Here is a 72,089-nt window from a genome sequence, read left to right on the forward strand (position 1 = left end):
AGCTCTCATTTTATCAGTCGATCTACATTCCCACCCTCACCTATGGTCATGGGCTGTGGGTAGTGACCGAAAGAACGTGATTGCGGATACAAGTGGCCAAAATGAGTTTCCGTCGCAGGGTGGCTGGACTCTCCCTTAGGGGTAGGGTGAGAGGTTTGGTCATCCGGGAGGAGCTTGGACTAGAGCCGCTGCTTCACTGCATAGAGAGGAGCCAGATGAGGTAGCTCATGCATCTGGTCAGGATGCCTCCGGGGGAGGAGACCACGGGGAAGACCCAGGACAGGCTGGAGAGACTATGTCTCCAGCCTGTCCTGGGAACAGAGGAGCTGGAACATGTGGCGGGGGAGAGGGAGGTCTGGGCCTCACTGCTCTGGCTGCTGCCCCCCCGACCCGACTCGGATAAGCGGGAGAAGATGGATGGTTAATGGACAACTGCAGACAAAACTTTTAGGCACTTATTGACTCATTAGATGCTCTTTGAGGCATTTGTTTATCTTTTACTAGAAAGTTGCGGACCAAAGACAACCTCGTCGACAGACCGAACACAAGTGTTGCATTTAAAGGGGTATAATTTTGACTTGAGGCGATTGTTACCTCAGTGCACAACTTGACTATGCTCCACATGTCATAGTTTATCAGTCTTTGTTGCAAATTATGCGTATTGAATGAATCATCCTGTAAATACATTGTAAAAACTCATTGCCCCTCGAGATGCTCCGCCACATAATGGTGTCCAGGCTACGAGTCAATCAAACTCCCAGGGTCTACTATGAAGAAAACTGCATGTCATAAAAAGAGAGATGGGTACTATGTGGCCCTAATAAATCAAAATTTTATTTATTTTCATTTATGTATTTATTTATTTGTTTAATTATGTGCTGTGCCATTAGTCATTTCCAGAGTTTGTGCTTCAAACTTCAGAGACCGTATCTTTCGTTTTTAATGTTGTTTTTAATTCTTTTTATTCTTAGTTGGGCCAAGTAAAAGCTAAAAAATAGAAAAAAAGCATTGTCTTTAAACTCTCGGAAGCCAAGGCATTACCAGAAACAGACATCAGTGATATCTTTGTCTAGTTACAACACACAACTGTGAGCTGTAGAGAATCTAAAGGTAGTATCCTCAAGTAAGGATTCGGAGAAGAAAAACATTTTAAAAATTCCAAATAGGGTAGAAGCAGGATTATCATAAAAATGGATCATTCTAAAACTACATGTAGCCCTTAGAAGTTCTTCACTTTTTATTAAGAGAATTCAAGAGTGAAAGCCAGAAAGCCTGAATGAGTCATCTAAAAAAATTTGACCGGAAAACTCAAACAGAAACTGAAATTTCTCTCCTGTGGAAAAATAACCATGGTTAAAAGCACATGGTCAAATCTTTTCAACTTGACAAGTTTTTGAAAACTAAAGTTATAACAAGAGTCCTTGCCTGAAGAGGTCAACAGGTCAGATTTTACACTTGGTCAGAGCAGTGGTCATAGAAAATTACGTCAATTACATTTAGTTGTGACGCTGATGGAGTACTGATAATAACTATGAATGGAATTTCTTTCTTGAATGAAACCATTATGCACCATAATGTTAAATTAACTAAGGTTATATGTTCTGCAAATATAGTGTCTTGCTGCCTGCTTAAAAAATGACAATAAGATTTAATATAGTCATTCTTCATAGTCATATTAGAACAGTATGTATAATATACTATATTCACATTCTTATACCTTCTTGTCTCTGGAGTCATTTCTTCTGATCCTATTTTCGATGTTTCTCATTTATATCTAACTCTTCCTGTCCCTTGCCAAACACTCATAAGAATGTAACTGGGTATGTTCAGATCCTTAATGAAGCAGCTGGTGGCCCTCTGGCTGTCTAGTCTCTTCCTGCGATATAGAAATGTGCTGACACCAAAGTTTCACTTGAATTCTTGTGAGATCACTTCAAAATTCATCTACAGGAATTCATCAAGCTAGCAAAACTCTCCTCATGGTTTTATGTCCACAATGTTTGTTAGCTTGAAGGTTTGACCAAAGATGTTAGTCTCATTACAACATTTTTTTTTTTTTTTTCATTTGGTTTTCCTACCATGCAATCATGTCTGGAGGAATTGAATACTTCAGATATCAATTGTCAACCCACCCTTTAATTCTTTTAAGAGATTTTAAAGTTGCCATACATGTGCATATTGCAATAGAAATAAATTACTAGATTTCGGTGGATCTAAGGCTATTGCAGCTAAACTTGCAGTTTATAGTTATGATAGGGCTAAAGCAGATCAAGAAATGTTTCTGGTTCCCTGAGACAACAGAAATGTTTCCATTGTCTCTGATATCTAAAATTGATTTACCACTGCAGCATGGGTCTTAGATAAATGCAATTTCAATCCTCTGTATGTGTGAAACATATGGTAGTATAGATGATAAAGCTGGTTTTGACTTTGACTTTCTACCTACAACCAAAAATTTAAATGTGCAAAATGTATGATAGAACGCGTCGGATAAAACTATTAGGTCTATGAACAGGGCATTGAGCGCCCGTCATACAATTGTCACAGTTCAAAAGCACAAAAGGCTATGGTAAAAAAATTGTAAAAACATAAAATGGTTAGAAAGCACCAATGCAGCCTCAAGGGGACACAAGCCAGTGTTGTTTGGGTTTGCAATTCTGCACATCCCCCATGGTCTTAGAAATGAGCACCATTATACTTCGTCTCCATTCCTCAGGCATCTTCTCACTCTCTAAGATCCTGTTGAATAATCTTGCCAGAAACTACCACTGCCTCTCCGAGACACTTCCATACCTCCAGAGCAGTGATGTCATACACCCTTTGTTTTGCTTTTGCTACAACTATCTTTACCGTACATTGTAGCACTATGTACTCCTGTCTGTTCTCTTCAGTCCCCTCAGTATCCCAATTCTTCTTTGTAAACTGTTTTCCCTGCATACACTTCTGCACTTCCTCCTTCCAGCACCAAGTCTCCTTATCTACTTCCCTTCCAGACGACACACCAAGTGCTCTCCTACCTGTCTCCTTAATCCCATTAACTGTAGTTGTCCAATCATCTGGAAGCTCTCCCTAACCACCCTGAGCCTTTCTCAACTCCTCCCTGAAAACCATACAACACTCCCCCCTTTCCAGTTTCCACCACTTTGTCCTCTGCTCTGACTTTTTCTTCTTGATCCTCCTTGTCACCACAGTCATCCTACAAACCACCATCCTATGCTATCAGGCTACACTCGCCAACCACTACTTTGCAGTCACTGATCTCCTTCAGATTATTGCATCTATACAAGATGTAATCTACCTGTATGCTCCTACCTCCGCTTTTATACGTTACCCTATGTTCCTCTCTTTTCTGGAAAAAAGTATTAACTATTCACTACAGCCATGTCCATTCTTTTTGCAAAGTCTACCAAAGTCTGCGTATTCCATAGTATATGGTGTTAACTGATGACGCTGGTGGCGTTGGCTGCATTAGCTTGGCAGCTAATAAAGTCTTTGTTATGACTAGCTTATTATTGGTCAATTTGAGAAAAAACATCTGCTGCGGCGGCATGTGTGGTAAAAGTGGAAAAATCCAAGATGAAGATAAAGATGAAATGGGCAAGGTGTTAAGGGGGATATATACATAAAAAATAAAAAAAAAAATTAAGCTTAAAGTTGAAAAAGCTAGTCTGAGTTTCTTCATTTCACTCAACTAACAATCATCTTTTGAGTGACTGAGCTTACAAACTACGATGGAAAAAAAAAAAAAGTGACTGCTTTGATATCACAATACAACCTCGTACACAACGTGACGTCCTGGCGGTTTGTCTGGCACCAACAGTCGTATCATAAAAATATTTTCAATGTTTACTGTAAAGGGAAAAATCTAAGAGTAGCCACTGACAGAAATTCACCCGACATATTAAGCCATGTCCTCACTCTTGAAAAAAAAAAAGGATTTATGCATTTATGAACATTACCCATCATCTTCAACGGAGGATTTGTTTCTAACACAGAACAGCTCTTGTAATCGACCCCTCATCATTCTTTTTGATGGTACCCTATCAACCACTGATATAAGAAAACCTTACACAACCAAAGTTCAATTTAAGATTGAAAGAAAAGTGTCTTAAACTATCTCCATTGGTGCAAACCTAAAAAGGTTAACAGTGCATGAACTCTGACTGAAAGCTGTTAGAAAAATTGGCTGAATATAAACCAACTACGAGAACTCATCACTAGGTAATTACACTTCCCAGAAGATGCCTCCTTTGGAGATAATTTAAAGTTTTTACCCGACAACATCAATGTGCAACTCCACACACTGAAGAGGTACAGTTAATTAAGTTATGATTAATGTGAATCCGATAGGCAATAGAGGCTGCTAGCTTCCCATCATCTTGTTGAGGTTTATTTACAGCCATGTCTTGTTGTAAAATTACAGTATGAAATATCAGCCTGTGCTTTCACAGAGAGGGTGCGATGTTGCAACCCCATTCCGATGTTGAGTTTCTTTGGTTCCGATACTCAGGACAATGATGGACTTATATATTTTTTAAGACCACAATGCGAAGGCAGGCAAACTTCAGGGGAATGTTTTCCCAGAAATTACAGTTTGTCTTTACAATCCTGCGCAGGTACAAAAAAATTACTGAAGCAAATTGCAGTGAAGGTCTCAGGTTATTAGCAAAATATTTGAAAGATGTATTGACACTTTTGATGGAAATTTGATTGGATTTTAGTTTAGCCTATTGGGTAAGAAGCTTTACACAAGGCAATGACTTCTGTGTTGATACTATGACATCTGAAATGTCTCAGAAAAAAGTGTTTTTTTTTGAAGAGAAACAGATCCAGCTCTCCCTTTTTCAGCGCAAAATGGATTCTGAATCTGTTTTGGATTATGGTAATATGAGTTATCGGCATGCTCTCCTTTCAGCTCAGGAATATTTTGACTTGATTTATCACTGAGGTCTTTTTTGCCTCAGAAAATTATATGACTTTTACCCTTATATCCTGTGTAATGGGAATGGCCATTGATCTCTCAATAAAAGGCCCAACAAATAGTATTAGTTTCACACTTTGTTTGGGGGCAACTGTCAATAACGTTTAATAATAAAAAGATTCTTGTTATTTTTTGGAGTTGATCTAATGACAGGATGAGTGTAAAAACAGCTTGAACTTAAATCAATATTTTTAATATTAATTGATTGAATTTTGTTTCTTTCTCAGGGATACTATTCATGGACATAATAAATGAACAGGTAGCAGATCAACTGGTTGCTGTGTCCCCTTTTTAGGTCCCCCAATTTTTTGTTAATTCATTTTTAGAAGGAATCCGCCATTACTTACAAGACAAAAAATGTGCTGAAATTGAATGTGAATCCTTTGACACTAACCATAAGAAGAGGTCACAGTCATTCAAATGATTTTAACCTTATATCGGCTAATGATAATAATTAATTGAAACCTCTGGCTCAATCTTCTTGTTTTCCAGCGGAATGAGAATGGAATAGAATATTTCTTTAATCACGCCACATGGGGACATTTTCATATGCTGGCCAAATCTCTTGAGTACATTGTTGTTGATCCCAAGCATTTGCCCGTCATCAGAGATCATTAGATCCACAATCACCACAGGAACTAACATAACAACCCCAGTAAATGATGTTTGTCAGTACTTTCCTGTTTTGTGGTTGTAACAAAATATCCACATTACCTCTAACAACCTCTGTGGTTCTCAAACATGCCGATTCCATGGGCCAAGCGTTTTCTACTCCCTGTTCATATTTCTGGCAGGTTGGGCAGATACAGGGTGGAGACTGATACCCTGAGTTTGGTTGGGTTCAGTAGACTTCACTTAAATTAATTTGATTGAAGAAGAGAAGATATCTGATAAAAGATCAAACTGCAGCAGAAGATCAATTACCCTGTAATCTTGCAAAAATCTCTCCTCACTTCAGCTTTTTGTCCTTTAGTTTGAAAATCCCTTGATTGATTCTCATGCCACTGGGTAAGTGTTTGTGCAGTTCAGTACAAAGGTTTTATGAAACCTCATAATATCATCTGGCAGAGGCTGAGGAATTAGACTGAGAATTAGTTTGACAATTAGCTCTCGAAAAGCCTTGCTCTGGAAGTGCAATGTTATTAATATGCACTAAAATGACGCTAGATCTTTTGGCAGAGACATGCACAGACATTTTTATTGCCTTAAAAAAGAACACACCTATCACATAATTTTATATTGTACAATTGTATGGCTTGGATTTGTGTTTTGCGAATGAACTGAAGGACACCCCAGGTTTTTAAAATTAATAAAAAAAATATGATGTCTAATAATGGAAAACAGTCATCTTGTAAAGACCCCTTTATCTCTTCACCTAAGCTCCCATGTCATAGTATAGCAGCACCTATACGTTTAACCAGAGAGCATTTAGCAGATGAAAAACAAGCTCTGATTCATACAACAATTTCCTCACAGTAAATATTAGTATATACTAGACAAAGATGAGAAGAGGCTATACATTGTCTGCAATTTCTCCATGGTTGGTCACATCTTGTGAGCTGGCCAAACCTTATCTTTCTGGTTTCTCTGATGGCTGTCTGACATCCATGTCATGGTCAGTTGTTGTCAAATTTTACCATGGCAACTGGTCTTTCATTTCTCATCTCAGAGAGTTCTTTAGTTCTCACTTCGAAAGCTGATTTCCCTTTGTGCCACTCTGATTCCCCCAAAGGCAGGTATGAACATTCTGGAACTCCAAATTATGGGTTGGTGTTACTCCAGCTGCTGATGCTTACAATCATACATTATGACTCAGAGCTCCACTTAAGATTGAGCTTGGTTTGTGTTGTTCACCAAAAGGGGGTGGATAGATATTTTTCTTCAACAATCCATCCATCTTTACATCTACCTGTCAATAACTCATTATATATACTACTTATCCTATACATAAGATATCCTATGATACATACAACCGTTCACTCTCTCAATCACACATCTAGGGAAATCAGGGTCTCCAATACACTCCTGCATCCCCTATTTTTCGGCTATCAGAGGAAACCAGAGAACCCAGCGGAAACCCAGGCAGAAATGGAGAGAACATTCAAACCCCACAACCGAGAGGTCTCATGTTGGGGTCAATCCCAAACCACATTTGGGATCAACAGTACTGCCTCTTGCTATGAGGGAGTAGTAACCACTGTGCCACAACACCAGCTTATTTACTCTATTTTCTTATAAATTTATCCTTAACAATACATAGTGATTCAATTTGGGTTTATACGTTTAGAAAAAGTTTTTGGTCATCAGATTTTTTTTTTTTTTAATCCCCTTCATCCCATGTAGTAACCATATTATGGAACGTCATTTCTTTGCCACCTCTTTGTTTTGTCCAGTTTTGAATTTGTGTGTATATTCGGAGCGGTTCTCCAAAAACTACCACCTGCTTCCCTCATTCTGCCTGCATCCCCCGAAGGCTATTTGTTGCATCTGGTAATGCCATCGGTTCAATTCATGCGCAGTTTTAGGGCAGAGTCACAGTGGCACAATATGCCACAATATGTGCCAATGGAATGGAAGGACCTAGGTGAATTCAACAGGTGTTGAAAGGGACAAAAGGTTGGAGCAAATCAACTCAGTATCACTTTGGCCAACATCAATAAATTGAGGTGTCAATGAAAACAAATAGAATGAAGAGAAAATGAGTGAATTAAAGTCCAATATTTTGAAAGAGGATGAATAAATTAATGTGTTGCACTTCAAAACTATTTAAAATGGCTTGTTCAGTATTTCTCTGTAGATTGACTGTATCATCTTTTGAAGTGCTCTGACACTTTTGGTGACCAAAACCATCAGAACCCATTTCACTGTATGGAATTTTTAAATGTTCAAGTCCAAAGCAAGGCTACCACCTCTTTTAACCACTCCATGCTCAATGTTTCCACACTCCAAAAATCATCCTACAAGCATCCACAATACAGATTCCTTTCAGTTTATTTTCTTTTGTCATTTATGTATCCACCAACACCTCCTTGTCATTCATTTGTTCCTCTTCACCATCCACACAAGGTCAGAGTAACCATCGGTTGCTTCGGTAAGAGCCATTCAAAGGCCAATGCTGAGTTCAGACTCAAGTGTCAAGTGATTATCTGAAAAAGATGATTTATACAGCCTTTGCTCTGAGGACCCAAGGTCTTGTGATTTGTGCTACATTAGAAAGAAAAAAAAAGTGAGTAGGCATACTTGTACTGTAGAATGTTCCTGTTGGCTTCTCCATAATAAATAAATGAATAAATAAATAAACTGATAGGTATATGTTGTTTTATTTCTTCTTAAATTCTTCAGAAATGATAGCTTAATTAGACATCTTAATTATTTGAAGGTGAAATATCATCTTCTTTTTAGATGGGATTTTTGATAGAACTTGAAAATCTATTTACTTTGTCTAAACTTCAAACAAGAACAGCTCACTGACTTTGTCTCATTTGCATTTTTGGCCACATGGTTGATTCGGCGTCTAGTACTGTATGGTTATCGCTAAATAGTTTAGAGTTTTGTCTCTGAAAACCAATATCGCAATACTTGAGATTTATGTTTTGCTTTTGACCCAATGACGAACATTCAATCAAATATATGCACCTATCTCTATAAAATTGTATTTAATGTGAATTAAGTGAAACATCAAAACATCTAGTATCGGAGGAAATGTGTTTGTAGCTAGCAGTGTGCTTTTTCTATTAAATTGCTTTTTAGAGGCGAAGCTTTTTTATTGAACAAGAATCTATAGCAAGCTACTTTTGCTCAAGGACTGTAGACCATTCTGCTGCTGTCTGAACTGTAATCACTTTGGCTCAATAAGTGACGCCACTGCTACACTTTAAGCAGTTTGATGAATGAAGAAAGTTTGGTTGTTGAAGCATCAGCCCCCGTTCACCCTCACTTGTCTTCAAACTGTTCCCCTGCCATTTATTAGATTTTCCCTTCCTTACAAAGTGATTTCTTCTCACCAATTACAATATTTTATGTCAATCAATGTTAAACTGCTATAGGAATGGTGTTTCAAACAACTTCACAAACATAGTTCACCAAACTGTAAAATGATGGCTATTACATGCAGTGAAAGCAATTTTCAGAGGCTTTTATCAGAATACAAAGACAAATAGCTGAGCTGTCACACTGTCTTGGGATGAATGAAAGAGTGAAGTTAGAGCGTCTCATTTTTGGACCAAGAAAATACTTTTTTGCTGTCGGACCAAACAACTTCTGAATCCCCATGTACATGTATGTAACATCTAACCTAAAACACAAAGCACAATCTTGCCAGATCCATGTTTTCTTCCAATTGGCATTTGGTGGGCCCGACAAACCAAGAAACAAATCCAAACACTTGCAACTTCTTGCTCCAGACAGCTGGACATCTAATATGGAACTATTTTCAAGAATAATCTCTCTGTCAATGTTGTCAGGAAAAAAAAAGGTTAGTGACATGATGCTTTCTTGTCCTGACATACAATTGTTGAATTTAATTAATGGTTTCAGAATGGTTGGTGTTAAGTGACATTGAACAACAATGGCTCTGGGGCCTATCATTGTCAGCAGATTGGAAGTCCAGCTAAACATATGATAGCAATTAGATTTACAGTGATAAATTCCGTACAAATCTGCCGTCCCGTGTGGTTTGCCATTGGAAGACTGTTTGGAAGGCTGGATTTTCCTAATTACATTTCAAACATCTGGCCCATCTTTTTCCATATCTTCCTACTCCGTTGCTACTTTTTCACCCCCCCACTCCCTTCCAAATAAGACAGGGTGATGGACTCCTCCATCACATGAATGCTATCAAGGGACTGGTTAATGAGAACAGATAAAGCTGCCCCTATCACTTAGCTGACCCATTATTGTACCTTATTGCGGCAAAATCTCATTTGGCTCTGGTTTAATTATATGGCGCCATCTACGAAAAAGGCGCCCTTGCAGTAATCATGTCGCACAGGTAACTTTTAATCATTCTGCCAGTGCAACACGGGACTCAACCTCTGCTGTGATATGTAGGCAGCTTATTAGAGGCCCCTTTTGTTGGCTGCCCCCAATTTCTCCTTTTGAAGAATACAAGAGATACAAAAACAAAAAAAATAAATAATAAAAAAAAAACACTTGCTTCATTGCCTGTTGCAGGGTATGTCATAAAGGAAAAGGGAAAGGGGGAATAAAGAAAAAGGAGCTGAACAATGCAAAGAAGCCACTTTAGCTTTAATCACCCCCCTCACACCTAAAAGATTTATAACAAACGGTACCATCTCCGCTATGCAACAACTGTCAGGCTGTGAATAAAGTTTTGTAAGAATGCTGGCATGCTCGTCCTTGGAGGACAAATGTTCTCTTGGTAAGGGGAGAAAAAAGAAACACTGATTTCAAGATAAGAAAGTTTAGAGGAAAAGAAGAGATACCAAGAAAACAAGAAAACAGCAAGTGCAGAGAGACAGATGAAGACAAGCATGTGACAGAGCAAGCAAGATTGGATATAAAGTTTTCTCCTCCTCTCCTGTGTGACCTGGTTGTGCAGGCGGGCTGGCATGTATACAGCCCAGGGGGGACAGTGAATCTCCCTGAACGACACCAAAGCCAGAAGGCTATAACTGGGGATGAAGCCGCTCGCATCACACAATCTCCCGCTGCTCCAAATCAAGAGGCGAGAAAAGCGAGAAAAACAGCTTTGATCTATCCTCCTTTTTCTCTACCCTCTCTATCTCTACTAGCGTCTCTGTCCTTCCGACTCTTTTATCCTTTCTTCGTCATGAACCTTGCGCTTCTTCCATCTTCCATGCTCCCTCACTCCGGCTTTTGAAAGAACTGAAGAACATGACATTACCGCATATAGCCGCACTGTTCCAGTGCTTCAACTTGTACTCAATACATACATTTAACAGAATGTACAAATGTATCAATTGCACTTGATAACTGTGAAATGCTACATAACAAGCAGATCAAAAGGACTGATTTTTTTTTTAGTTTTATTGTCTGATTTAATTTAATGCCATGTCTTTTGAATGTAAAGCAGCATCCAATCCCCTGTTTATTTTTATAACCACTCTGCATTCAATTTGTGATTAAAATTCCCTATATAGTGCAAATCCATCATTGTGAATTGGCACGAGTCTGCAGGTGAATTACTTTAGAGGGTTAAATCTGGACTGGAAAGCAGTCAGAGTGTGTGTGTGTGTGTGTGTGTGTGTGTGTGTGTGTGTGTGTGTGTGTGTGTGTGTTAGCAGAAGTGTGGTGAATTATGCATCTAGTGTTTAGGGCTTTTGAAGTGAGAACAGTATGGTGGACTGGATGTGAAATGGATTCATGGATGGATAGAGCAAGGGGAGGAGATGGATAGGGGGTTATTCATATTTTATACTCCCACCATCTCCTTCCTCCTTGTCACTCACCTCGTCGACTCCTCCCTTAACTCTTCCTTCCATACCTTCTCAACTTTTATATCTCTCACATCTCTTCTTTCTTGGAACTAAATAGGTGAGTGAAGTGGTGTCACTCATTCCAGCTCCACAGACAAGCCAATATAACATAATTCACTGGTTAAAGACTCATCAGGTAGATATAACAATTACTCTAATTGAGGTTTGGTAAAGAGGTAATACAGATACAATACTTATGGTCATACAGGGAATACAAGGTGACTGACTTTCAATGAGAGGCCCAAGTTGAAAGCATAAAATATCTTTAAATGTGTTAGTGGTTTTCAGGTGGATGTGTTTAATAAACTTCAATGAGTTAATTGGCGTCAGGCCTGACCCTTCCCATAATCTACAGAGAAACTGTCTCATACACTGAATAATTTGAGGCACTAAAAACATCTTTGTGGGGGTAATTATTTTCATGACGTTCAAATATCTTAAAACTTATCAACAACCAGCAAGATAAACTTGTAATAAATATACTGTATGACAAAGTGCAAAAAATAGCGAAGCGATAAAGAGATACTGTGATTGACTGATCATCGGTCCAGGGTGAACACCGCCTCTCGCCCTGTGACTGCTGGGAAATGCTCCGGTAGCCCGCTGAGAGACGGATAATTGGTACAGATAAATGAATGAATGAACACATAGATAATGATATGATGTGCTTATAGTATGTCACCAAACAGGTGGAAGTATGCTGTTGTAGCGCAATATCTATCTACTGTGATTTAGACAAATGTAATGTGTCTATTAACAATATCAGATTATTTGTCCAAATGTTAGAATGTAATCGGTGTGAACGTCATAGATTTACCCTTTGGTGCATGAGGGCCAGTGATACGGTCCCCCTTACTCTATATAGAGCTCTGGTGAAAGGGAACACATTATTCTTTATTTTGGACAACTACATGGATGTGAAGAACTCACAGTGGATGTAGCTGTGATGTTATATTTATAGCTAAGTTGATATTCTATGACATGTAATGGCTTTTACTTATAGGCAACTATGTTGTTCTGAATATAAAGAGGACAAAGGGTCTCTGGTTATAAGTGACCATAATTTAGGATAACCAACTTGATATTAAGTGATGCCAGGGACACCCAGGAGGCAAAAGCACTGGGCAGAATCGCACTGCATTAATTCTCTCCTGAACTGCTTGACTGTTCGTGCCAGAGGCGGTTTTCTCTGTGTCGGTCAACAAGTTATTCTGCTCCCCTCCTTCCCTTCTGTCTCCTAGCCTGATCCCTTTGTGTGTTTGACCACTTAACACTCAACTCACTTCTGGCTCCTTCTGTTTGGTTTGACTTACTGCTTGTTTTTGCACTTGAGCAAGGTAAAGGGCAACCTTTCTTCAATTTATCTTATTGATGAACCTGTTCATTATTATTGTTAATTTTTCTCAGTCCATCCCGCCAGTATGGTATGCCAGCTACTGCATTGATCTTGGCTACCTTACCACCATACATGCAGGCACAATAAATTTCTGTGCCTGTGAATTGGAAATATCATATAAATAGAGCTTTACTACCATCATTGTGTTTAGCAGATGGAATACAGACTCGAAATAAAACCGTTGTCCCAAAAGTGGCCCCTCTTTTCTTAGAAATATGTCATGACATTTTATGTAGTAGTAGTAAAGTAATGAGACTGATACGTCTTGAATAACTGTTTTGCTGCTTTAAAGTAGGAGTATTAGCTAATTTGGGGATAAGAATGCAGTCTGTAGCTGTTGAAGTTTTATGTTTTTGAATTGCATGTGAGAGGGTTGACATTTTATCATAAAAATGGCAATGTATTTCACATGTTTCTAAGTATTAGATGTCTAATAAAACTATTTCCTGGACAACACAAGTGCGCAAACTGATTCCGAGTCACCAGTAAGACACCATGGTACCTGGAATACTCATTTAAATTAGACGTTTGTGCTTTATGAAGTGCAATTCTTTGGGGAGCTATAACCTAATATACAAGATAACAATTTCCTGATTAAATTGTTTTGCAAGTTTATCCCTCAGATTACCATCACACTGACAGCCATTGCATCACGAGACGAAAACTCGCCTGAAGATGAACCAAAGAAGGGAATAGTGGAGCAGAACATTATCTCTCCAGAACACTGCTCAACTTTAATTGCACAAAGCTTGCACTTATCACAAGTCATTGCTTGTGGTGCCATAATGCTACCTCTTATAAAAAATGCTTTGAGCAAAGTTCTGTACTTCAAAAGTCTTTGTCAACATTAAAAAAAATTTAAAAAATCCCTTCAATCCAGTTATAATGAAAGTGTCCTGAGGTGGGTCCAAGGGCCCGCCGATGTTCTGATATTAGTCACTGTTCACATTAGCAACCTGGTTCAAAGTTCTCCCCTTTCTGATTTCCATACAAATGCTGGCTATCACATTCATTTACCAGCTCTCCATTGCAAAACATCTAATTCAGGCCTTCGTATTTAGATAAAGGTAAAACACATACTGCACATATTGCATGATGAATGGATGCATCATATCAAAGTTGATGTGGACACTGATGCTTCCAGGACAGAAAACTCTGCAATAAATTAGTGCAAAGGAAATTAAAATAAAAGGGGGTAATAATGTTAAAGGTTAATGCATAATGATGATATTTTTCAAATGATTTAACAAAACAAAAATTGCCACATGACAATGCAGTAAAAAGATGCAGTAACTGGCAAAATATTGATCATACGAATGGATGGATATTACAAAAACAAATAAAGCATCTGGGAGATATATTCAAATGAAGATGAATGGTTCACTTTTAATCAGCATATTTATTTTAGCAACATTATTTTTCTTGTGTTCGTTTGTGTATTACAATTACTGTTTTTTATTTTATTTCATTTTATAGCTTGATCTCTTAATGATAAGATGCATTCTAAAGATTTGAATCAGAGGGAAAAAAAATAAAACTACAAAAAAAATATGTTTGTAAATACTGCAATGCATCATGTATAGGTCTGCCATTGTGTTTTTTACAGTGATTACAGTTGATCTGACTTCAGCAAAAAGGACAAATAGGGACTTTTTGGGATAATTAGCAATGCCGTGATTAATCTTGAAATATAACTTGATATTTATTCAAAATAATTATCCCCCTATCCTTTCTTGCTGAGCTGCAGGCCTGGGAAGAGAGATCAGAGATGTTAAATACCTAATCCCACTACCCTTGTCAATAAGTTTATTAGCCCACAAAAATGTCTCCTTCATTAGCAGCAGTAAAATGTCAATCATGACGTGTGAGTCTGTGAATGTGCGTCCCTGTTAGCCAGGCATATCTGTGGAGCCTCTGACATGCTGGGATTGATCAGTCACTGAGCATCAGACATCAAACAGGCATTAATGATGGAGAGGGAGAGGAGGTGCCCCAAGAACATGCATTAATTAGTGGACAGCAATTCTGTTTTACTCATGTGCATGAAAGAGAAATGGAAATAAAATCAAACTAATACATTAAAGGGTATTATCAATGAAGCCATAACTTTTACGATTACATATCCTGAGAGTAGGGCAATTCCATATATTTTAGGTAAAACTTGAATAACATCATCATCAAATGTATGTTTGCATGTACAGTATATGCACATGTATTTATTTTTCAGCTCCACAAACACGACATCCTATGTGCTCTTTAACTGAAAGCAGTCTTTGCTATTTTCTGTGTCCTATCAGAACAATGAATGTATTGTTTTGTAGCAATATATTAGTACACGGTCTGCATTGAGCCATTTGATTCTATAAAGGAGACTATTTCTGCTGTGTTTGAGTCAACCTTTCTCAAGGTAGATTGTCTTACTGGTCTCAGTACTATGTTGTAAGAGTAAAGCCCACCTTCTGAGATGTTTTGATGCATCTATATTCCATGTCAGTATATATATAAGACAAGCCTGAACAATTTTGCTCACTATATATGTTGTACGTATTAAGTGTGCCCCTTCTGCCAACCAGGTTATAGTAGGGCATGCATATAACAGGCAAAGAAATGTGACAGGAAAGATTTACATTCACTTAATCAACTTGACATTAGATTATGAGAAATCAAAACACAATATGACAAAAAGCAAGGTCTTGTTTGTTGCAATTTTCCTGTCAGGTCTTCCTCCCACTCCACAGAATTTAGCAACGTAGAATTAATTTACTTTTGCTGTTCTTTGAGCGATGTTATATTAGCAGGCACATTAATTTCTGTCCCTCTAACTCCTGCTATTTTCATTCATAGTTCTATTTCACTGAAAGAATTTGTGTACCTACTTATACAAAAGCAATGAAAAATATATCTGGTTGCCACACACTGCCTGACATCAGCCCCTCTTTCTACTGCATTTGGCATTCTTAATTTCAGATGTAATAAAACCAAAATCAATTTTTATTTGGAGTAATCTCTCCCAGCTGATGCCACTATGAAGCAGCAGAGCATTTTCATCAAATGTTACTCTATAACCATTTGCTGTAAGTGATCAGTTCTTTGACCAAGTGTTTCAGACTGAATTAACATTTGTCCCAAGCAACAGATCAGAGATAAGAGCAGCTGTTCCACCACATTTGGAACTAGAATGTAAGCAGGGTACGTGTGGATGATTCACATAGTATATGGGAAAGTGACCCCCCTTTTCCCCACATTAAAATGAATCCATGAATCCAAATATTGTAAAAAATTGATAAATGGGGCCAGAAGACATTTTCTTTAAGTCTGGAATGCGCACATTCAGCAACACACATGAGCTCTGTCTTAAAATAAAATCAAATTTGAAAAAAAAAGTAATAACTGTATTAATAATAATTGTGTTCCCATATCTATGTATAGAAAAGGACATTTGAATACCCTGCATGCATGGTTATCCTGCAATTGATGTTACAATGTTAATATTAGCAATGGTATTAGTTGAAAAGGTATGATAAAAATGGCAGTGACAGGGCCACCCTACTCACTGTACCTTGCACCTGTTTGAATAAGAAGATAAATATATTGTGACATGCCATGGGGAAACATGTGGGAAAGCCCAATATTTCATGTAAATGTCTTTTACAGGTACACATGTGATATAGTAACCTGTGTTGTACTTTTGCAATGGCAGGGGAGCAGAATGTTGAGGCACCATAAATGAGCTTGTTTGGTTTATTAATCTCCATCTGAGGTTTTTCTGTTTGTCGTACGGATTTTAACCAAACATTTATAAAAGAACGTGATCTTTGAAAAAGAGATCCTTTTACTACTCCACTTGCTCATTGTAACCCTAACTTACAACAATTAGAATCTATATATGATTATAATTGATTAGTATCAAATGCAAACCAATAAGGTACCAAGTTTAATCACTATTTCATATAATATATAAAATGGGTCCCTGCTCAATCTCTATCAGTTTGGGATACCCTGCCTGGAAAATATGGAAGACCCCTTTGCTACATGAATACTGTCAACTGAATTTGGAGGAAAAGCAATAAAAAAAAAAATAATTATTTGTCCTACAATAAGTCCAGTCAAAATTTGATTTAAGATTTTCTTGTCACTGACTTTGGATTTAATTCGAGGATGCGTGCTGTTTTTCACAGCAAAGTGCAGTCCTCAAATGTCATTTCTTTTAATGGATGTGTGAGTCTTTCGGTGGGTATAAAGATATAAATTATTCCAGAAAAAAGGGAAGCAAATTTTTGTTGTTTTTTTCACAATAAAAAGAGAGCATTTCTCTGAACAAGACATAAAATGTGCAGATTATTTAAAACGGGTCTGAGGCAAATCAGTCTTCAGTACTGTTGTCGCAATGATATTACTGAAATCGTCTTTATCATTGTAAATATGGTAGCCACTGAAGATGGCCACGGCCACCTGCTCAGATAAATTATATTAATTATACTTTTAGAATTCTTAGAATATTTATAAATCTGCTCATTGATGGAATGCATTTTATTATAGCTTTGCTTCTATTGGTGTAGACTGTCTCCGCCAATGTTAAACATTCTGATCAAGCATAAAAAGGTTATCAGATATTGACCACCCTGTGAGCTGACATTTCCTGAGTGAAGCCGTGGAGGTTGAGAGAGACTAGTAGCATATTTATTAGAAATATGCTACATTTAAAGTGAGATGAGAGCCTGTGGAGAAGAACATGCTTGTTTCACATACTTCACTGTTTTTTTTTAATTCCTTGACACAGCATTCAGCCAAGGGTTTGCTTTGTCTCACTCAGTATCCTGAACTTCAGCTCAAAGGGCAAAGTACACAGTTGGGAGCCTTGAATTTAAGGCATAAACAGACAGAGGCCCTTTGCTGTTGCTAGGTAACAAGGCCAAGTGCGATATTGTCAAAATATTCAGAAATATAGCACATTAAGTATTGAAATTAGATACTTAATGAAAGATGAGAAACAAAAAGGAGAATTTTTTGTCAAAGCCTGATGCACACTTAATAATCTCTATTTATGAAATAGGTTGTGGATTTTTTTTTTACAAGGTTATAATATTAATTATCCTTTATTAATCCCCACGGGGAAGTTCGTTCTCTGCGATTAACCCATCATGCATGAACCGTGCGCTGCTGTCCACCTGGGCCAGGGAAGCAGTTAGGGGTTCAGTGTCTTGCTCAACAACACTTTGACACACTAGGAGGAGCCAGGAATTAAACAAAGAATGTTCGGTTCCAAAGACAATTGCTCTACCTCCTGTGGAGGTATTAATATTCTCACTGCCTTGGATTACAGTATTTCAGGAAAGCTGAACTTTGAGTCTTAGGGTTTATAATGATTCCCACTCAATTTTTTTTTTTCCAAAATTCAAGAAAAAAGCCTCATATCAAGGGAGATTCTGAATTTGCAAACATACCCTGGAGCCTTATAAACTTTTCAAAAACAACAGCAACATTTTTCAGACAGGGCAAGAACAAAGTATCTGCATATATTTCCTGTATGTGTTTGCAATCAGAGGCAGTAGGACACGAAGCCTATGGAGGTTCTCATCCAGTTCATGGTGAATTCTTGTCAAAATATTCCTGTTGTGGCAACTGGACTTAAGTTTCTTCCCTTAAAGACGTTTCACCCCTCATCCGATAGGCTCCTTCAGTTCTAATGACCTGTGGTGAGTTTCTGAATATATCTGCCAGGGTTTGGGGCGGTACCATGTTAAGGAGGCGTAATGTACGTTTTGGCGAAATTACGTAAATGTAACAGTTGATTGGCGGAAACAAGGTCTAAGGGTGTTGTTATGCTAATGGTGGTGTCGTTCGTTGGGACAAAAGAGCAACTTTGTGGGATTACCTGGACTGGAATGTGAATAGGTAAAAATAAACAAAGGAGTGAAAGTTGTTGGATCACGCGAACTGAGGCTCATGTCGAAGTTAATGGGGACTGGTTCTGGTGGTGAATCTTTCCTGGTTGTTTAGAGGGTGTACATGGACCTGGTCCATGTGTGCAAATCCATCTCGGTATTGATCCTAGTATGGCATTATATGTTTGTGAAAGGTTTTGATCAAAGTAGATCAAATTCAAAAGTGAGGATGTCAGGGCTGATCAACTCCCTTTCTTGGATTGTTGCGTTCACATCTAACAGAACAGAGGCCTGGGCATCAAGATGTACAGAGAACCAACAAACACCAACAAGTATTTACTTTTTGACCCACACAAGCCCCTTGAGCACAAACTAGGGGTAATCAGAGCTCTAGACAATTGAGGCAAGAACATGCTATCAACTGCTGAAAGCAGCAAGACCAAGGTACAGCACATTTGGAATACCCTGAAATCCTGATCCTGATTGGGCCTTCGCCAAATGAGACACAACAAGACAAAAAAACAAATGGAAGAAACTCTGAAGGGTGTTCAACAAACACAATATACCAGTACATTTTAAACCCCACAACACCCTAAGATAAAAACCGGTGCACGCCAAGGACAAAACGCCCAAGCATAAAATGTGGAGTATGCTGTCACTTGCGCTGAGGATTGTGATGGCGTCTACATTGGAGAGACCAAACAACCTCTGGCCCAAAAGAGGACAGTGTAGGAGCCTTCAGGACAGGACTCTGCAGTCCACCTACACCTGAAGGACAAGGGCTATTCTACTGAAGACAGAAATGTTCGGATTCTGGCCAGATGATTTGAGAGAGGAGTCAAAGAAGCCATCTTTGTCAAAACAGAAAAAAACATTTCTGAACAGACGGGGCCTCGGATACAACCTTTCACAAACATATAATGCCGTTCTGGGATCAATACCAAGACGGATATGGAACCCTGGCAGTTACATTTGGAAACTATTAGAACGGAAAAAGCCTCTCTGATAAAGGGTGACATGTCTTCATGTGAAGAAATGCAAGTCCAGTAAAACACAAAGTGTGAGTTTAGACTTTGGCCAAGGATGATATCATAGGTGTTTTGTATTTGCTTTGTTTTGTGTAATGCAATTTTATACAAGAAGAATATTGGCCTTACAAAGACATATTTCTGAAAAACACCGGGTCAAGCCCCAGGTCTGAAGCTCAATACGTCACAGATTTCCATTGCTGTCGTAGTCCAGATGAACAGTCAGTACTGTTTTTGAAGTGACAATGACTTCTTTTCTGTTTTGTTTTGTATCATAACAGACTTCAATCAAGTGCCACTTTTGTTTACTGTCCCTATCTTTATGTTAACTTTACCTGCCAGTAAATTCCAGCAAACCCTGACTTTCTCCTATGCTATTAACCACTCATATTCTTCCTTGCTGTGCCATGCATGTGTCTTGTGTTTTTATTGATCTACACACACTCTTTTTGTTTTGCAGAGCTGGATCTACCTCCCTATGTAGCATGTAAATTGTTTTACTGTCATATTTTTCAAAAAAAATTGTATTACGGGGGATATTTCCATGTATTTTTTTCTTGCCAAAATGGTTTGGTTCAGACACACACACACACACACACACTCATTCAGACAGCAATTGTCTATGCAGAGGTTAGGCTGTGGCCCTTTATGTACTCAGAGCATACAGCTCCTACCTCTATACTGCCGCCTTGTGGATACTACCTGAAATAATGCCTGAGGTTCTCTCTGCTGCCTCTGTTCAGATTCTGAAAAGCATGTTCTTACCTTTTCTCATCTCATTCAACATATTTTAGTTACTCTATCTTTTCTTACTGAAGCTGAAAAGTTACTGACCTGTTTCTCAAGTTGTGGATAAATTCCACACTATACAAATATTAAATGACAGACAAAGAGACAGACAAAGAGACAGACAAACAGATAGATAGATAGATAGATAGATAGATAGATAGATAGATAGATAGATAGATAGGTAGATAGGTAGATAGGTAGGTAGGTAGGTAGGTAGGTAGGTAGGTAGGTAGGTAGGTAGGTAGGTAGGTAGGTAGATAGATAGATAGATAGATAGATAGATAGATAGATAGATAGATAGATAGATAGATAGATAGATAGATAGATAGATAGATAGATAGATAGATAGATAGATAGATAGATATTTGTGTATCTATTGTTATGGATTTTTTGCTTGTGACTCCAATAACACACAGTGGAGAGTTTGTTTTCTCTGTCTCTAAATACATCAAAACTACATATGGCATTGTAATGTGTTATCAATCCTGATGCTGGTTCGTGTACCAACCTCTGCTCTCCCTGTCGCCAACAAATGGAAGGTGGTTTGGTTTTTGTAATACAATACAGAGCAACGAAATGGAAAAAAAATTACCTTTTTGCTCCACTATTTATCTAAATTCCATCTGACTCCACATCAACACACTTCTGCTGTTTTAGCTGCCTGAATGTATGGCTTGTCATTCCTGTGCCATGTTTGATATGGGTAAGTATCGACTGTTTTTTAGTATTATAATTTCATCCCAAAAAACATAAATTATAAATCATGAATAAATGACCCACTGCCATACAGTGGCAATGGTCATGTGTGTATAACTGTAACTGCTGAAATAAATGTACTCAGTGCATTTCATGGAACTGTCAACTGTTCACAGTTTGGGTTAAAAAAAAACAGTGAGCACAGTAAGGACTGACTTAAAGTGACTACAGAGTCACGTTTTTGAATGACTAAACATCTGCACTGTTTTGAAAATCTGTGGCAAGATGGGTACCATGTGGGCAATAATGGAGCTTTCTAACTCAAACTATTAAGATGCAGTATAAAGCAGTACAATACATGGTTATGACAATGTATGGAAGACATAACAGAGAGTAAGTAAGTTATGAAACAAAATTGGTAGAAAGTGGGAATTACCAGGAATATGTAGTGCTAACACATGTATGTACTAATATCGCGACTGTAGAAACATAATAAAATGACATTCAAACAAATAAACATTACGCAAAAATCGTCTGTTTCACAGTATCATGCCCTTAATTTGTAAGGGTTAAGACCTTCACTGCATTTCTCACAGTTTAATCAGTTTAATCACTCTACAGAAATTGTATTTTAATTATGCCTGTAATCACCTTGCCACAAACTAGTTTATTAAAATAGGTGCAGTGAAGCCATGGGGTCATCAGTCTCACAATATCTGGCTAAAGAAAATTGCCCAAACCCATATAGGGCACCACTCATACTGGGGATATCTGGGGACTTGATGAAGAGTCAGCCTAAGAAATGTTGTTTTATTGCTTGAACAATGTTTTACCCTACGTGGCAACAAATAATAGCAAGCAGAATAACAATAATAATAATATACCTAAACAGCTGCCACCTTACCATGGTGGAGGGGTTTGTGCGTCCCAGTGATCTTTGGAGTTATGTTATCAGGGGCTTTATGCCTCTGAAAGAGTTACCCAAGGTAAACAGGTCCCTGATGTGGGACCAGACAAAGTGTGGCTCAGAAGACCCTCATGAAGAAGAGGTAAGTTGGACCTAGTTTCCCCTTGCCCAGACGTGGATCAACGGGGTCCCTGCCCAGAGCCAGGCCTGAGGGCGTGGCCCGATAGCAAGCACCTGGTGGCTGGGCTTTCACCTATGGGCCCTGGCCAGGCACAGCCCGAAGGATCGACATGGGTCCCTCTTTCCCTGGGCCCACCACCCACAGGAAGGGCCAAGGGGGTCAGGTGTAGTGTGAGCTCGGCAGTGGCCGGAAAGGGGGACCTTGGTGGTCCAGTCCTCAGCTGCAGAAGCTGGCTCTTGGGACATGGAATGTCACCTCTCTGGCAGGCAAGAAGCCAAAGCTGGTGCGCAAGACTGACAGATTCTGACTAGATATAGTCAGACCACCTTTTTTTTTGTTCTGGAGTTGCCCCTGTGAGAGGCGCCAGGCAGGGTGGCCATATTGTTTGCCCCCCCGTCTCAGCGCCTTCACATAGGGGTTGAACCCGGTGAACAAGAGGGTAGCCTCCCTCAGCCTTCAGTTGGGGGGTCGGGCTCTGACTGTTTTTTGTGGCTATGCACCCAACAACAGTTCAGTTTCCCCACCCTTCTTGTGGTGCCTAGAGGGGATAGTACCCCTACCGGTGACTCGCTCATTCTCCTGGAAGACTTTAACGCTCACGGGGGCAATGACAGTAAAATTGGAAGGGCATGACTGGGAGGAACGGCCCCCCCGATCTGAACCCAAGTACATAAAAAACATCGTGTTCGGAAATAAAGGTGTCCATATGTGTACTTGGCACCAACACACCTGAGGCAAAAGTTCTTTGATTGACCTTTTGGTTGTATCGTCAGGCTTGTGGCCGCATGTTCTGGACAATCAGGTGAGGAGAGGGGCGTAGCTGTCAACTGATCACCACCTGGTGGTGAGCTGGCTCCAATGGTGGGGGAGGATGCCAGTCAGACCTGGCAGACCCAAACATAATGTGAGGGCCTGCTGGAATGTCTGGCAGAGTCCCCTGTCAGAAGGAGTTTCAACTCACACCTCCGGCAGAACTACAACCACCTCCCAAGGGAGACGGGGGGATATTAAGTCTGAACGGACCATGTTCCGTGCTTCCATGGTTGAGGTGGCAGACCGGAGCTGCGGCTGTAAGGCTCTGAATGCTGAAGGGCTGTCCTGGCTGACGCGCCTCTGCCACATCACGTGCATGTCCTGGCAGACCAGGGCGGTGATCCCCCTTTTTAAATCGGGGGATTAGAGGGTGTGCTCCAACTACAGGCAGATCACAATCCTCAGCCTCCCTAGTAACGGGCTGGAAAAGGCTCCGGCTGCAGCCCCCGACTCTGGAAAAGCGGGGGCAGATGGATGGATGGACAGCACTTTCAACATTAAAGCAATCACTTCGTATTTGATTTCCCATACTGGTAACAGCTTCAGCATGAACACAAACACAAAACTTTCAAGGATTTCAACATCAGAGAAGTAAGAAAACCTTGAATTAGTACCAATGCTTTTCATTTTTCTGTCCTTACAAATTGCTGTTGCAGAGGTTATCCCTCTGATAAAAGCAGAGGGAGCGCTTCCTGTAAAGCAAAGTCTCTAGACTGGCCAAAGCAAAGAAACGACCATGAGCACAATTCTCAGCTATAAACTGCAGATACAAATATCCCTGGATAACAATCATGTCATGTGACAAATCATGCTTTACATTTTTTTTTCTTTTCCTTTCAGCTTTTTCCTTCAGGGGTAGCCACAGCAAATCAACCTTCTCCATCTCTCCCTATTCTCTGTATCCTCCTCTCTAATACAAACTAACTTCACATTTTCTCTCACTATGTCCATGTATCTTCTCTTCGGTTTTCCTCTTTGCGCTCACATCTCCACAGTCGACAGGCATAAACATAGTCATGATACACACAAACAGTGGCTGGAGAATTATTGCCTTTCGCAGCCAGATATTACAGCAAACTTTAGTGGTAAAGAGCAATTTTGATTAGTTGCTTAAAATTATAAAGTCCAGATTCACAACGCCAGTCTGGAGGAGCCGAATAATTCCTCCGCCACTCACCCCCATGTCCTCCATATGAAATTTGCATCCTCTTGCTGGAATGAATGCTGCTGGCCGTGTCAACAATCCATTTAATCTCTAATCAGACAGTCTCTTGTCAGGCTATAATATGGCAAATGTGGTGCTAAAATCCCTCAGCCTCTGACATTTGATAGTAGGCTTGAGCAGGTTTAATGGGAATCACACTACTTCAAGTTAGATGTGTTTTTGATGTGATGTGAACAGCCCTTAGCGGCCCTTGGAACTCTGTCCTGAGATGGACCATTGAAAGGTAGTGGAGATGATTGGCCTCATGTCCACTCTTCACTGAAGCTTGGCTTTTTTTTTTTAACATTTCTGTCAGCTCTAAAAAGTATCTCAAAAGGATGAGACACTGATTAATAAGAGTCTGAGAGAGGTTAGAGGGGAGGGATTTCATAGCGATATGAAGATGGGCAGAGAGAGGGAGACTATGATGTGGGGAGGGTTCGAGAGGAGGAGACGAAAAGAGGAGATCACTTTTAGCAGAAGCAAACCGCAGAACATGAGAATGACAGCTTTAAGGAAGAGCGTGGGTGGAGGTGGAGATCTGAGGCTGCATATTAAAGTCGGGGTGAGTTGCAGGAATGATTAAAAAAAAGGGAGGATGAATTTAGAGCCTCAGATAAAAGTGGAGTGAACTGAATAAGGAGGCAGATGCACAACTTGTTTGCTACTTTCCAACCACTGTCTATCACGTACATATTCGAATTTCACTCTCCGATTAACCATTTATAAACAGCGTACAAATAAATATTAAAGATTTGAACTGTGGGTTGTGATTCTACTGGACTGATCACTGTTTTCTTTTTTATTTATTATTTCAATAAAAAAGAGCAGCTACAGAGGATTCAAAAGATGTCTCAAAACACTAAAAATGTCAGAAAAAAAATGTTGCACTTCTGTATATTAGTTTGGCTTTTTTAGAGAGAAGTTATTTTATGCTGCTGGATGCTATGCTGGATGGATGCATAAACAGATTCCGTGATTATGTTCCGACTATAAAAACTTACAGTGTTTTGTTGGCAGGAAAAATAAGTGGGCCGAGAGACATTAAATGTAAGTGCCCACTTTAAATTTTAAATTAAAAAATAAATGTCGTCATAGCATTTGATTTATCTGGATCACCATCATTTGAAATATTAGAGAAAGAGTTACCTTATTTATGTGTAACTTTTTTTGCGTTAGTCGGTGTTTTCAAATATCACGAGCACGCAAATAGACATATTGCTAATTCCACATCATTCTAGGACCATTTTTGTTGCTAAAGCAGCTAATTCAATCCAACAATTTATACCTTTACCCCCTTGTTCTCATCTTCCTCCCTGCCTACCTGGCTGTGGGTTGCTGTCACTCATAAAACAATCATAGGCTAACATCTCCCTCCTCTGGTCTTCTTTCACCCCTGCCCCCACCCCTGAACTCGGGTCTTCTCCAATAAGGCTTGATGTCACACTGAGGCACTCACCCATGGCCACAGACAGAGCCGCCAATCATCCTGGATAATCAGAAATGGGCCGACCCCGAGGTGACCCGTCCTTGCAGAGGCTCCGTCAGAATAAGAGGCACTCAAGTGGAACTTACAAAGGTTCTCATGCTCTCTCTCTCGCTCTCTCTCTCTCCTTCTCTCTCCCCCTCGCTCTCTGTCCCTCCCTGAGACTCAAAGACACACACACACACATGCACGCACACACACGCATTCACACACACACACACACACACACACACACAAACAGGCACTTTCAAACTGTACTCTGAAGCGTAAAGTATAAAGGCTCTGTATACCTCGCTTACATTTGAAACTTTCCACAGAGGAAAAACTACAAATTCACCTGATTATGCTATTTCTACATTTCTGCGATGCAGTTTTAAATTCAGATCTTGTAATACACTTCAGCTTTCATTCACATACTCAGCTGTAGTTGTTCTAATTAAAACACTTATACACTAAGTGTTGATGGCACATTATAAATGCCAAAATGCCTGCCATTGTGTTGCCCACACCATCCACATGACCCAAGATTTTATTGATTTGTTTATCTATTTACACGATAGTAACCCATATGATTGATCCCCTCCCCTGACAAGACCTAGAATTTATGCCCACTGTTGGAATGCAGCAGACAGTACAAGATGTTCAAATAATTGCCATATTTGTTGTGATATGTCAGCTCACATGAAATGAATGCATGGCTTCTGCAAATCTGTCTGTGCTGCAGTTTAGATGCGCTGTGACTTTAGTTGTCCATGTCAGACTACAATGTAAACTTTTTTAGAAGCTTGATAAATTTACAGGGTATGATGCTTCCATCAAGGATAACAGATATAAGAGATTTTTCCTTTGCTTTTTTTCCTTGTTATTCTTTAATATTACAGTTTTTCGTTAAATCTCTGCTTTATTTTGCCGCCTTGTCCTGATACAGTTCAGGCTCTTACTTTTTATTTCCTATTGTTTTACTTTTTAAGTTCGGCTTCTAACAAGACGCATTTGGCATTCAGCTTGAAAATACAGTATGACCTGCTGCGGCACACATCGTGATGATGTGTTGATAAGAATGCATGTGTATCTTGTTTATTTTACAATTCGAATCAATGCCACTCTGATTTACTATAATGTCAGATGACTCCTTCACTTGAACTGCTCTGTGCAAATTGACATCATTTCCAATGAAAATAGATTTGCCACTTAACATTTCAGACAAAGTGGAGCAGCGACCTGCTCCTGACATGCTGCTGTAACACATTGCCTCACTTCTGGTGGAAATGCCAACATTGACTAAAAAGACCGTCAGGTCATACAGCCCTGTCGGAGACAGACAACATTACTGATGGATGCAATAAGACCAATGCATATGAATAAAACCACACAGGTCCACCACACTGAGGAGTGAAGCTTTAAACAATCTTCATGCGAACATGCAGTAGTTGGTATTGGTGATGTCCTTCTACGTAGAAAGGTTACATATGATTATTTAGCCCTGATACATAATTTTCAGATCTCCTTATGATGTTCTGCAATATATAAATTTGTTTGCTCAGTTAACCTTTTTACATCCAACAGTATTTCTCACCGTTGAGGGTCCCTTGACATTTTTGCCATTGTCAGGAAGCTTGCATGTTCTTAATTCTCAATGTGAGAGTGGCATATGCGAGAGGATTCAGTGAGCTGGAAAAAAAAAAAAAGACTTTTTTTTTTGCCCTCATTGGATGTTATTTTAGAGTCACACATGTCATTTAGACCCACTAGCTTATTGATGAGCGATATATTTATGGACAATTACAGAGAAGCCATCTAATAAAGACTCTATCACAAGATACCAGCCCCCAAACTCAACAAAGTACACCACACAAAATTCACAATGATTCAATTCCACCCTACTTTTACTTCAGATTGAATTAACAACCCTGAAACATACTGCCACACTGTCAAACATACTGTCTACAAAGTCATTACTTCCAAAAATGGTTTTAATTTGGGAATAAATTCCTAATTTTACATTTGTTATATTGGGTGGTCCCCAGTAAAGATATGTCAAACTAAAGAAAAGGCACAACTCCACATGATCTGAATAGACTTTATGATTACATCCCTGGTTTCCTAGCAACTGCAGTACCGTAGACACTCAGCAGTGAATGCATGTAACCAATTATTGGATTAGTTCTCAGTTTGAAAGGAGAGGTACGTTTCTGCTGAATAAGTTGGACTTCAGTGTTGGCTGCATAGACCTAAGTGACAATATAAAAAACAAATAAATGAATAAATAAATAAAAATTATTTAAAAAAAATGCAAAATTTAGGTTCCTGATTGTTTTAAGATTTTCATTACTGTGATTTATTTGCGATAGTAGTCTTATTTTGTGAAACAGTTCAGACAAAAGACAACAATAAAATAATAGTGCTATTGTTTACATGGTTGCTGGATTGTCAGGCTTCAAAATATTTGACCCAGCTTCATTGAGTCAACCAGTCAATATCAGTTTTACCTGTTAATGGTTACCACAGAAGGGTCTCCATGGTACTCGTCTAGTTGCAGCTGCCACAGAAGAGTTGCGCATATAAACTGCCATAACACAGGTTATAATGGAATGAAATAGTAATTCATTCATTATCTGCAATCCTTATCCTACACTGGAGCTCTCAAGTGAGAGGTGGGACACATATACAACCATTCACCCTCTCATTCAAACATCTTGTCAATTCAGGGTCTCCAATGAACCTACTGAATGTTTTTGACTATGGAAAAACCCATGGCTCAGAGAACCAATAGAAAACACACAGAGACACATGGAGAGCAAGGAACACCACACAGATAGTATATATTAGTGACGTGCAGTCAGGGTAGCCTCACCTGCCAATCTTGGAAAGAAAAAATGTAAAATGAAAAAAAAAATTAAATGGTTATTTTTATCAGTGATATTTGCATGATAAAGGTATTTTTTATATAGCATCGCCAGTTTTATATGGTTTTTTTTTTTCAAAATGTTATTCAAAATTGCAGGATTTTCACATTTACTGCTCAAATACTGGGAAGAGATGTGAGGTGACGTGATCTAGCTAGCTATCTACATATGTATAGTGTCAAATAAATTATTCTAAAGGCATGAACATTGGTAATTAACAGCTATTTGCACAAAATAGAAGACATACCTTCAATTCTACTCCACTCACAGGCTTTGCTGTGGTATTTTCAGAGCACTGTGACTCTAAACACATTGCACTTTGTCATCAGTTTTACTTTGTTGATTACAAGGCTAATAAGCAGTTTTGATTTGTGGCCAGTGCAAATATGTTGCGAAAGTCCATTTAATTTATCATTGAAAAAAAATATTAAAGATTATATGATTCAAACATTGGAATAAATGTAACTGATCATTTTGCAACAGACAGGATAAATTCTTTCTGTTGACAATGCCATAAGAGTAATCATCAGAAGAACCTGCACAGCGTTCTGAGTATATTGGTCAAAAACTTAATGATTGATATAATTAAAACAATTAAAACATAAACATGTTGGCCTGGTACTCAATGTGCAGTGTAGTTAACAGACCACAGGAAAATGAAGCAGGAAAAAATAGATGAGTACGATTCATGGCACTTTAAGGTTCGAGGAAATGTTTTGTTGTCTTTTTTTCTCATGGGTGGCTTTTTTCGAGACTATACAATTCAATCCAAAACTTCCCAGTTATATACAGACACAAAAAGGAGGAAAGTGACAGAGGATGAAAATACAGATTATCGGAACCATTAGAGGTCAGTTACATCTGAGAAAAGAAAAAGAATAACTAAAGAAAACTCACAGCCTGCTATAACTAATGTATGTTGGAAAATCTGATCTGTCTTTGCTGGCACTGCTTGTTAGCTGCATGCGCGAAGTATCTGTCACTGTAAATGTCATAACACCTGAACTAAAATTTGCAATAGTATTTCATCTTTTTTAGTCTTTCCCTGTTTTTTTGGTTATTTTGTGGCACTGACTTGACACTGTGATATGAGAAAGAAAATGTCTCTGTTCCTATAGTGAACTAAAAGTGCATTACTATGTTGTATTATTTACTTCCACATTCAAGCACAGTGGTTGAAGGCTGCCGTTGGTGCTGTCACTCTCCTCAGTAACCTGTTTAAGGTTCCTCTGACAGTCAGTAGATGATCAGATGAATGAACAAATGACAATCTGATAACCAGACAGTTATTCCTTCACTAAAATATTAGCACACCTGATGTAAAGTTAAAATAGAACATGTCCAATATTACCTATGTATGAACTGCAGATGATATGACAACCTGATATGTTACCGGTTTGGACATTTCATCATTAGACAGACTTTACAGCAGTTGATATCATTTTAGTTCATGCACTACCACAAAATGCACACAGCAAATGTCCATACGGCTGGGGTGGCATGGCTCATGGAGTTAGAGTGGTTGTCCTTGGAACCAAGTGTTCTTGGTTTGATTCCCAAGCTCCACCAAACCTGTCAAAGTGTTGTTGAGAAGACAATGAACCCCTAACCACTCCCCAGGAGCCACTAAGAGGTCGCTAACTGCTCATGGGTAAACCATAATAAATAATAATAAATAATAAAATATAAGATATAATAAAAAACACAACTTCACAGACAATCATTACTTTGAAAGATGCAAATGTAATGTTAATGTGTTTTTCTGTGTTCAGTTGGAGTCATGATGTCACCATGGTTTAAGCATTAGAAAAGGAGGTAGTGGATCATCATGCCTCATCAGGCTGAGGCTAGGAGGTGCCTGTTGCCAGCCCTTCGGTGCCAGATTGTTGGTCAACCAAAATTGTTGGCGTAACCATGAATGCGGGCACGCCTCTGGGATGTGTCCACAGCCCCACCCTCTACACCCTGTTCACCCACAACTGTGTCACCTTCCATGAGGAACTCATCCCTAAGAAATTACAGTCAGACTGCTTCCCCACTGACTGCTCTCACCTCCACCAAAACCACCTTCTCATGGACTCTTGAAGCTAACTCAGCCTTCCTAGACCTGAAAAAGAGGTTCTCCCAAGCACCCATCCTCATCCAGCCCGACCCTCTCGAACAGCTTGTCTTGAGATTGATGCCTCTGAAACAGGGGTCAGTGTGGTCTGGTTGACTAATGCGATCGATTTTGTCACTGGACGTCTCCCCTCTACAGGTATGACCACCATCCTCACTATCATAGACCGTTTTTCTAAAGCACGTCACCTTGTTCCCATCAGAAAGCCCCCCACCCCAGCTTTTCAAACCGCCCGAACAGAGCCGCCGCTTTGGTGCTCGAGTACAAATTTCTGCTCCCGTCTACTCACCTGGGCAGAATGTTTGGCTTTCATCTCGCGACATCCCTTTAAAGTTCATCTCTAGAATCTTAGCCCCTAGATTCATCAGTCCATATGACACAGAGTCCGTAAATCAGTCAATGCGTTTCATCCCCACCTCCCTCTTAGCCTCCATATTCACCCGACCTTACATGTATCTCACACCTGTCCTTTCCAGCACATTACTCCATTACTTCTGAGCCCCCTCTGCCCTCCCTGGACATTGGGGGGCACCCTTTGTTAACTCGTCCAATGGATTGTTGACTTTGGTCCGCGGGGTCGGGACGGCAGTATCCCCTCTTCCGTCTGGTTCCTCTACTTGCTTCTCTCTCTCAGTTCTTTGTTCCAGAATTCTACATTGTGCTTTTCCTTGCAAGTTCCTGAATCTCCTGCAGCCCCAGAAATAACCTGGACCCAGCGCAATCCCTCATTTGTGTCCTTGTAAATAAACATCTTATTGCCCCAGAGTGTTCTTGCATTTGGGTCAGGTACCCACCGTGACAATTATACATTGGTATTATGGTATAACAAAGGATGAAGATACATTCAATAAGTAATGTCACCAATTGTAAGGAAACAATGTAGAAAGACATGTATGCTTTACAAATTCCCTGCCCATGTTTTGGTTGTGTTTATTTCAGTTTGAATTTGAAGTTACACTGTGTCATCACTGAGAGAAATCTGGACCTCTATGGTTCAATCAAACTATTTCTATAATGATTGGTTCTTCACAGGTATTTGTAGAAATAATTCATAGAAGTGCAGCTAGATAGAAGCTATTTAAAAGCTGTTTCCCTTCAGTTTTGTAAAGCTTTGCAATGTGTGTCTATTATGTGGCTTTACTGAAATCTCCAAGATCTCCAGAAACTGTTTCCATGGGATCGAGGAATTTAATAACACTGCTATATTGTCAAAAATAACCACTTCCTGTCATATTTCCTGGCCTATCACCCAGGGTGTGCCATGAATGGCTTATTCTCATTTGTTCTGGATATGAGGCAGAACAGAAAATATTTGGTGAAGTTAATTGTGGGTTCATTGTCTCTGTTCTTGTAGTTGTTCTTGTGGTTGATTTTATACGAACTGTAGCTTTTTGACAATGCTCTCTGTGCTGAAATGCTGAAATCCATTGTATGTAATTTGGGTCTGTTGAAAATGGCCCAGTTTTTCCTCTCACTGGTAAAGTTCTATGGTCACAAACTGTGATGTGGCCAGAAACTCAAAGTATTGTGTCACATCAGAAGCCAGAGTCAGTAAGTGAGGGAGTTGTTGCTAATGATGACTATTATCATCTCATCTTTTTGAATGCTGCCTTTGCCAAAAATGAAATTGAATAATTAATCCCACTAAAAAAAAAAAAAAAATATCCATTGGAATTCTATAGGGAATCTGTTGCATCTATAATGTATAAATGAGCAAAAGATTTAAGCAAACTTGTTCATTTTAACACACACAAAGACACACAAACAGTAATTGGTAGGATTGCCTCCCAAAACACCCACACCCCCAACTTTCAAACAAAAATCTAAAAATGGTTACTTACCCTAAAAAATCTATGCCAGCTACATAGATAATGTCTTCGTCTCCCTCCCTTTTCCCTTTTCTTTGTATTTAAGAGATTGTATGCATATTCTCAATGCCTAACTCCCTGATGCTCCCCACAAAATGCCCACTGGTTAATATTTGTCTGTCAGAGAGCAGCCTTGGAATGTGGTGAGATAAAACACCACACAGAATCCATGATAGCAAGCCGCACAAAGATGGAGGAAGTTAAACCAAACTTCAGACATCCAAGTGATTGGAACTGCTGGTCTGACTTCTCATCACCCAGATTGCTGGATTTATGACTGGATCTAATCTAATGTTGAGTCATAAAATGTAAAATGTCAATTTTAAGGCCAAAATGCCAGTGACTGTACCTGCAGTGTCATTTGACCTGTTTAAAGGCATACCGCTTGACAACAGATGATACACAACTATCTGTTATATGACATACATATTGATGATTGTAGATTACATGAATAGTGTCCAGATGTATATATCTATTGCATAATACATCTGAAATGCGTAGTGAAGCCTATCCCTGAAAGAGAGGTCCTCATGTGGTCCCTTAAACTTCACTGGGTTTTTTGACTTTTATCCACAATACCCTCCAGTTGACAGACTGGGTAGGTCACTGTCCCTCTCCTCCAGGCTTCCAGTCTGTGTCGTCTTTCTTACGCCATCGCGAACAGGAAGCTCTCTCAGACGCTTTTCACTAACTACAAACTTTTCCAATAAATTCCGCACAGGTTGGGCTGGGAATCGTCAATCCTCCCCTTATCTTGACAGTCCTGGTATTTGTCTTTTTCCTCTCAGCTGCATCCTCAGATCCCTCTTCCCATTGCACTGTCAACTCCACCAGGATGATCTTCTCCCCCCTGAAGATTACATTATTAAATTATTACATTGGCTCAGAGCTAGTCCCTGATGGAGTCCCACCTCCACCTTGAACTTCTCTGCACAACTCACAACTGTTACAGAGCAAGCATACATGTCCTGCACCAGTCTAACATACTTCTCTGCTACTCCAGACTTCCTCATATAAAATCAGAGTTCCTTTCTTGGCACCCTGTCAAATATTTTTTCTAGGTATACAAAAACGCAATGCAGCTCACTCTGGCCTTTTCTGTTCCTTTCTATTACCATTCTCAAAGCAAATACTATGTCTGCAGTACTCTTTGAAGGCATAAAGCCATGCTGCTGCTCACAAATATTGACTTCTGCTCTCAGTCTAGTTTCCACTACTCTTCCCCATAACTTTATTGTATAGCTTATAAACTGTATCCCACTATTGTTGTCATAATACTGCACATCCCCCTTCCTCTTAAAAATGGGCGCCATCAAACTTCTCCATTCATCAGGCATCTTCTCACTCTCTAAGATCCTGTTGAATAATCTAGCCAGAAACTCTACTGCTGCCTCTCCTAAACACTTCCATACCTCCACAGGTATATCATTGGAACCAACTGCTTTTCCGCTCTTCATCCTCTTCATTGCCTTTTTCACTTCACTTTTACTAATCTCTCCTACTTTGTGGTCTACAATAGTCACCTCTTCTCCCCTTCCCTCTCATTCATTTTCCTCTTTCTATCTTCCCATCACTCTTCTAGCATCTGTCTATACGTTCCCTTCTCTATCCTCAATCACCCGGACCTGCTGTACAGCCTTTCCAAGTCTATCTCTCTGTTTTGCCAACCTGTATGGATCATTCTCTCCCTCCTTACTGTCCAACTGAGCATGCAAGTCATCATATGCCCTTTGTTTAGCCTTTGCTACCTCCACTTTTACCTTACGTGTCTCCCTGTACTCCTGCCTGTTCTCTTCAGTCCCCTCACTGTCCCACTTCTTCTTTGCTAACTACTTTCTCTGTATATACTCCTGAACTTCCTCATTCCACCACCAAGTCTCTTTATCTACTTTCCTTCCAGATGATACACCAAGTACTCTTCTACCTGTCTCCCTGATCACATTGGCTGTGGTTGTCCAGTCATCTGGAAGCTCTCCCTGGCCACCCAGAGCCTTTCTCAACTCCTCCCTGAAAACTATACAACACTCCTCCCTTTTCAGCTTCCACCGCTTTGTCCTCTGCTCTGCCTCTGTCCTCTTCATCTTCCTTGTCACCAGAGTCATCCTACAAACCACCATCCTAATGCTGTCTAGCTACACTCTCACCTGCAACTACTTTGCAGTCACCGATCTCTTTCAGGTTACCTTGTTGATACAAGATGTAGTCTACCTTTGTGCTCCTACCTCAGCTCTTATAATTTACCCTATGTTCTTGTCTTTACCGGAAAAAAGAGTTTATTACAGTTATTTCCATTCTTTTTGCAAAGTCAACCACCATCTGTCCCTCTGCATTCCTATACTGTATACCAAATCTGGCCATCACTTCTTCATCACCTCTACTGCCTGCACCAACATGCCAATTGAAGTCTCCACCAATTACCATGTTCTCATCTCTGGGGATATTCTGCATCACTTCATCTAACTCATTCCAGAACTTCTCCCTCTCCTCTAACTCACATCCCACTTGCTTTCCATAGCCACGAACTACACTGAGCATCACACCTTCAATTTTGAGTTTCAGACTCATAAGTCTATCTGACATTCTTTTAACCTCCAGAACATTCCAACAAACTCCAACTCAATTTCTCTTCTTGTTAGTTCAATGATAGTACAACTTAACGCCTGCTCCTAAGCATCTAGCCTTACTACCTTTCCACCTGGTCTCCTGGACACGCAGTATATCCACCTTCCTTCTCTGCAGCATGTCAACCAACTCTCTACATTTTCCCGATATTCAAAGTCGCTACTCTCAGTCCCAGACTATTACCTTTCCTCTCCTCTATCTGCTTCCAAACATGCCTTCCTCCTCTCCCTCTTTGATCCACAGTAGACCAATTTTGTCTGGTACCCTGTAAGTCATCTTGACCAGTGGCAGTTGTCATTAACACTGGCCTCGACTTATCCGGTATTAGAGTATTAGGTTTGATTTGCATGTTTGGTTTTGGCAAAAGTTTTACGCTGGATGCCCTTCCTAATGCAACCCTCTGCATTTATACGGGCTTGGGACCGGCTCAGGGAGACACTGGCCCGTGCTGCTCAAAGGCTGCATTCCACTCTGAAGCTGCATTTATCACAATAAAGTGGTAATGCTAAACGCTATCTTTCAAGACGTGAAACATTGCAAAAATAAACAAAAAAACGTATAAGTAGCCAATCACTGATTCATAATGATCCCAAAACTGGATATACTTATCACAGTAGAATCAATTCATGATAATATACCATTATCATGAATGTAGAGATCATACAGCAGTACTGGAATTAACTTCCCCCTATATATCTACTCTTCAGTGCATTCAGAGATCCCCATAAACAACCTAAAACAGCACAATAACATTTCATCGTCAAAGTTAATGTCAAAGTCAGCTTTATCGTCAATTTCTCCACATACACTAGATATACAGATACAGAAGTCGTTTCTCACTTTCGCACACTGACAACAGATTAACAAAGTTATAATGGAGTGCACATTCGCATTAAAGTGCACAATAAACAAACACAATTGAACTATAGAGTATAAAGTGCACATAGATACAATCTACAAACATTTATAAGCACTGTTCACAACATACACGTAACACAGAAGAATAAAACAGAAATGTATTTATTGCAACATTTTAATAGCTTCATGTTACTGAACACCGCCCTTCTATCTGCTCACTTGTCAAACAAGTGTTCTGTGTGTACATCTGTACAGCAATACTCTGATGTATTTGTGTTTACCACTAAGTTCAGGTGGCTCATGATTTGTTTCCTTTTGTTTTTCTACCTGCAGACACCTAGGTAGTGGAACTTTCTCCTCATAACTACTCCCTTTGTGTTTCATTTTTGTCTTTGATTGGAGCATCACCCAACCCACCCCGTTTTCATTCGTGCATTTACTGATTGCAACTCTGCACTGTCTTTCACAAGCTTCCATAGTTGATACTTTTGTATAAATACCAATTACATCAAGTTTTATGTTGCTTCCCATCCCCTTCTTTGTCTCTTAGAGTATATTGCTGATTTGTCATTCTTAAGTGATATGACCTTAAAAATGTTCTGTCATTCTTTTTTTTCCGTAAAATAGGACCATAGAGCGCTGCAATACAAACAGTTTTCTAGCCACTTACATATGAGCAGTTGGCATAGCAACAAAATTGTCAAGAAAAGTGAAAAGTACTCTGTATAGGTGCATGGAAATCTGAGCAGTACCTAGTAGTTGTGTATAGCATTTGTACTGTAGATCCAACACATGCATTATTCTCCTTACAAAATTTTCTCGGAAACAGTTCACTAATGTACACATAACTTGTACAACATTTGGATCATTCTCCCCTGACATGGACAACCAAGACAATAAAAACAATAGATAATAGTCAATAGTCTCAATAGAAATGCTATTGAACTGAATTTTTCATTAGACAACTCAAGCTTGTGGCAATTGATGTTTTGGAGAGCTAAATTGAGTCTGTTGTTTTGCAAAAGTTATGTGAACAAATTAGGCTAACTATAAGTTTGGATTTCAGATTCTACTTGTTGCTGAGCTCACACATATACACGCATACAATTCAGAACCTTTAATGTTGTTTTGATAACTTGAGCAAGGAGTAATGCTTCAGTTTGAAGCTGTCTCTGAATTGATGGACATCATCAGGCCTGCCTCCAAACAATGTTTTGTTTTGATCCATATTCACCACTCCTTAGAGTAACTACTCCTTTGTTGTCGGTATTTGCAGTCTTTCCTTTATCCAACTTTTTCGTTCGTCAAACTAAAAAAGATCTTAGTACTTAGGGTATCTGGCAATTTTTTTAACATATAAATAACTCTGAATGCTTGTGACATTCAGACTGGGATACTTAATTCAATGAAATTGTTAACGCATAAATGATTGTAAAATAAATTAATCATTATGAAGTTCAGAATTCTTAATTTTGTTTTTACTTTTTTTACACACAGACACAATAGTACATGGAGTGATACATGTGTATGCTCTCCAAATGGCATGACCAGAACCCTTCAGTTTTAAGTTTATCATTTCCTGTCAAATGGTCAACTTTCAGAGTAACATTCAATTTAATAATTCAAACTATGATTGAAACTTGAATGTAAAAAAAATATATAAGACATGTGTTGACACTTGTAGAAATGTTTGCAGCAGTGTAAGCGTATACAAAATTTGGGGGGACAGCATACCACCGCATCAGCCTTGATCAGATTTTTACATTTCTATCAATGCAATGATTTTTATGAAAGACTGGAAGTTTGCCTGTCAATTTTTAGAATTTACTCATAATTATAAATGAGTAGATCTGTTCTTCGAGTGCTCCAGCTTGTGAAATGCTAATAAATGAGTAAATTTAATAAAATAGAAAATCAATAATAGTACAGTATGTCATTTGTCTTTGGCAATTTTTGGCACTACCTTACAATAAAGCACAAAGACAATACCTTTTTTTTAAACCTGGATGCTTAGGGAAGAAAAATAATCATACTTTATCACATGAATTCTCACAAAATATAAGTACAACTGACCACAGTGAATGGCAATTAGAAAAGTGGTCCTGTTTGATAGATACTATTATCACTAGCATCCTCTTCCTTAGTCGGACAGACCCAGTTATCACAGCACAATGAAAAATACCATTAAGATATTTTCTAAACTTAAGTATTGCATTTTTTGCCAACCTGAGCAGGAGTACATGGCAATATACAGAAATTCAGAAAGGTCAGTATGAACTACCATTACTACCAGTCATTACTCAAGGAGGAGCATGCAGCATGGAGGATGAAACAGTGGCCTAAGAGCGGACAGCTGGTGGTGAAATGATAATAATAGCTGAGCAAATAATCTCTCACTGAGTTCCATCTCACATCCTGAGCTCTCTTCTGTTGATCTATTTGGCTACATACTTGCAGGCCTTTTCCTTCTATTTGTCATTCTCCTATTCTGCACCCCACTCCCGTTACTAGCAGCGAAGGAGCAGCACTGGCATTATCCCCATCCCACCTTTTCTCCTCTGTCATTTATTTCAATTTGTCATGCTTTGCTCTCCTCCTTCAGTGCATTGAGGAGGGTGGCTGAAGAGAAGAGCGACAGGAGAAGTGATGAGAGATGGGCAACTGAAAGTTCCACTCTTGCCATAATGAAACATTTAGATGCGGGTGTAGCAATGCCTCCGCATTAATGGCTTGTGTTGAAGGAGAGAGTGAACAAGGGGGCCCAGCAGTTGGACCACTTCACCCGAATAACCACTCAAATCCAGGTCTGACAAGATGAGTCCTGATGACCAGTTCCCTTGATGAGCAACTAAAAGGTCATGGAAAGGTACTGCAGTGTTTAAATGATGTGCATGCTCGCAACCAGATGCATGAACTCTGGTGTGCAACGTCACTCCAGCTCCCGATAGCACTGCTCAGTTGTCACATATTCCCTTAAACATGATCAAATATTATCATTTTTATCTTCTCAACCAAGATTAGACCAGCAGCAACTTTCTGAAAATGTACCCGCATCCATGTCATACCGGATACCTTCCATTCAAATGTCAAAGAGATTTCCTGAAAATGATGATTGATTAGTTGGATTGGGCTCTGTCAGTAAGCCCTGAAGTATGAGTGAAGGAGAAAATAGCCACTTCATAATTTGGTGAATGTAGCTGTTAAGAATAAAAGAGCAAAAAAAAAAGCCTTTTCCTTGAATCAAAAATGGGTAGTTTAAAAGCAACTTCTCAAAATACTGGCATCATAGCCAACCTTGTTCCACATGTATGTGCATCTCTGAAGTGAATATGCAGGCCTTTTTTTGCTTGTATGTCGTAGATTTGTAACAATAATTTTATGAAATATTCATACTAATAAGAGAATAAAATAGATTTGTTCGCTCTAACAATGTCATACGTTCTCTGTTCTGTTTTGTGAATTTGCGGTAAGCCCGCTGAGTGTCACCCGAGTGTGTTTGCGAAGAATCTGCCCTCACACTTGTCACTTCAGATCTATTGGTTAATGTGTGCTGATGCTGCTTCAAGGCTTTGTGCTATTATTCATCTCCCAGTAACAAAGTGTGACATGCTGAGATAAAGGCACACCCATATGCAGGCAAATACACAGATGCAGTGAAACATCAAACTTGATCAAATAACTTTTGATATGATTAAAAATATAGAAACACATATTCCAACAGTAAATTCAATACTGTGAAATGATAATACTGAACTTGAAATGTCGAGGTTTAAGCTGGCAATGCATGGCTTTAACTCTGCGATCAGATCCTTGCCAATTATTTTTGCATCAAATAGACAGTGGTGGAAAACAGTCATTTTAAAAAGTATGGGAGGCGCTTTGCAAGTAGCTGGACTGTAATTAAAAGGGTTTATGGTACATGTCTTGATTCAGGTCAGAGTCAGAGAGTAAAATGAATCCCAATCCATACTTGTAAAAGTGAAAGAAGAAAACTTCTGATTAGAAATAAAAAGACAAACAAGATAAACAGAAATAAAAGTAATTTCATGTGTTACAAATGTGTAACATGCATCAATGAGAATTTTTCATTCACTTCATTTAGGCAGACTTTTGCTAAAATTAATTAATTTATTTTGTTATTTATATCATGGAACAAATTAATGCTTTCCCTTGCAGTTTCCATTAGTATTTCATCAGTCTTCTCTTGTGATTTTTAAATGAAACGCACTGTTTTCCCCACAACTATCCGATGAAGTCCTGTAGGGTGCAAATTGCTATATTTCATCATGCAGTTCACAAAATGTGATTTTGACCAGGTGTGGTCTGCATATTGTGAATAAATTGTGCCAAAAGTCCTAGGGGGAGGGAGCCAGAAGAGTGTGGTTACAATGGCATAAAAATCTTTTCAAACAATGAAATACAGGTCAATTGCATGTGTGTGTGTGTGTGTGTGTGTGTGTGTGTGTGTGTGTGTGTGTGTGTGTGTGTGTGTGTGTACATATATATACAGAGAGAGAGAGAGAGCAATGTGCCATGTGTACATGTAAAGAATTATCCTTGGAAAGTTCAATATGCAGGACTTAATGCTGCACTGAATTTTTATGAAAATGTAATTCTCCTTCTTCTTCTTTCAGCTTTTCCCATCAGGGGTCGCCACAGTGAGTCAACCTTCTCCATCTAACCCTATTCTCTGTATCCTCCTCTCTCACACCAACTACCTTCATATCCTCTCTCACTACATCCATAAATCTTCTCTTTGGTCGTCCTCGAGACCTCTTGCCTGGCAGCTCCAATTCCAGCATCCGTCTACCAATATATTCACTTTCCCTCCTCTGTACATGACCGAACCATCTCAGTCTGGCTTCTCTGACCATCTCTCCAAAACATCGAACATGTGCCGTCCCTCTGATAGACACATTCCTGATCCTATCCATCCTGGTCACTCCCAAAGAGAGCCTCAACATCTTCATCTCTGCAACCTCTAGTTCTGCCTGCTGTCTTTTCGTCATTGTAACAGTTTCTAGTCCATACATCATCGCTGGTCTAACCACTGTCTTGTACACCTTTCCTTTTATTCTGGCTGAAAGTCTTCTATCACATAGTACCCTGACACTTTTCTCCCCCCATTCCAACCTGCTTGGACCCGTCTCTTCACCTCTTTTCCACACTCTCCGTTGCGCTGGACTGTTGACCCTAAGTACCTGAAATCCTCCAGCTTCTTGATCTCCACTCCCAGTAGCCTCACCGTTCCACTTGAGTTCCTCTCATTCACACATATATAGTCTGTCTTGCTGCGACTAACTTTCATTCCTCTCCTTTCCAGAGCATACCTCCACCTCTCTAGATTTTCCTCTACCTGTTGTCTGCTCTCACTACAGATCACAATGTCATCCGCAAACATCATGGTCCATGGGGATTCCTGTCTAACCTCATCTGTCAGCCTATCCATCACCATTGCGAACAAGAAGGGGCTCAGAGCTGATCCCTGATGGAGTCCCACCTCCACCTTGAACTTCTCTGTTACCCCTACAGCACACCGTACCAGTGTCTCACAGCTAGCATACATGTCCTGCACCAGTCTAACATACTTCTCTGCCACTCCAGACTTCCTCATACAATACCAGAGCTCCTCTCTTGGCACCCTGTCATATGCCTTTTCTAGGTCTACAAAAACACAATGCAGCTCCCTCTGGCCTTCTCTGTACTTTCTATTAGCATTCTCAATGCAAATACTGCATCTGTAGTACTCTTCCTAGGCATGAAGCCATACTGCTGTTAACAAATGCTAACTTCTGCTCTCAGTCTAGTTTCCACTACTCTTTCCCATAACTTCATTGTATGGCTCATCAACTTTATCCCTCTATAGTTGCCACAATTCTGCACATCCCCTTTATTCTTAAAAATAGGCACCATCACACTTTGTCTTCATTCTTCAGGCATCTTCTCACTCTCTAAGATCCTGTTGAATAATCTAGTCAGAAAATCTACCGCTGCCTCTCCTAGACACTTCCACACCTCCACAGGTATATCATCAGGACCAACTGCTTTTCCACTCTTCATCCTCTTCAATGGCTTCCTTTCTTCACTTTTACTAATTTTTTGCTACTTTGTGGTCTACAATAGTCATCTCTTCTAGCCTTGCCTCTCTTTCATTTTCCAGATTCATCAGCTCTTCAAAGTACTCTTTCCATCTTCCCATCACTCTTCTAGCATCTGTCAATACATTTCCCTCTCTGTCCTTAATCACCCGGACCTGTTGTACATCCTTTCCATCTTTATCTCTCTGTTTCGCCAACCTGTATAGATCATTCTCACCCTCCTTACTATCCAACCGAGCATACAAGTTATCATAAGCCCTTTGTTTTGCCTTTGCTACCTCTATTTTTACTTTTCGCTGCATCTCCCTGAACTCCTGTCTGTTCTCTTCAGTCCTCTCAGTATCCCACTTCTTCTTTGCTAACCGCTTTCTCTGTATATACTCCTGCACTTCCTCATTCCACCACCAAGTTTCCTTATCTACTTTCCTTCCAGATGACAAACCAAGTACTCTTCTACCTGTCTCCCTGATAACACTAGCTGTTGTTGTCCAATCATCTGGAAGCTCTCCCTGACCACCCAGACCCTTTCTCAACTTCTCCCAGAAAACCATACAACACTCCTCCCTTTTCAGCTTCCACCACTTTGTCCTCTGCTCTGCCTTTGTCCTTTTCATCTTCCTTGTCACCAGAGTCATCCTACAAACCACCATCCTATGCTGTCTGGCTACACTCTCACCTACAACTACTTTGCAGTCACTGATCTCTTTCAGGTTACCCCGTCTATACAAGATGTAGTCTACCTGCGTGCTCCTACCTCCGCTCTTATAAGTTACCCTATGTTCCTGTTTTTTCTGGAAAAAGGTATTCTCTACAGCCATTTCCATCCTTTTTGCAAAATCTACCACCATCTGTCCATCTGCATTCCTATCGTGGATACTAAATCTGCCCATCACTTCTTCATCCCCTCTATTGCCTTCACCAACATGCCAATTGAAGTCTGCACCAATGACCACTCTCTCATTTCTGGGAATATTCTGCATCACTTCATCTAACTCATTCCAGAACTTCTCCTTCTCTTCAGATTCACATCCCACCTGCGGGGCATAGCCACTAACAACATTGAGCATCACACCTTCAATTTCCAATTTCAGACTCGTAAGTCTATCTGACATTCTTTTCACCTCTAGGACGTTCCTTACAAACTCCTCCTTCAAGATAACTCCTACTCCATTTCTCTTCTTGTTAGTTCAATGATAGTACAACTTAAATCCTGCTCCTAAGCTTCTAGCCTTACTACCTTTCCACCTGGTCTCCTGGACACACAGTATATTCACCTTCCTTCTCTGCATCATGTCGACCAACTCTCTACCTTTTCCTGTCATAGTCCCAGTATTCAGAGTCCCTACTCTCAGTCCCAGACTCTTTCCTTTCCTCCTCTCTCTCTGCTTCCGCACACACACTCTTCCTTTTCTTCTTGTTCTTGTTCTTCGACCCACAGTAGCCCAATTTCCATTAGTACCCTGTAGGTCATCAGTACCAATGGCGGTCGTTGTTAACCCGGTCCGCGACCGATCCGGTATGGTATAGTTTCGGTTGACTCGCATGTTTGGTTTTGCCAAAAGTTTTACGCCGGCTGCCCTTCCTGACGCAACCCTCTGCATTTATCCGGGCTTGGGACCGGCACAGGGAGACACTGCTCCGTGCCCCCCCAAGGCAGGCTTGGAGAGACATAGGCCAGTGCCGCCCTGTGGCTGCATTTTGTGAAAAATTTTGTGAAAAATGTAATTATTTATCATAATTAGCACTACAGAAATAGCATTAATGAATTGTATTATTTTCTTTAATCCTGCTCTCTTTTTGACAAAGACTTTCCATCACAAAACAAACAAATTTGTATGAAACGTTTAGAAGGTCTTATTATTTGCGCTTTTTTTGTTGTTGTTGTTTGTTTATTTCTTTCATACTTTTTAATGAAAAATTGGGAATTCTTCCAAGAAAAATACACTTGGTAATGGTAATCTGAATTTATACCTAGAAAAGTTAAATAAAGGGAAGAAAAATACACGCATAAAAAAAATGCTTCACAAGTTTAACAGCATTTCCAGTTGCTGTTATGTAAGAAAGAATTTTCCATCAGAAAGCCTTTGAATCAAACGTCTCCCCTGTGCTGATAAAAAGCAGTTACGAACTACTAACGTTGCACTGACTGAGTGACTAATGGGTTGTAGGAATCTCACCTCTCCCTTTTTCTTTTCTTATCTTCCTCTCAGCATGATATTCAGTCTTTTCGCCTCAACCATGAAGTCTGCATTGAGAATTACAAGCAAGCTTCTAGTGCCATAAAGTCTGCATCGCTGACAGGACATTGTATCTTATCCAGTTACATGGAGCAAGAACAGGTGTTCAAAGCAGGGGAATGGGAATGAAAGAGCTGCCATTCTCCTCACAGCACCATCAAAATGACTCTAAAGCTATTATTTTAAGGTAAAATTGTTGCATCACGCGTCTTGAATCTCCTCTGATTCTTTGTGTAAAAGTGCATTTTATATGGCATGAAGCTCACACTTCCTGATAAAATCGAGCGCAAAACAGATATATTATATTTGATTTATAAGAGTCATGACTCTGGAAATGAAATGACAATACTGAGCGTTTGTTTGAGATAAGAGTAGATTCTGAATGGCTTTGAGTAAAAACTGCCATTAAGAGCAACTGCGATGCCTAAAGATGTGCCAATGTTGCACCAGAAAATTGGCTTTTTTCTTTATGAATGCCTTTTTAACTCGTCCTGCTTTTTCTTTTGTCATCTTCAGACACACGCTATCTTTAAGCTAATGGCTGCCAGAGCCCAACGGCCTGCATAACTCTTCAGCGTCTGACACTGTACTGTCATATCCGGCCGAGGCTTCATTAATTCCCCATCCCAGAATCAATGACTCGCCTTTGTAACGGATTTGTAGTCTCAGGCACCTCTTTTTCTCTTTATATCTTCTCATTCTCTCTTTTGCATCCTATCTCTTTCTCTCCTTGTCTGTCTCTGTCTCTCTCTCATTTCTGCTACAACCTCAAGGGACAAGATGTAAAGATAAATGACAACAGGGTCATTTTCCTACAAGCAAAAATGTCATCCTGATAATAGAAAATATAATAGCGTTAGTGTTTTTTTTTTTTTTTCTAAATTCATTTACAGATCACAAGAATGTTATAATGTATTTGGAGCCGATTTAGTATATTGTTTATCTGTGAGCACAAATGCTTGTGCATCACCTTGTATTTGTGGGGATGGAGGGTGACATCTCCCCAAACAGCATTCTGGCCTTCAACCCTGCACTGACAATTTGCATTATAGTCACTGGTCTGATATCAGAAGATAGCAGTACTGTGCTGATTTTTTTCTTTGACCTTTGGACCCAAATGTCATTTCGTTTTGGGTCAGATGTTGATATTTATATGGGAGTTTTTTTCCTCCTCTGTTCAAAGCTATCATGAATGGCAGATTATAGAACTGAATTTTGAACAGAACTACATTTAGATGCTTTTTGGTACTGATTTTATTGTATTTTGTGTTTGTGCAATGGTTAAAGTGTTGATATATTGTGTGATTTTATCCTTTAAATTAAAGCCTATATTCATATAATTACTGGTGGCAGATTTTTACAATGGCACTTTGAGGAATAGCAATAACCTGTTGATTTGTGTCTATGAAGAGCCCTAAGTTATACAAAAACTGTTGTGCATTCAGAGCAAATCAACCAATCCTAGACCTGGTGTATGAACCCTTAATTAGGGGGTTTACAATGGATGTGTCATAAAAAGAGAACTAGCTTATAATATGAATGAGACAAGAGGACGCCAAAATAAAAATACACTGGATTACATATTATGATAAAACATGAATGTTTATGTGATTATATTTGACCCCAACAAGTTTTTATTTGTTGGGTTCAAATATAATGGCACTTAATGAACTAGGATTATGAGCCAGAGATACAAATACATCTATGTTGTTATGCCATTAGCTCCTGTCTTCACCCCTGGGCCTGATTTATCTGCCAGCCTTGTCAGTGTGTATCTGTAACTTAAGATGATAATAAACTATCACCTTTTTTTTTTTTTATTCCCTTCAATGACTCCTCCTCCTTGTCTTTCACTGCTGGGGTCATGTGCATCCTGATTATGCTGACAATCACTGCCATTTGCTACTTCTTTTTGTCAGGAGACTCAATCAATTTGTAATTGCCATGCATGGCTATCATAAAACAAAGCCCATTCAAGGTTATCCACCTAATCGTATTATTTATAAATTTGAATTGGTTGTAAATGCAGCCATGATGCATTTCCAATCTGCTGTGAGAGTTCCATGCCAACCTATGGAGTTAGATTAAATCTTTTCTGAATATGACCAGAAAGTTATGAAATTATTTTTACTCTATTTATAAGTAAAAAATAAAAAATAGTATAGAAATAGAATTTTTGATTTTGATTTTTTTCTCAACACCTGTGCAAAAGCTAGAAAGGCCTTAAGAGCCACTCGTTCTGTAATAATTTCAACGATCTTGAAAAATCATTTACGTTTGGTAAAGCTTTGTATTTAGATAAATGTCATAAGGACTACATTAGTTCTTCATCTTCCTCTCCTTCCGGCTTTCCCCTTCAGAGGTCGCAACAGCGAATCAACCTTCTCCATCCAACCCTGTTCTCTGTATCCTCCTTTCTCACACCAACTTCCTTCATATCTTCTCCCACTACATCCATGAATCTTCTCTTTGGTCTTCCTTGAGACCTCCTGCCTGGGAGCTCCAATTCCAGGATCCGTCTACCAATATATTTACTATCCCTCCTTAGTACATGACCAAACCATCTCTGACTTCTGACTTTTCTGACTTTCTCTCCAAAACATCTAACATGGGCTGTCACTCTGATGCAGTTTCCATTAGAAATTACCAATAAACCATGAACATGCTCCTCATTCACTTCATCTTCACTATCATTCACTATCTTGTAGTGCATTTTATAAAACTAGAAGACATAAAGTGTCTTTCGTAATTGGTTGCGATGGTTATAATGGTGCTTCGCATGAAAAGATTTCTTTTTGCCTTCTCTCAACAAGGTAACTGCAAAACAACATCATGCAATGTGAACGAGTGCTTATGGGTGGATTAATTAACCTTTGTTAGGATTTCCTCGGTATTGTGTGAATACTCTAATTAGGCAACAAAAGTCAAGGCTTAAAAAATGTATAATTGGTGATTTTGCAACACAAAATACTGTGTCTTCCTTAAGATTCGTCACTAAAATCTTGAACTAATAAGGTTAAACTCATTTTCTTAAGTGAGGGATACATTCAAAATGTGCTTCCCATGTGCACTTATTTATTTCCAAAAATCAAATAATGAGCATGGCTTTATAGATGTGTTTATTTTATTTTATCCATCCATCTATCAATTCATTATCTCCTGCTTTCCTGCACGTAGGGTCGTAGTGATGCCAGAGCCCAGTTGTCACTAGGGAAAGCGGGGTACAGCCTGGACTCGTTGCCAGTCAAAAGCGCAGCACTCTATCTAATTAAAAAACATGCATAAAACACGTGAAAATGGGATTTTAAAAGCTATTAGGTTTAGAAACTAAATTTGTCATTAAGATATGCAAAATACATGAACTAAAAATTAAGTTAAAAAAAAAAAAAGGTTTTCAGTTGAGCAACAATATCGGAGGCTTATGACCAAAAGAAGCAAGCGCTTGACTGTTAACTTTCAGTTCTACATACAGCATAACATCAGTAAAATTCACCAACTGCATGAACCACGAGCAGGAGCAATGCATGAGCAACACCAGGGGAGCAGTTAGGAGTACAACAACACTTCAACAGGCTAGAAGGAACGCAGGAATAGAACTAAGAATGTTCTGTTCCAAGACGACTGCTCTAACCCCCACAGCCACTTCTATCAATAACAGCTGGTTTGAATCTTAACAACTGGAATGGTGATAAAATAATTTCATTCCAGGATGGTCAATTTCATCCTTTTATTGTCTGCTGATTATCCTGCACGCAGGGTCGCAGGGGGTACTGGAGTCTATCCCAGCTGTCATCAGGCGAGAGGCAGGGTACACCCTGGACTGGTCGCCAGTCAATCATAAGGCCACATATATAAACAAACAAGCATTCACTCACTCATTTGTTCTGCAATTTTCCCAACTTTTTCCAATTGACTTGCATGTTTTTGGACTGTGGTAGGAAACTTAAGGAACTCCACGCTGACACGGGGAGAACATACAAACTCCACACAGAAAGGTCCCCTTGTCGGAATAAAACCAGGGTCCTTCATGCTGACGCCGAAGCGATAACCACTGAGCTACCGTGCTCCCCGCATTGGACCCACAGGGTTTTGATTCAAATAGTCATTATACAAGCTGTCAATTTCTTAATGAGAGAAACACACAAATACGTTTTTATTCATATCCAATTATATTTTCACTATGTAAATTCATCTATCTAAATAAAATTGTTGTCTATCTGAATGTAAAATTGTTTATCAATTATCACTAACTGCAACAACAACAAGACTCCCACACATTAATACATCCAAACGTTTAAAAACTTAAGAAAGAAAACAATTTACTAACATCATGTTTATTTTTTTTTTTTGGCACTTATTCTTTGAATCAAACAGGGCAGGGGGGGTGGAGCCAGTCCTAACCAATACAGTTTCACGCTAACATGTACATTAATTCACATTCTCATTCACACATGTGGGCTGTGAAAAGTGAGGTATACCATTGTAATACTGCCCTGACCCTTAAGATTTTCAGAATTAATGACTTAAGGATAAGTACTTCTAACTTAAGTCTTTCAAGTATTATTCCCTGACAGCATGAACCTCTTTATAAATGAAAAACAATCACTTACTTTTAGTCCAAGCAGACCTTTTTTTGGCTAAATTCAACTTGATGGCAAAAAAGTGAAAGGGCATTTAGTATGAGGTGACTTGAATAGCGTTACGGTAATAAAGTTGATAGTTACATTTCAAGGGGAATTAGAGTCTGGGCAATGAGTCACAAATTTAAAAAAATCGGACTCAAATCCGCCTTATGCTGAATCCTGAATTCAAATACTATGAAATTTGAGGGAAATGGATCGGAACTTTGGGAAGAAAATATACATGTAAGGGAAATATCCACAAATGATCATTCTTACCCTGTTTTATAAACATCTTACAATGATAAAAAAAAAGGTTCTACAGCTTTAATTTGAGTTCAAACATATCCCTCACCATTGCTGATAATACTTGGACCGATTGCAATATGACACTTAAGTCAAAATCATAAAAAAAGTCAGTTACTCTTCAGTTATGGTACCTAAACATTTTTAATGTGTCAACTGGAGAGCAAATGTAGATAGTTCTGATTTAAATGTATTAATATAGATTCATTGTAAAAGCTTCCTGAACATGCAGATACTAAGGACTGATGAAGGAACAGCTAATTCAGTTGTAGAAGGGCAAAATTTGTCCAACAACTTAATCCCCAGTAATCCACATTTCTTTCTGCTGCCAACATCTTCATTCACTGAAACAAACTCATATTCTCAGGGTGGAATCGCCACAATCATCCACCATGGGGCCAGTCATCTCCTCGACTTTTACTTGTAGCTCACCAGATTGCTTCCTCCTTTCCATTCCCATCCCCACCCGATGCCCCCCTGGGAACCATGTCAATCCTGAGCCTATAAGAAGGGGCTTTATACGAGGCCTCAGAGGATAGCCTGTTCCCTTTGCTCCACTGCTCAATGGAGGATAAAATTAGTCTGTGGTGGACTGTCCATGGCATTACGGTGGGCTGCCCTGGGCAGTGGTGCTTGACCAGTCAGTCACCCTGATCATGACCCCAAACATCCAAGAATGGCCCCAAGCCCACCCACAGCTCAGGTTCCTTGAAAATAATGCCAAGCAACCTCTGATCTCCTCAGATCTATCCTGCCTTCTTGACCTCTGGGTCTAAAGGTAGTTAACCCCTCTGCCTGTAGCAGAAAGGCGGGGGAGTGAGTTGGTTATTTCATGTTTAAGCAGAGGAACTTCTATTACAAAAAGGTAGTTTATTCAGGCAGAGAAAGAATTGTGTATATTTATTAATTTATTTAGTCACTTATTTATGCTCTTGTTTTATCACCTCTTAGAACTGAATAAGCCACTTACACTTTTCGATACATCCCATTTGAAGTTGTTGGCACAACCTAATCCGCATTTACAGAGAAACATTTCTGTCTTACAAAGAGTAGTTTTCTGATAGTACTTGAAATAGATTGTATATCATATTGTAATGCATGCACTACAGGCCACTCATCTTTTGCATATCACTATCAAAGCACTGGAAGGCCAAAATACCAGCACAATCAAATTTTGTGAAATGCTAAAAAAGAAAAAGAAAAAGGAAAAGCAGCCTGGTTTTTCAGGAGCACCCATGCCAGAAGTCCCCAAACTTAACTGTGCAATTACGGTGAGTGCCTATTAAAGGGGGGATAAAAGATGGCAGAGTGCGATTCATGACTACATCAGACACATAAAAGTAGGTGCAAGAAGCATTGTGAACTCCCATCTTTGAGCAAAGGGGGACAATTACGCCAAGATCTTAAAGTATGAGATAAGAACTTGCTTCTAGGGTCTTTTTGCTTCAGAACAAGTAAAGGACCAGCAAGCAGAGTGGATACGTTGTGTACAAAGGTGGGAAGTATATGACTGACTTCGCTGATGCCTGGAGTATTAGCTCCCCTGTGTGGCTAATTCTAGCTGACATTTTGATTCCCATCAAGTAGACTTTCTTGTAATTGATTAGTGGTATATATAGGTCAAAATGTGTTCTTTCAGTGATCTAATTACTCTTTAAAGAACAGTTTGTTGGACTGAAAATGGATGAATTGAATTGCAGCATGTTGCAAATCTCTGTCATTAATAGTAATTTTATCATCCATATTCATTAGCATATTAAAGCAACAAATTCTTGTTACTTTTTAGCGAGCAATTGGATATCCTGTATTGACATGACATACATGTTGTTGGTTATTTGTCTTTTCTCCTTTTAGTTATTGCTTCTTCCTCACAGCACAAAGGATCCTGGTTCGAATCCGACAAGGGGACATTTCTGTGAGGAGTCTGCATGTTCTCCCCATGTCTGCGTGGGTTTCCTTCGGGTTCTCCGGTTTCCTCCCACAGTCCGAAAACATGCAGGTTAATTGGAAAAAACTTGGAAAATTGCCGAATAAATGAGTGAGTGAATGCTTGTTTGTCTATATATGTGGCCTTACGATTGACTGGCGACCAGTCAATGGTTTACCCCGCCTCTTCCCCGATGACAGCTGGGATTGGCCCCAGCATCCCTCGCAACCCTGAGTGCTGGTTAAGTGGAAGAAGATGGATGGATGGATGGATATATTATAATTTTGTATCTTTTCTTAATGGCCTGTGTCTTGGCTGTTGAGTTTTGTGTCGTGCAAATGAGACTTTATGTTACGTTTATATTTTTACTGCCTTGAATTTTCTGTTTGACATGAGAGATAATTCTAGATAACTAAACTTGTTTTTCATATGCCTTCCAAAGAAACAGAATAGCTCATTAAAAAGCTAAAGCTTGAGTGAGGCAATAAAATGCAGCAACAAAGAAGTCAGATAAGGAAAGAAGAAACTGTACTGGGATTCCTGCTTTCAATAGTCCTGACAATAAAGAAGCCCCTTTTCAAAGAATGTTCTCCTGAAATGTTAGGGCCTTTCTCAGGAGTGGCATCCCTTTAAAAGCAATATTGGCAGTAAACATACAAGACGAAGGCTATCTGGATTTGCCATCGGAGTGTGTCAGAGGATGATATTCCTTGTGGAGAAATGGTACCTGCAGGTGTTGAACTTTACTTGATATGCTTTTATTGGAATCTTACCCAGCTGAGAGATGGAAGTCATGTCACGGTAAATGGGGGGTCTTTACTTGGTAAGCAATCCTTCCATCTGCAGTCAATTCAAAATTCAACTCCATTGAAACCCCTGAGAAGGACATATGACAATTAAAAATAATGTGTCCAAAGAAAGGGCAACTAATTACAATTTTTCTCGATTACTGTTCACCAGCTAAACACATTTGCAACAATATGATCGCTGAGAAGCTTGATTTGGGGAAAATAAGAGGAAAATAAAGAAAGACAGAAACAAAAGCTCAATGACCAAATGTATGAATAAAGCTTTCATCATAATTAGACCTCATTCAACTAGAAGTAACAATGAGACATTGCATTTAATTCTCGCATTTAATTCAGAATGGCTGCTTGAAATAAGTGTGTGAATCTACAAAACAAAACATATTCATTTGTACTTAAATATGACCAAGCAATCACATCACCACATTTTAAAAACAGCAGTGGTAAATGTAAGACCCGAAACAGACATGTCAACTTTTTTTTTCCTTCCAAGTTTTGAAACTCCATCCCTTATATGTGACCTTTATCAGTCGGTCGCTGGTCCACTGGTCCATGTCAAAAGATACTTGCTGGTGGATCCCCAGGTATATCTCTAATGCTATCTTCTTCAGTGGCTTTCTTTTAAATTGTACATCCAATTTCAAATGCTTCTGCAGACTTTTTAAAGTGTTTTCTTATGCTAACCTTCTCCGACCACAAACACCCAACTGGGTCCTTAAGTTACATGATCAATTATTATTGGTTGTCCCTCTAACTAATTTCAAGATGAGAGGTGACTGATTTTTTTTTCTCCCCATTTTAAGGCTATCAACTCATGTTCTGCTCCTCTGTGTGCATTCTCTGTACTTCTGGAGACTCTATAAAAAAGCAGAAAAGACTTTCATTGAGGAGGCTTTAAGCCAACCTTCCTGAGCAAGGTTCACTGCTACTTGCATGAATAGATTTAGTACTTTGTCTTTGTGATGTGTTATTTAGCTATGATTTTACTTTGCTTGCCACATGCTTTATCTGTCTTATTGTAGGTTTTGCATTTCATTGCATAATGGCCGGGAAGGCTGGCTATGCTGTAGTAATCCCATTACAAAAAAACACATGTAGTAATGATATTACCATTTATTTCTCTGAATGTAACACTAAGCATCATGTCAATTTGTTTGCTATCTTGTACTGCTTACTATGGTTACCTTGTCTAAGCAACAGATCTTGAATAGCCTTGAGAAAATTTAAATGCATAACAAACAAATCTTCTGGTCTGGGCCAGCACAAATTATGAAAAGTATATTTGTATAATTTATTTTCATGAATGAAAAAGTACAACTGCAGCATTATGTGGTCATGGCTACAACCTGTTGACATTTGGTCAGTGTATTTGACTATAATGTGAAAAAAGTGGTTACTACATGTTAACAGCCAATATGAAAGACAAATCCTCATCCCCCTTTGCCGCTTCACACTCAGATGCAAACTGCTCCAGTGAGAGCTGGAGATCATGGCCTGATGAAGCCAACAGAACCACATCATCTGCAAAAAGCAGACTCAATCCTGCGGCCACCAAACCGATACCCTCAATACCCTAGCCGTGCCTAGAAGTTCTGTCCATATAAGTGATGAACCGAAAAAGAACAGCCCTGGTGGAGTCCAACTTTCACCAGAAACGGGTTACACTTACAACGGGCACTGCAGACCAAGCTGCGACACCAATCATACAGGGCCCAAACAGTCCATATGACGAGGTTTGGTGCCTGTCACTCCCGGAGAAACCCCCATGGTCGAATGCCTTATCCAGATCCACAAACACATGTAGACTGATGGGCATGGCAACATCGGACTGGCAACTCCCATTCCCCCTCAAGGACCCGGCAGAGGGTATAGAGCCTGTCAAAAACCACACTGCTCCTCCTGCATCTGAGGTTCAACAACCCGGCAGACCCGCTTCTCCAGCACCACTGAATAGACCTTACCAGGGAGGCTGAGGAGTGTGATGCCCTGTAGTTGGAGCACACCCTCCGAGCTCCGTTTTGGAAAAGGGGGATCACCACCCCAGCGGCACTGTCCCTGAAATCCACGCAATTTGGCAGAGGCATGTGAGCCAAGACAGCCCAACAGCATCCAGAGCCTTGAGGAGCCAAGGGTGGACCTCATCCATCCCCGGGGCTCCGCTACTGAATAGCTTTTTGACTGTTTCAGCAACTTCAGCCCTAGAAATAGGTGTGTCCGCTCCAGAGTCCCCTGGCTCTACTTACTTGTTGGAAGGCATTTCAATGGGGTTACGGTGGTCTTTGAAATATTCCTGCCACCGATCTACGTCTCGAGTTGAGGTCAGCAGGGCCCCGCTCCCACTGTACACAGTGATGATGGAACACTGCTTCCACCTCCTGAGCCGCTGAATGGTGGACAAGAATCTCCTAAAAGCCCACCGGAAGTCGTTCTCCAGGGTCTCTTCCCACCCCTCCCACGCCAAAGTTTTTGCCTTGGCAACCACCGAAGCTGCATGCTGCCTGGCCTGCCGGTACCTGTCAGCTGCCCCCAGAGCCCCCCAGGCCAGGAAGGCCCGATAGGACTCTTTCTTCAGTTTGACGGCATACCTCACTGCTGGAGTCCAATAGCAGGTTCAAGGGTTGCCACCCCGACAGGCGCCAACTGCCTTATGGCAACTCCAGTCTGCCACCTTGAAAATGGAAGCCCAGAACATGGCCAATTCAGACTCAATGTCTCCCGCCTCCCTCGGGATGTGGTTGTAGTTCTGCCGGAGCTGGGAGTTGAAACTCCTTCTGACAGGGGACTCTGCTAGATATTCCCAGCAGACCCTCATATTATCTTTGGGTCTGTCAGGTCTGACCAGCATCCTCCCCCACCATTGGAGCACCAGGTGGTGATCAGTTTACAGCTCCACCCCTCTCTTCACCTGATATCCAGGACTTGCGGCCGCAAGTCTGACATTACAACCACAAGGTCGATCAAAAAAGAACTTTCCCCGAAGATGTGTCGTACCAAGTCTACATATGGACACCAATATGCCTGAACATGGTGTTTGTTGAGGACAATCCGTGACGAGCACAAAAGTCCAATAACAAAACCAATTAAGCCCTTCCAAGTCAAACTGTCGTTTCCCATGTGATCATTGAAGTCTCCCAGTGGAATGAGGGAGTCCCAAGTGGGAGCGTTCTTTAGCAGTCCCTCTAGCATGTAAAGCCATTAACAACAGTCAGAACCCAACTCCCCACCTGAAGGCAGAGGGAGGCTACTCCCTCGCCCATTGGCTTGAACTTCAACGACCAGGCGCCGAGACAGGGTGCAATCAATCTGCCCGCACCTCCCTGGTGCCTTTCACTGGGAGCAACTCCAGAATAAAAAGAGTCCAGCCCCTCTCAAGAGGCCTGGTTCCAGACCTCACGCTGTGCGTCGAGGTGAGTCCAACTATATCAAATCGGAATCACTCAGCCTCGCGCACCAGCTCGGGCTCCTTCCCAACCAGAGAGGTGACATTCTATATTCCAAGAGCCAGCTTCTGCAGCCAAGGATCAGACCACCAAGGGTCCCTGCACTGGTTACCGCCTGGCTCACGCTGCACCCAACCCCCTTGGCCCTTCCTGTGGGTGGTGAGCCCAGGGGAAGAGACCCTTGTTGTTCCTTCAGGCTGTGCCCGGCTGACCACTTTGACTGGTCCCTCACCAGGGAGCTGTTTGCCTTAGGTGACCCATGCAGGGGCATAAAGCCCCAGACAACATCCCTCCCGGGATCAGTGGGACGTGCAAACCCCTCCACCACCGTAAGGTGGCAGCTCACAGAGGGGCCATTCTGAAATGATCCTTGTTAATATGAGACAGTGCTTTTACAGGAGTATGTTTGTGTAACTCCGACCAGTTTAACTAATCTAAGGATGAGGGAAACTGCCATAAACAAATAGGAAAGGAGCTTGAGCTTTTCTATTTTTATATTTATTTATTATTTTTTGTTTTATCCATATGGATTTTGCTCCATTGTGTCTGCATTATCGGACCCATATTTCTTTTGAAGATATATACTTATGAGAGGCAGTAATTTGAATCGAGAAGAGGAAAAAAAATAGAGATGGTCTTATCTGATTTATACCTTATATGTTAGGCATGTATATCTTAGACTGACTTATCAAGTACCATGAATAACTCGAGAAATTGCCTCCCTTTGCTTTTTTTTCATACAAGATGATTTGGGGAATGTTTCACACATACAACACGATTCATATTTCATTTGAGGAGTATATGCAATAGTTGTGTGTGTGTGTGTTTGTGTATGAGTGTGTGTGACTGTGCACTGACTGATTTCAGCCATTTGCCTGATCTCAAGTGTGGAAAAATAGAGCCCGTTTTTGTTTTTTCTTTGGGCCATCAGGTTTCATCTAGGAAAACAGTAGTTTGTAATTCTTTTCAAAACTTATGTTTGAAAAGCGAGCTGGATACTGAAACATTTATATTATATAAATGATGGAGTTTTCACTTCTCCTTAAAACAGCTCCAGTCATTCTATCTATTAATGAAAAATCAATAGCCAATTTGTAATACTGTCTGAAAATGTGGAATTAAATCTCTTATGGCAGAAAGCAGTTCATTTTTTTGGGACAAAAGTGATGGATTCAGTGTGCATTAACAAGCCAGCAGCAAACAACAGATAATTATCAGAGGAGGCTTTAGCGCCTAAAAAGCGCTATTTATTTATTTATTTACTTACTTATTTAATAACTTATTTTTTTAATTGTATTTTTCTAATTTATTTCTCAGTGGGTAACAAAAACATGGCTAAATAAGACAAAATGTGTTTTGAATTGATGCAGAGGCCACAAGATCATGTTTATGAGTGATGATCAATTACTAGTTTTGATAAGGCACCTGTGGTTTTTTAGCACTCAATCATGCTTTTCCCCAGGCAAAATTTTGAACTGAATTTTGCAAGACACTGGACTCTGCCGGGCGCCGCTAAGGGGCTGCACATTGCTCATCCTTAAATGCAGAGGATTAACAATTTCCGGCAAGGAACTGATAAAGTAATCAAAATTCCAAATCGTATAAATAAATGAATACTGTAAACAAACATGAGAACCATATTCGGTTTTGAGATTTATAACGTTTCTCTCGTTTCTAAAAAAAAAATCTATTTGTCAAAATTGGGGAGTTAAGTTTAACAGCCTTCACTGTTTACAAAATTTAATGAAGAGAAATAAATTGAGGAAAAACATTACACACCAGCATGTGGAGATTGTCTTTGGTGATGTCTCACCATTTGGATTAGAACAAGTGCAGCAACCACCTACAGGCTATTGACAGGAGCTAGGCGTTAACAACAATGGAAAAATCCAGACCCAGTTATTACCATTGGCATTCACCAGCTTGATAGGTAGAATAGAAAGACATAATAAAAGAATTAGAGTTTGATTCCCTTAGGGATGCATCCTGTTACTATGTTTCCTACAAACTGAGCACATGGCATAGAATTTGTGTTTGTTTTTGAAATGCCATCTCTTTTTAGTCTGTGTGTGCATGCGCGTACAGGCTTGTCACAGGATTTTAACTTTTTTTTTTAAATAAAATTGTATTTTAGGTAATGCACTTCATAATAGTTCATTAAATTGTCGGTGTCTATTTGAGCATCTTTATTGTTTGAAACATTTCAATAATTTCAAAGTTTTTGGTTCTCTCTTTCTGAAGTTTATTTGATTTTATCTAATTACATATCTATTTATTGAAGCTTTTTATGACAGATTCCTGCTGATAACGTGGTTATGTCCATACTATCATTTAGAACATGCATTGTTGATTTTTATGTTTACATCTACTTTCTTTTACTATTCATAGTAAAGCATGCAATCCTAATTTAAGACCATAAGTTTCGATAAACAAATTTGTATTTCTATTAAACCCCAAACTAATTGATCATTTTGACCACCGCAGAATGCAAGTCAGTCCAGCCTAGTAGAAACCACGGAGGGATACAGATTAAAATGGATGTATTTGGGGAGGCTGACTAAACCTTATAATGGAGGAAAGGTATGGCAAGGCAAAAGAAAAGAAAAGTGGAAAATATTTTGCTATTATGTATTTCACGCTACAGTGAACATTTGACATATCCAATTTCTATCCTGAGACACTTAGTGTGTCTTTGTGTGGCTGAGAGAGGAAGGGGGAGAGGGGGATAGGTTGTGGCATAACAAATCAGTTTGTGTGTGCTTCTACAGGAAAGCAGTGAGGCTGGAGCTTTACAAAATATATATATATATATATATTTTGTATTGAATACATTGTTTGAATAGTCTTTCCTGTTTGAGAGTGACCATCTTACAAGAAGTTGTTTATTTACTCTATGGACATGTGTGTGGGTGTAGGAAAGAAATGATCATTTCACATTTGTTGCCCCTTTGGGAGAGCATGTTCAATACACCCAGGCACATAGACACAACCCACACATACATCTCATTCCCTCCTGAGGCGCTTTAGCACCCCCATCACCTTTACCAAGTCTAAAAACCCGACTGATAGTCAAACTGCTGCTGTCAGTCAGAGAAAAGCAAGAATAGCAAAAGTAAGGCAAGGAATAACTTACCCATCTCAGTTTGCTTAATAGCCAAAAGAGAGTCAATCTACATAACTGGGAGTCAAGATAGATCATGAAGTTTTCATGTAATAACTTTATATATATATATATATATATATATATATAAATATACACTGCTCAAAAAAATAAAGGGAACACTTAAAAAACACATCCTAGATCTAAATGAATGAAATATTCTTATGAAATACTTTGCTCTTTACACAGTTGAATGTGCTGACAACAAAATCATACAAAAATGATCAATGGAAATCAATTGTATCAACCCATGGAGGTCTGGATAAGAATCACACATGTAAAAACAAACTCCAGGCTGATCCAACTTTGATGTAATGTCCTTAAAACAAGTCAAAATGAATCTGTGTTGCTTCCTGAGTGGACACTATGATTTCAGAGAAGTGTGATTGCCTTGGAGTTACATTGTGTTGTTCAAGTGTCCCCTTTATTTTTTTGAGCAGTATAGTATATTGCACAACATTGCAATTATATACGATATTATCGGGGATGATGAGGTGACATTTAGACAGGGGAGAGACCTGGTTCACATCTTTCTGTACATTGCCCCCTCCCTCAAGCTGACCTGGTGACTCACTAATCTTATTGTTATAATTACCATCATCCCAATCATTATCTTAATCGGCCTTATCTCCTTGTTAGCTGCTTGTTAGCTAATTGACTCAGTGAATATCCTACTAAACATTTTGCACTGCAAGACAAAAGGCAGCAGAAGAAGATTGAGAGGAGACATCTGCCTGTTTGGAGAAGAGAGAAGCTACAACAGGTTGTGGCACATCTATCACAGTAATGACCGTCTCAATAATTGTACACAATTATGAGGGGAAAACCACTGCCGAAACTGCCACGCATACATAGGCACTGCAAGTTTTCGCGTTAAAACACGTGCTAGGACTCTGCAGATGCTAATGACTTGTGCAGAAAATGGTAACGACAAGCGCGCCACGAGGAAGAGTTAAAAAAGGTGACGCAATTATGCATCAGGTAAGATACACATACACTTGTACATGCACATGACACTCTAGTGTCAAAAAGCCATTTATGGGATAGAAAGAAAAAACTGTTATTATAGCTAGCAAGCTCTACGTTGTAATTAGGTGGAAAGCTACGTTTCAGAACTGTAATCAATTAAAGCGTGGAGAACTGTCGCTAATGACATGGAGAGAAAGGCTTTGGAATGAGTAAGTGGTAAAAAAAAAAACACAATGAGGAAATGTAGCGACAGCTCGAAAGAGAGGAAGGGCGAATTTCAGTTATTTCTCCAAACAGTCTCTTTTTAAATTATCCTTGACAATGAAAAAACATTTTTACACTTTATTTTCTTGAATAATGGGTACATAGCCTTGCATTACTTTCACTATCTCTCGACTCTATCCTTCTTTTCTTTATGTCGTCCACCACAAGGATCTTTCTTTCATTCTATTTTCCACTCTTGTTTTATTACATTGTCCTTTCTTCTCTTCTGCCTCATGGCCATTTCATTTCCATCCTTCCTCTTCTTTTCTTCTCATGACTGCTTTGTGTCCGTCTGTCAATATGTTGCTATAGTGAGGTGGAGCCTGGTGGTGATGTCAGCAGTAATAGGGTCCCATGAGAGGAATGGTTGAATGAAGTGTATAAAATGTAAAAAGCAAGACTAAGGTTCTGTCCTCTCACCTCCAAAATAGCTCACAGCTTGTGTGTGTCAAGGCTATTTGGGTTTTGTATCAAACTTTTAAGTGACAGACAGCTGGTGGGAGAAGGCATGAGGGAAAAAAAATGTGACAATGACCCCAGGTTTCAATGTTTTTGGAACATTTCAATAAAAAATACAAAAGTAGATATTCATTCTCAACTATTATATAGTCCTTTCACAAAAAAGTGAAACTTCAGCAGCATCAGTAACAGTGGCACATTCCCTTCAAAGATTTTAATCTCAGACTCTCCGATGGACTTTTTTCCATCCATATCTTGTGCTTAAATTTAATTTTAAATTTAAAACAATTTTGGTCTTTTTACTGAATACGAGTTTGGTGATGATTGAGTTTAATCGTGTAATTCAAACCCCTAGCAGACCAAACAGCCAAATGGCTCAAACATCATGAAAATCTATAAATATATATTTCATATTTATATAAATTAATCAATAATTTGGGGGGAAAAAACCCTTATAGTTTGTGGTATTGGACAGGTTGATAAACAAATTCGCCTGATGTGAGCACAACTGTCAGCAAGTTGTTGCCCTAGTATTCAAATGCAGTTCTTAGTCTGTATATTTATTAAGGATCCACTGAGTGCTATTGTGACAGAAATGAAAAATCCATTAAATTCCGCAAAAGCTGAGGTCTTGTGAAGAAATAATGGTTGGGATGTTTTTCAGGGAATTCTTCTTCTAACAGGAAAAAAGTATTACACCGGATAGTAGAAACAAAGGGATGTAATTAAGGCAAGAGGATAGTCACAAAATGTTCTTTGTATTGAACATGTATTACACTAAGGCATTGAACTACAGCAGCTTCCAAGCAAAACTGCTCAAATGTTTGATTCTTAGCTTAATTTCTAGGTCAAACCTCACCTGGAGATATGATAGTACACATTACTCACTTGAGACCTGATACATATTTATAAAGATGTATTTGTTTTATTATTACCCAACAATGAAAAAAAATCTAACTGTACGCAGAAGGTTTGCCTTTGCTTTATTATTTTTGTTGTATTAATTTTCTACGTCACTACTGAAAGATGCTTTGAAAAAACTTAGAGAAACATACTCAGTGAACATTCTTAAAATCTTAAAATAAATAAATATATATATATATAATGGATGGATGGATACACATAGCATTGACTTCAATATGCATAGCAGAAATTAATAGGGCCTGCCCTGGTGACAGCAGCACTGTAATGAGTATCCCATCATCTGCTTCGAATAAATGCAAAATTCCTTTGCCTTACCTTATGATAACTACACTTTATATATCAGTTTGCCTGGCTCACTGTTCATTTTGGTAAAGTTAAAAAATGTATAACGCCATTCTGGGATCAATACTAAGACAGATTTGCACACAAGGACCAGGCCCATCTTCAACCTCCAAACAACCAGGAAAGATTCCATACCAGCACCAGCCCCCGGTAACTTTGACGAGCCTCAGTTCATGTGATCCAACAGGTGTCACTCCTTTATCTAGCTTTACCTTTGCACATTCCAATCCAGGTAATCCCCAAAGGTTGCTTGTTTGTCCCCGACGAACAACACCCCCTTTAGAATTACAGCCCCCTTAGACTTAGTCTCTGACAATCAACTCTTCCATTTACATAACAAGCCACCATAACCTAGAGCCCTCCAAATCCCTGACATCTACCGGTATATTCAGAAAGTCCCCACAGGTCATTCAAACTGAAGAAGACTCTCGGAAGAGGGGTGAAACATCTTCAACTGAAAAAATTCAAGTCCAGTTGCCACAATAAGACGATTTCAACAAGAATTCTGTAGAGCTCCTGCTCTTTGAGAGCAGCCCAGAACAGATTTGAAGATGTCAGTATATGATTGAAGCAAATGTAACTTTAAAGTTATTAGTAGTGATGGATTACAGAGGCGTAAAATACAGCATACATCTGTTAGACAAAATCTGATAAATTATGCATGTCAATCACTTTAAGCAATGATGTGAAATTGACTGAGATGATATGTGACAACTTCTTGTTATTGAGAAGGGCGCTGCTTGTATCCCCTGCATTTCAGTTTTATTTACACACAGCCAAACAAACATCAGTAAAAACCCCAACGGATTATCAAAATTGATTATAAACACCTTTTCTAGAATAAAAGGGAGGTGTGTTATGAATCTTTTTTTAATGAATCAATCAAAACCGATACTGCGGAGTTAATGGTGTGACCTGGCCTCTCTCTGTTGAATTCCTTCAAAACAAATGGTCTCTGACTTGATGTAAAGGCATGATAACTTTTGACCCACAAAAATCTGGCTTCTGTGCCCAACTAATTCTGTGTGGAGGTCTTCATTCAAAACTTGTGAATGCAACACCATTTCAAAAGACATGGACAGCAAATACAAAAAAACAGCACAGGAGTTTCAATCAATTCTACAAATGTTTGGAAAAAGTCTGACAAGAAAGATACTTACAACCTATAACAAAAGTGGAGTCTGCTCTCAGCAATTTAATTCTTTTGGACGCTTTGGATGGAGCGAGAGCCTTTCCGTGCAAGTTATATGCAATATGAATGTGTTTGCTAGACCAAATAACTGTCCTCACATTAGCATGTAAGGTTTGGTTGTAAGGTTTGGTTTGCTGCCAAACCACAACCTCGCTCTTCCAACATAATCCCTCGGGGCCTTCACTATAAGTGTTCTTTTGGTCCAGTGCTCTATGATATTCAAATTATTTGTTTAGGTCTCCCGAGTATTTCGCAGAATCGCCCAATTAGTCTTTTTCCTCAGACTTATCGCCAAACTTCTAGCTTTGCTCGGTGTCCTTTTACAGCTCTCTAGCCTTGGCCATAGTGGAGTTTAGAGTGTGACTGAGGTTGTGGACAGGTATCTTTTATTCTGATAGCCAGTTCAAACAGGTGCCATTAATACAGGTAACATTTGGAGGACTAAGGTGCCTTGTACAAAAGAAGTTACAGGGGTGTAATAGCCAGAAATGTTGCTTGTTTGTAGGTGACCAAATACTTGTTTCCCACCATAATTTGCGAATAAATTCTTGAAAAATCAGACAATGGATTTTCTGGATTTTTTTTCGCATTCTGTCTCTCATTGTTGAAGTGTACCTATGATGAAAATCAGTGACGTGCGGTGAGGTTCATGGCTGGTGAGGCACTGACGTCATCACAGTCAGATTTACAAACATATGAACCCTACAGAGTAGCTTACTCACCATTTTATCGGCAGCAGTTAATGTGTTTGGTTTAAAATATCATATCAGCATTCTTTACGTATACAAACTGTAGCATGGAAAAAAGCACATTAAAAAAACATTATTATCTCTTACCTTTACTTATAAATGAAGTCCATGCGCCGCTCCTGAAGAAAAGCATCGATAACTTGTAAAAGTCTTCCTTATCTTTCTTCAGTTTTAAAAGTCTCTCTGTCTCAATTGAAATCACTGCCAGTGAAGACAGACGTCCTTGATCGGTCCTGTTACGACTGTATGTTTTGAGACTTTTCCGTGCTGAGAATGAGCGCTCCGCCGATGCTGTCGTAGCTGGAACAGTGACCACCAGATTGAGCAACTTTGTTGCCTCAGGAACAGTTAGAATGAGATCCTTCTGGCCAAAAAGTTGAGAAGCTACCCAGGAGACTTACCGTTTGTGAGCTATATGGTCCGATGAGATCCACCTAGCTTGCTATTGCTAATTATATTATTCTTACTACTGTAGCCTAGTAGTAAGTTGGATCCCAGGGATCACCAGTGCCCTCTAACACGAGGCACCGTTACTGCGTGCCTCACTTAAAGTCTCTTCGCAGTCGTTTTATGATTAGTAAGCACAAGAAACACGTTACAGTTGTTGATGAAAAGCATTATACACATCAGCTAAACTCTAGAGATTTAGTTCATATATAAATAGTGTTTGAAAATTTTAATAGTGACATACACAGAGATAGCAATACGGTCTCAGTGCAGAGCATGCCAGCACAGTTCGAATAATAATTGTGCGATCCATAGTGAGCTCAGCTGGTTGCTGTGTTACCCCAAGTCTCTTTGTCATATTTGAACAGTAAATTTGATTATTTTTTTAGCAGTTTGAAAAAAAAAATCTAAAAATGGTGAAGTTAAGTGGAAAATAAGTACAAATCACTGGATACATATAACCATTCACTACATTTTTTTCATTTTACATTTTTTTCTTTCCCATGATGACAGGTGAGGCCCAGCCTCCCCTGCCTAACTGTAAAAACACACCTAACTGTATGTTTAAGAACCAATTCCAACATAAGGTTCCTAGGTAAGTACTTTATAGTTCACCAAAGGTTTGGCATTTAAGGCTTCAGTTCTACAAAGGGGTCACTACTATAACTTTATACTAGTTAGACGTGTTAGGTGTGGAAGAACATATTAACCACCTGTTGTTGATGAAATGCATCAGGGCACTTAAGGATACTATTGATATAAAGGTTTGACATGAAACCTTCATAAATATTAACCTTCAGACGGACACAAAAAATATACATGTATATATTTGGACATGGATGTGATCCACGAAGAATTGGACCTCTATAAATCTGTTTAGTTACTTGGCATTCTATATGACTGTCATTTCATATTTTGTCAGATTTTTCTTGTTTCTGGTTTTCTAAATTATGTGCTTTGGCAAAAACACTCAGTGTCATCTGGGACCCTCTAGAGACCACTTAGAGATAGCTAATTTGCCCATTTCTATGGCAAAACCATACCTGACAGCTTCACCAGCAAGCATCCAGAGGGAAGGAAGCAGATCTAACAAGCCAAGCTGCCTGTTGGGAGAATGACGAGACGGAGAGGGCCAAACTGCCCAGAGACCTCCTGTCAGCAGACGAATCTGAAAGCAAAAAGACAGAGTATGAATGAAAAATCTGGGGAAAGACTTCCCTCGGAGGCCCTTTTTTGTTCAGCATTGGCATTTCAAAGAGAGATTACCTTTTGATATTCAGGACAACCTCCTGCAATGCAAACAATCAAGCCATGTATCTCTATCAGTGTTGCGGTGTACAACCTTGTGAATAAAGTATTCACTGCTTTATTCAAGCTCTCTTTGAAGCCTTCCATTTGTAGAAAGAAAAATGACACAGACCCACACTGATAATTAGTGTATGTTTAGTAAATCAGAATAGCTTTCAGCAAGATAGTTGGAAGAATTGGACTAAAGTAACATTTGAACTCATTTATGTCAGTCATTTTAAATTGATAAATTCTTTCATAGAAAGCCTAAAATGGTGCTGTTTGGAAAATGGGATGTGTTGCACACTTGCCAAGCAGCTAACTAGACTCCACTATTTTTATTGGTCTTTCCATTTATTGTGGGAATAATAACATATTTTAAGATACAGCCATATATACAGTATGTAAAGTATTGGTGACTTGGAAAACCATAAAATAATCTGACTATATCTAGTGAGAGGACAATCGCTTATTTCATCCAAACTGGAGCATACAGGTATACAAAGGTATGCCGTTCATTTTTGGCAATACAGTGATTCCTCTTTGGTCCTTTATGCCACGATTAGAGATTTTTGCTAGACATGAGGATAACTCTTAGTTGTTCCATCATCTACCTCTTTTTCCTAAACTTAGGGTCATGGGGGATGCTGGGTCAAGTCGCCAGTCAACATATATTGACAGATAACCATGACAGAAAACTGAGAAACTGGAGGAATATTTCATGGGGAGTGCACAGGCTAACGCTACACAGAAAGGTCCCCTGTGGGAATCAAACTAGGGTCCTGTGAGGCCGAAGCACCAATCACTGCGCCACCTATATACTAACTATATAATTCTGGAAATGGAAACAATCAGATTGGAAAGAAACACAAATGGAAAAGGAAATTACCTGAAATCAAATGAGAGCTAGATTTCTAACTAAAATGGGAGGCCACAAGACTGACAAAATTTCCCTGTAACGATACTCTGATCACCATGCTATCAATGACAGTCATTATATTAACAATCTGAAATCCGACAAAAATCTATCAGATATGCCATTACATTCATTCCAGTATAAATATCTGCTGATTGGCATGTTAACAAAGTACCACTGAGTTAATGGACACATCAATTTTGTTATTATAATTGCATAACTTCAAAATTCAAGGGGCATTTATGAACAAATCATTGCATCATTAGCTGTGGCAGTTTGGCACTAGATATGAAATAATTTCATACAAAAAATGTTGTCATTGCTTATAATAAATGTAAAATCATGGTTGGCCTCAGGGAAAATTATAAAAACTACAGTGATATTAATATTTACTTAAAATGTAAGCTGGTATAATGCTGGTATAGAGCAGGTAGAATCCTTCATTTACTTTGCATGCATTGCCTGGGTGTTAATTTATTTTTCATGTTGTTATTTTTTTGTGTTGCAGTATTTGTGTCATGAGCTGGAACAAGATATTTCACACTATGGATGTAAAAATGTCCATAGCTCTAAAAGATTAAATGAGTTTACAGATCCCTTGTCAAGTAAACATAAGATATACTGCCCAATAAAATACGGTTTAAAATGAGCCTGTAGGCCAAATTACCAGTAATCACAATTAAATCAAGATGCTGCTTGATCCCATTGGAAGAAAATGTCACTTTCCTAATTCCAGGCTTGCTGTTCTGGAAGCAAACATCATATGCTAACTAATAAAACTGATAATAACATATAGCCTGATCCAAACAAGGCACACATGCAAGCTTTGTGTGTTTAAAACATTCCTGTTTTTACAATTTCCTCACCATTTCAGATAAATGCATCAAGTGTGCTTTAGGACTACAGATGGCTTACTCAAGATTAGATTTCATTTACCTTTCAGCTGGTGTCCAGCTTTTGTTTTACATGCATCAATTCCCGACTATATCATTTTTTATCTAATGTAAAGTCCACCAGTAAACAGGAACTTTAACCTCTCCTTTGGTCATTAAATGTGATTAGCCCCTAGTGGCAGATATTGATTGCATAATTATCTGCTCCCTGAGTGTAAGACATGTCTTTTCCAGATTTTATGAGTATATACTGTTACATCAGAATCAGAATTAGAAAAAACTTTATTTGTCCCCAAAGGGCAATTGGGAGGCACATGAGGTAGCAGCATCAAATTGTGAACATCAATATATACGTGGGTGAATATATATATATATATATATACAAATATAATATAGGTATAATAAATAACTGTGCAGAATATAGAATACACATTGTACCATTGGTAAGAGATTGTGGTGTTTTCTGTTTCCAGGTGTCTGTGTATGGAGTTGTGAAGGAAGATCTTGGCATCATCCAGCCTTAGGGAGTACTATTGACAAGGATCAACCAGGGGTTCAGGTACTCTGGTGATGTGAGTTTTTACAATTCAATTCCACAGCCTTCATTAGATAAGATAAGATAAGATAAGATAAGATAAGATAAGATAAGATAAGATAAGATAAGATAAGATAAGATAAGATAGGTTTATTGATCCCCATAAGAGAAATTCCTTTGTCACAGTAGCATAACAGTTATAATGTCAAAAATAAGTATAAATAGAGATGGATAAATAAATATAAATAGAGAGACAGTTAGAAGAAAGAAGATAGCAAGACATCCACAAATAGACAGCAGGGAGAGCAACAACAGCGACATTAGGGATAAGAATGGACAACAGATGAAAAACAGACAACCAGAACTAAACAGCAATATGAATAGAGTGACAAAGAATTAGGAAAAAAAAAACAGAAATAAGCAGGATGCATGTAGGCTGGGACCAACAAGGATAAGAAAGACAGCAGAGTTAGGGCATGACATGTGAATGGGTGAGGTAATGAATGGGGTGATATAGTAAGGTTGTGGTATCGGAGGTATGCACAGGTGCATCTGTGGTATCACAGATGCACCTCTGGCTAGCCAGAGTTGTGTGCCGTCCAGACTGCTGTTATGCAGTCTGATGGCTATGGGCACAAAGGATGATCAGATGCATTCAGTTCTCCATCGCGGTGTGATGAACCATTGGCTGAAAGAGCTGCCCATCAGCCACAGCTCGCCATGCAGGAGATGGGAATGATTGTCCAGGATAGCTCCCAGTTTGTCCTTCACCCTCCCCACTGCCACCGATTGAAGATGGTACAGGTTCAGCCCCACTACCGAGCAGGCTTTCCTCACTATCTATTTGATGCTGTTGACCTCACCAGTCCTGGAACCGCCCCTGCAGCACACTATTGCAAAGAAAAGTGCACTTGCTACCATAGACTGGTAGAGGGTCTTGAGGAACCCACTAAAGATGCAGAACAACCTCAGTCTCCTCAGGAAGAACATCCTCCTCTGACCCTTCCTGGAGAGTGTATCAGTGTTGTGTGACCAATACAGTTTATTATTAATGTGGACTCCAAGGTACTTGTCCACTAAATCTACTACATATTCATCACCAGTGAGGTGAGAGTCACTGGCCTGAGGTAATTCAGGGCCATAGGGGGTCCCCTTTTTTGGTATGGGAATCACTGCTGAGGGATTTCACATCTTGGGCACTGTGATGCAGGACAGGGAGTTATGGAAAATTATATGGAAATATCCCTCCAGCTGCTCGGCACAGTGCTTAATGGTATGCCCACAGATCCCGTCTGCACCAGGCGCTGTGGAGAACCTTGTTCTCCTGAGGGTTCTCAACACCTCCTCAGAGTCAAAGACCAGCGCAAGGCCATCCACTTTGAGACTGGAGACTAAAATCTCTGTCTAGGAACTGTAGTCACTCTAAAACAGGTGAAGAAGGAGCTGAAGTTGTTGTGTTACTCCCTGGAAACAACCGAGAACAACCAGGGGGAAGCAATGTTTACCGAGGCCATATTTTCGATCCTCTGCCAAACTGAGCGGAGGTCCCCTTGTGCAAAGGTTTGCTCCACCTTGTTCTTGGCTTGCTTGGCCTCCTTATTTACCCCCTTCTACTTAGCCTCTGAGCCAGTGAAGAGGATTCTTTTTTTTCTTATTTAGAATCTTCTTTAGCTCTTTAGTCACCCAGGGCTTGTTGTGGGCAATCATGGTGACTTTTTTATGGGGATAACATTGACTACACAGAAGGAGATGTAGGATGAGTCTGCACCTGCTCGCGGATATAAGACTATCCCTGTCGGTGGATTCAAAGCATCCCTAAAGCCTATCAATGCTGTCTGGTGTCCACTGCTTGATGACCTTAGTTACTCTACCTGCTCTTCTTACCAATGGTGCATTGGCAGGAGCAAGCAAGATTGAGTGGTGGTCAGCAGACCCCCCTGCTATGGTGTTTACGCGTGCTAGAAAGATCTGCTCTTGCCTTATGGGATAACCGAAACCGTCTATGTGTAGTGAATTGATTATTGTTCTTACTGAGTAACAGTGTTTCTGTGAAAGCAAGGACAGAGGCAGTCCGGTACGCATGCATGTGGTTCACATTGACCAGGAGTTTATCTGTCTTCCCACGGGGTGAATGGACATTGACTAGTATGACCATGGGGAGCACTTTTGTATTTACCTCTCCTGTCTGAGTTGGGCTCTGATACCAATTAATCCATTCAAAATCCTACAGTGTGTTTTCCTGGATTCTTTCCCTCCATTCTGTCTCTCTTAATTGAGGTGTTCCTCTGATGAATGTTAGAGGCCCCTCATCTTTTTAAGTGGGAGAACTTGCACAATTGGTGGCTGACAAAATACTTTTTTGCCCCACAGTATGCCACAGGGGCAGGCCTGTTTTTCTATCGTTTCCTATATTTGTCCCCTTATTTTCTCCCTCTTTTGGGTGATCCCTAAAATATACACATCCATTGCACATTTATGTTGATGCCCCAAGTGCACACGGAAGTTGGTCTGCAACCACGCCTTCACATTTCTCTAGATCTTCTTTCCAAGTTGACGATGGTTGGCATTTCAAGTCACAACGTACTCGCAAAAACACACACACACACATAACCCACTGCAAACACTTGCTGTCACTCACAGTGGCCCACACAAGGTATTTGTTTGTGTGTGTGTGTGTGTGTGTGTGTGTGTGTGTGAGATGTCCTTACGTGGTTATTCTGTGTGTATGTATGTGAGTTGTCTTGAATAAAGGCTTAGGTACACTTGTGTTAGCATTTCACCGAGCAATTTTGAAGTGTGCAAGTGTGTGTATGTAACTGTGCGTTGAGTCTGTATGCCTGCCAGGAAAAGTGATGCAGGCCATGATTACATTGTAATACCAAGGTTGTCAAGAAGCCTGCAGGCAGCCTGCTTTTAGCCACAGCAGGAGGGAGTGCCATCATTATAATTTATGCCAGCATCCATTTTAAAGTGGAATGTGCCAGTCTGGACAAAACACTTGGTCCATTTCACAGCCTGTTTTAGTTTGTCTTGACTGTAAAAAGCATGTTACTTTTGCTTCTTTTCCCAACAGAGGTTAAGCAAAACTGCAAAGCTGGTTAAAAGAAATAATGATCAGAATAACATTTAAATGAAAATGGTCAAAGATAAAACAACTTTAAATGGCTATTTAACAACAAACATGAAATGTTCACATTTGGTGTCAGCACCTGGGCAATGGTATGGCATAAGTCACTACACTAACATCTGTGGTTTATTGAATTTTACAAATGTAATTACAAAATCCAATAACATTTTATGGGTGTTTTGCTAAATAGATTTTTTAATTTCAATTAATTCTAATATTCAAAAATAGTTATAATGTAACGTTTCAGTGAGACGTCTAAAAGGCTTTCCTTCAAAATGTCATCACAACTGTGCAACAGTCCCCTCTCCCCTTGCTTGTCAGTAATCACTACTTAAGGGGTACAATGCATAAACAACAAAAGCGACAACTTGACATTCTGAAGTAGCAATGTTTTCTTTTTTTTTTAAACTAGGAGGGTACAGGTAGACTACTGGCCACTCAAATGAGACCAGGGCGCATTCTTGCCCTCTCTGGAACCGAGGCCTCACTCCTAACTTTTTCCCCACTTAGGGGACCCACAAAGTCTCTGAGCAAGCTGGAACTCTTCCCGCCTCTGAGGACAAACTGCCGAAGAAGATGGGGGCCAGGAACCCTGTCTCTAGGTGGGGAGCAAGGAATAGTGTGATAATCACTGATGATTTGACAGGCACCCTTTAGTAAGCTATAGTGTACAGCACTTGCGACACTGAATGTTGTACATGGTGAACGAGAGTGGTGTTGTGTCGGGAAGCGTAATTTTCAGCAAAAGCAGTTGGACTGTTCCAAGGCTTGTTAAAGACGTTGATGAAGAGAGGAGGAAGCGAGAGGGTGCAATGCATGGACTTAAAACAGCATTGGAGGATGAGCTGGAAGCTCTGAGAAAGAAAAAGACTGTGTTGACACGTGTGCCAGCCTTCAGAGGTACGCTGATGAATTTGCTGAAAAGCTGAAAACAATGCCATTGCACTCATGGCTTATGTGATCATCAATTCAAATACTCTGAGGATGCGATACAAGGACAAATGCTTGAACTGAAAAATGTTGAGACAGAAAATAGACCAAGAAGGAAACAAACTAAGAGATACACACTGATAGTTATACACAAAGTTAAATCCATGTACTTCTTTAGCACCATTTTCACTCAGAAAGTCATGTGTACATATCTACTACTGTGTGAAATCCACTGGCAATAATTGATGATAGTATTAAGAAACAT

This window comes from Fistularia commersonii, chromosome 14 (assembly GCF_037954325.1).
Source record: "Fistularia commersonii isolate RoL2024-O1a breed Wild chromosome 14, RoL_Fcom_v1.0, whole genome shotgun sequence".
Classification (NCBI taxonomy): domain Eukaryota; kingdom Metazoa; phylum Chordata; class Actinopteri; order Syngnathiformes; family Fistulariidae; genus Fistularia; species Fistularia commersonii.